Source organism: Gobius niger (genome assembly GCF_951799975.1).
Source record: "Gobius niger genome assembly, chromosome: 7".
NCBI lineage: Eukaryota > Metazoa > Chordata > Actinopteri > Gobiiformes > Gobiidae > Gobius > Gobius niger.
In genome coordinates, this window is record NC_136858.1 from 8892917 (window position 1) to 8965005 (window position 72089).

General features: G+C 40.9%; 2 protein-coding genes across 2 annotated transcripts; one reads left to right on the forward strand and one right to left on the reverse strand.

Moving 5' to 3' along the window:
* Positions 1–4055: 4055 nt before the first annotated feature.
* On the forward strand, positions 4056–5000 carry LOC306965126 (putative nuclease HARBI1; the record flags this gene model as incomplete). The annotated part of the gene is made up of 1 exon (XM_079559368.1): positions 4056–5000. The coding sequence occupies one exon, from the start codon at positions 4056–4058 to the stop codon at positions 4998–5000; it is 945 nt and encodes a 314-aa protein (XP_079415494.1).
* Positions 5001–18867: 13867 nt separating this feature from the next.
* On the reverse strand, positions 18868–37713 carry ankrd1a (ankyrin repeat domain 1a (cardiac muscle)). The gene is made up of 9 exons (XM_079559973.1): positions 37555–37713; positions 34159–34326; positions 26221–26349; positions 25282–25389; positions 24487–24585; positions 23392–23490; positions 22042–22140; positions 20104–20202; positions 18868–19044 (listed from the first exon to the last, which is right to left on the reverse strand). The coding sequence occupies exons 1-9, from the start codon at positions 37579–37581 to the stop codon at positions 18961–18963; spliced, it is 912 nt and encodes a 303-aa protein (XP_079416099.1). The 5' UTR covers positions 37582–37713; the 3' UTR covers positions 18868–18960.
* Positions 37714–72089: the final 34376 nt, after the last annotated feature.

A 72089-nucleotide genomic window follows, 5' to 3' on the forward strand; every position in this document is an offset into this window, starting at 1 on the left:
TCATTCCAGTTGATGTGAAATCAAACAAAGACAATAAAATTGTTCAAACATATGCATTTTCAAAAAACATCAACATCAAGTTTCTGCACAGAATCACTTCTGCAAAACTCAACTTGAAAGGACAGAAAACAATTAGCAAACAATGTCACCTCATCAAACACAATCTACTTAACCTGACAATTGATCTTTCAGTTTCCAGTTGTGATGGTAATGAGTTCTATTCCGGGGTGTCAAAAGACAATACCAGTGACAAAAGTGAGTTTGCGTAAGTCATGTGGATCTTCCAGAAATTGAGTCAAATGTTGAATTGTTAATCAGATTGAATGCTCCAAAGTTGCACTAGCCACAAAAACAGTAAAAATGATGGACATTTTGCTGTTAAAACGTCATTAGGATGGATTGTAAAATGGTACTTGTACGTGACAGGGAGCAAAACTAAAGGATGCTTCCCTATAGGAAAAAAAAAGTGAAGCTAAAAGAAGTGAAAAGGAAATGCAGCAGAAAAGACTGTGACCAATGTGAAAAGATACAAAAACACTGTTCAATAATCTGCTCTATGTCACTCTGTGGTCTGTCCACACTCGTATTTGCTGCTAACACTTACTTCACATGCACATCTGTGAATAGACTCACGCTGTTGTTCTAAGTCCAATTGTTGTCTTTATCATAGTTTCTTCTTATGCATGCCCTTGTAGTTTTAAGTTTTTATAGTTCATGTGTTATATATTTTATGTTTCATGTTGCACGATCGACCGAAAATAATTCCTAGTTGTGAACCTGCTCATAACCATGACATTAAAAACGATTGTTTCTGGTTCAAGAAAAAAGGATTGTCAAAACTGGAAAGGAATGAGAAACTATGAAAATGAACACAGACAAACCAAATTACGTCACCCAACAGATAAAATCAGAGTCTCACACACTCAATCAAATAAATATCTTTGTGTTGTACAAGAGAAACAAAAGTGGCAAATAATGTATACTGGAAAAACGACAATGCTATTAGCAAAGTGAGTTGTTTATGGTATTGTAAAGGTTTTGAAAAACAAAGATGATAAAATAGCAAAGTATGAAAGTTAGTTTAGGGAAAATCTTAACTAAATGTCCTCAAGTTAAATATGGTTGCCGATGCACACATTCTACCTGACAGATGATCTTTCAGTTTCCAGATGTAAAGGCAATGAGCGTGTTGTAAACTCAAAAGACAAAACCACAGTGTCCAAATCCAGTGTTAAACCTGGACCGAAACACATGTCAGCAGCAAGCTGAATAATCCAACGTACTGAGAACAAATCTTAACCATTTTCACCATAATTGCATAATGTTGCCTGAGGAAGAGTCCCAAAAGAACTATATTGTAAGTAGAGTAAATTCACGAGTCACAAATCAGAGGGAATATCCTATTATAAACGATTATTCACACCAGTTTGTTTTTCATTTGATACAGCTAATAATATTCTATTACCTATTTCTTTTACATAAGATGAAAGTCATAATGATAACAGGCTGATTCTTCAAAAGGTTTTCTTTTAAAACAAAATAAACTTAAAATCATATAATCTCTTGTTTCTTTGTTGTGAGCAACACAGTAAAGGATTTGAGAAATTCTCTGTATTTTCTTCCTTAATTTCGCGAATAATGACAATCGTAATTTAAAATTTTAGGATTGTGTAATTCATTGTTAAAAAAATGACTCAAAATGGAAAGGTTGTGTTTCTACTATGGACCCTTGATTGCCTCTTGTTTATTTTCCATAAGTTGGCAAACCTTCTTGGATTTATAAATGTGTTTGTCTTCAAGGGGACGTCTGTGTCACTTAGACAGTATCATGAAAACAAAAAATTGGAACTTGAATATTTACAGTATAGTTAGGTTCATTACAGCACTATATTAATCAAGCTGCACAACAGTCAGAATATTAAAGGAATAGGCCACCGTTTTTATATACTAAGATATGTTCTTACCTCACTTTAGTCGTGTTAATATATCCCCGTCTGGTCTTTGTCCGTGCGCTCTGTCACGCAAACGGAGCACATACGCAGCCTCTCCCATATGTGACATAGCTCCGAAAAAGCTCACGATAGAAGCTACCAAGCTCTTCCACGTGTTCCCTATTTAAATAAAGTTACGTGAAGTGTTTTCATGCGAAGTATATTTACACAGAAATGTAACGTGTCGATTTTATAAGCAAATAAAAAGGGGGACTATATTGTGAGGCGTAATGATACGAGGAGTAAAACGTCCGCGCAGTAACTCCTAAAGGTTATTGACGGAAGTGAGCGGGGGAAGTCTTTAGGAGTTACTACGCGGACGCTGTGCTCCTCGTATCATTACGCCTCACAATATAGTCCCCTTTTTATTTGCTTATAAAATCGACACGTTACATTTCTGTGTAAATATACTTCGCATGAAAACACTTCACGTAACTTTATTTAAATAGGGAACATGTGGAAGAGCTTGGTAGCTTCTATCGTGAGCTTTTTCGGAGCTATGTCACATATGGGAGAGGCTGCGTATGTGCTCCGTTTGCGTGACAGAGCGCGCGGACAATGACCAGACGGGGATATATTAACTCGACTAAAGTGAGGTAAGAACATATCTTAGTATATAAAAACGGTGGCCTATTCCTTTAAGTAATACTTACTATTCACAAATATAAAGAAACCACTTTTCTGTGTTTTTTTTTATCATGTACACTTCATAAGACGATGTTTACTGTGCATTGGACATGTATTTGTGTATCCAACTCACAAAAAGCAGAAACTTCAACGTGATTCAGCATTTAGCTCAGATTACACTTTTATACACTAGTACAGGACGTAAAGGCAAATCTTACATTAGAAAAAGTTGTACTTTTTAATATGCTTATATATGTTGTTAAAGTTTTTGTTAAATGTACACAGGATACCAATGTTATTATTTTTTGTTTCATTCGAAAGTAACAATAAAAACAGCTCCCCAGAAGTCTGAATGAAAAAAGAGCAGAAAACAAGAACATGAATCTGTTACTTTACAGTCCCTTTACATCTGTCTGTTATTTTGTTCACGTCCAACTTTCTAAATATTTGCAGTTTTACAGATGTCGTGTGAATTTTATGTACAGTGTTTACAATATACAAATAAACATTTCTATGTTTGTTCAAAGTAAATATCTCACATTATCTATGTTCAAGTCTAATTTACATCCTTCTTTAACATTGCAGCTTCTGCATTCATTCCTGACTCTTTTACTTCTTTCTGAAGTTCATGCCATAAACTAATTCCTTTCACTGTGTGTTTGTTCCATTGTTTTGGAATTGATCCTGTGTGTGTGTGTGTGTGTGAAAGTTTTGAAGACTATCTAGTCAAATAGTTTTTATTTGTAAAAAGAAAAGGTGTGCATGTGCATAAAGGTCAATTATTTTATCTTTATAAACTTATCAACATTTTTAATTACTTTTGAATCAAGTTATAGGATTAGTAAGACAAGGGGCCCGATCTTGTGACTGGCGCAAGGATGTCGCAGATCAAGGCGAGGCTCCGAACCTGCACGCACACCATGCATGCGCCAAGGTTTGCTCCCAATAGCTAGAGGGCGTCACTCTAAAAAACGGAGGTGGACTGAGGCGTGGCCTGTAAGCCCAACGAACCATATAAGGACTAGCTCAATAATAATAATAATAATAATGATAATAATAATCCCCAGGAGCCACCCAGCTTTAATAATAATTCCCTTGAGTTGTGCTCTACAAATAAATTTTCCTTGTCTTGATCAATATTAAAAGGCTAATGACTACAAATTTAGAGCCAACAGCGAGCCAATGCGACACTTGCGTGTGGCTACAAATAGGCAAGGCCCACCAAACCAAAGCGCGGAAGTCAATTCACAGAAAGTGTAAGTTGAACGCCCTTATTCTCCTTAAGTATGCACATAATTATGACGTATTCTTGTTAATATTTCTCACAGAAATATGGAGTATGTATTGGCGCTGCGAAGGCAGAGGCGTGAACGCGTTCACCGGCCGCGAATCACGTTTTTAAACTATACAGAGAACGAAGCAAAAAAAAAATTGAGAATGAGCAGGGCAGCGGTGGCCGACTTGTGCCATCTGCTCTCAGAAGAGCTGGAGACCAGCTCCGTAAATCCCTATGCCCTCCCCGTTGCTGTCAAAATCACCGCAGCGCTGCATTTTTATGCAACTGGGTCGTTCCAGCATGCTTTGGGATCAATGGGTGGCATTGCACAATCTGCCATAAGTTCAGCAATACATGCAGTAACGTCAGCCTTAGTCCGACATGCCCACGAATACATCAAGTTCCCCGTATCTCCTGACCACCAAGAGCGGGTGAAGGGTGAATTCGGGGCTAAGTTTGGGTTCCCTGGGGTCCTCGGTGCGATTGATTGCACGCATGTACAGCTACGTGCGCCGTCAGAGAACGCTCTGATCTACATCAATCGTAAAGGAACTCATTCAATCAACATCCAGGTAATTTGTGATGCAATGTGTAACATAACACATGTATTTGCGAATTACCCCGGATCCACCCATGACTCCTTCATCCTGGCCAACTCAACCATTCCAGAGCTCTTCCAGGGGGATCCCCCTCTGGAAGGGTGGCTACTGGGGGACAACGGTTATGCTCTGAGGACCTGGCTGATGACACCATTCATCACGCCGGGAACTCGGAGTGAGTTGGCCTATAATCGAAAACACTCGCGTACGCGTAGTGTGATCGAGAGAACATTTGGGTTGCTAAAAATGCGCTTCAGGTGTTTGGATAAGTCTGGTGGGACATTGCTATATAGTCCTCAAAAAGTCGCAGCATTCTTTGTGGCGTGTTGTGTTCTGCATAACATGGCCATTCGCCATGGGTGTCTGCCCGACATAAACGAGGAGAGAGTGCAGGACTATGTGCGACATGATGCAGAACTGCATGTGCTGATGCCCATTGACCCAAATGCACCACAGGCAGCACGGGCGAGGAGGGAGGAGTTGGTCCAGGAATTCGGCCGCCGCTAGCCAGGTATGTTCTGTAATATTTAATTGTTCTTGTATTAATCAATTTATCATTTAACAATTATTTTGTTTTGTTTTCAGAGCTTGAGATCCAGGAGAATGTTCTCCATGGACATTTTATTTCTCGCTTGGCTCTCACTTGGCACTTCAGCTTATTGATCTGTATTTATTTTATTTCGTTTATAAGTTATGGACTTTATTTTTCAATAAATTATTTCAAACGAAATAAGCCTGTTTTACTTTGTCCAGATGATGATCTCCTTTTCAGATGCTTCTATACCAAAATGTCGAATGTTTATGGTCAAATTTGTTACACATGGCCTATACAAGTATGACAAAAATCATTTTGTACATTTGCTATATTATGCATTAACCAGAAGAGACAACTGTTGGAAATATGGTGCACTGTGCGCTCAAGTGTTTGTGATGCTGAGGCGGCACATGCGGTGTGGGCGTGTGCACGTGCAGAAGTGTATGCGTAAAGGCTTACACCCGTTCATTCATTCATGTTTGGTCCTCTGTTTTTATTTTGCGGATTATTGCTAATAAAAACCTACCAAGCCTCATCATTGGATCGCGTATCCCTGTGGCTAAACGGTTGGAAACCGCAACCGCCTCCCATTAATTGTTACATTTTTCCACTGCACTGTGTCCTTGGATGATTTAAAACAACAAAAACGCTTTTACATAAGCTCATGGCATTAAACACATTTAACCACACACAAATAAAATGTAGGGGCATAGCACGGTATTGAGTTTGGAAACATTTCACTAGAACCAGAAATGATTTCGTATTTAGGCATAGGCATAGTTTTGCAGTATTTTTTTTTTTTGCCTCACTCATCACCACACGTAGGCAAATCAGTGAAGAATTTCTTTATTAGCCTACAATTTTCGCCCTCCTCGGGTCCGCAGGCGTGGGGTGCCACGGCGGCGCGGCTGGTCACGGGAGGCGCTGGAGGTAGCAGAGGCCAGCGAGCTCCGAGTCCGACTCGCAGGTGGTGACCACGATGGACTGGGGATGGGGGCAGCAGCGGGCAGTGTGGATGGAGTTTCAGGTGGCGGCGGGGAGCTCTGCGAGGCGAGGCGCTCCACTGCTGCGGCTAAACGATTTAAAGGCTCCAGGAGCCGGGCATTGGAGCGCCTGATTGCCCGCAGTTCCCGCTGCAGCATGTCGAAGCCCCTTTTCTGCTGCAGCAGGAACTGGTCCTCCCCACCTGCCGCCACCTGTCGCGGTGTTGGGCGACGCCGCTGCTGCCCATCACTGCTCGTTCGGGTCACTGGCCTCTGCGCGCTTGGTCCAGCCACAGGATCTTCCAGCGGAGCTGAAACAGTTTTGACGTTTTAGAGAATTCGGCTAATTATCAATAGGCCTACTCGCATGAAACTTTGTTCCATACCTTCATGTCCAACCTCCAACCCTCCGAAACCCACCACGCTGTCTGGGCAGAGAGTGGAGGCGGCTATGTCCTCCGCTGGGGTCAGAGGATCCTGGGCTGGACTTGGTCCTCCTCCCGTGGCCCTGAGCTCTTTTCGGGAGGCAGCGACCTTTTGTTTTCCCCGTCTTCGGACATCATTATATCTTTTTCTGCATTGCAGCGGCGTTAGACTTCTGCCCGAAGACGAGGAAACAGCGGTCGCTACCTCCTCCCACGCCTGCTTTACCTACGAATACAAATTATTATTATTATTATTATTATTATTATTATTATTATTATTATTATTATTATTATTATTATTATTATTATCATCAGGCCAAATGGTCTCAATTTAAACCCAAGAGGTGGAATTTTCAGTGGCCTTAGAAACTTACATTGGAAGCTATGCGCACTTACCTCAGAGGGCTTTGGGCATTGTTTTGGCAGTCCATATATAGTGCATTTTCTTTTGGTCACCTCTCTGACCAGCACCATTGTCTCCTGCTCAGAGAAGCGCGTGTTTCGGCTTTTTCCTGGTAACATCTTGCGTCATTTGAGTCAGAGGACTCCCCTTTTGTAGACACATGCCTTTCTCAGATTGGTTTATTACTTAGCCAATCGAGGCATTGCCACAACCCACGTACGGCCCACACCCAACCCACATTTTGCGCCATGTCTGTGCAGAAGATTTCACACAGCGCGACTCGTCTGCGCGTTCGCCTCGGGTACAGCCTGCGTTTGGATCCACAAGATCGGGCCCAATGTGAAACTATACATGTTTTACTAAGACAAAAAATGTCGGTTCTGTGGTAAACGACTGCCTTAAGTTTTACATTTCTGCTGAATTATCAGGGTAAACTGTGTGCAACAGACAGTACAAGGAGGTAAACTAAAACGTTTTTGTTTCTTTGTTTTTTAAGGGAAGATGTTGAAATTATATTTTCCATACAACTAGGATGTATTTGAGTACCATGACCTCCAACAGAACCACAAAAATTGCTTTGTAAATAATCAGCAGTTTCTTTAAGATAGGCAGTAGCTTGAGGTAAAATGAAAGGCCAAAAGGTCTAACCTAAAAGAAACGGTTGAGATTCACTACCTTGCACGAGCCACAAGCAAATATGACCTACAGTACATTGGGCAAAGACAATAATGTGCACGGGGCCCCTTATAGATCCAAATATCCCGAAGCTACCGGTTATCCCGAAGCTAACTTCCAACTATATAAATTCACTTCACAAAGAATGTAAAGTATTTTTCCCCATAAATCTCTCAATTGCCATAACAATTTACAAATAATCAAAACCAAACACTGTTTGTTACTTTGAAACTTGACTTATTATGAGTAGTCAACCTCTGACAACTTGTTTGGTTGTGTCTCCCTACATTTCACTGGTCTATCCGGTTCCATAAAGTGATTGGACCAAAGTGAATCTAAAAACAAAATGAAGAGCGAGACTTTCCACTTCATATAAGATAAAACTGAATTGATCTCAAATTGGAGAGACTCTCTTGTTAGCTGCTCTTACACTGTGAGGTGCATATAAGAAAACGATGCAATCAAAGAACAAGGTAATGTGCACAAACAAGTATAAGTAAAGTATTTTTTATAAATCACACACTGGAAAAAATAGCCTAATCCATCACTCTGTTACATAAAGTCAATTTCTCGCATATCAATCTTCTTGATTAGCACAGAACTAAATTTTACAATATCAATTTATGAAATTTTTGTCTTAGTAAAACATGTATAGTTTCACATTGTCTTACTAATCCTATAACTTGATTCAAAAGTAATTAAAAATGTTGATAAGTTTATAAAGATAAAATAATTGACCGTTATGCACATGCACACCTTTTCTTTTTACAAATAAAAACTATTTGACTAGATAGTCTTCAAAACTTTCACACACACACACACAGGATCAATTCCAAAACAATGGAACAAACACACAGTGAAAGGAATTAGTTTATGGCATGAACTTCAGAAAGAAGTAAAAGAGTCAGGAATGAATGCAGAAGCTGCAATGTTAAAGAAGGATGTAAATTAGACTTGAACATAGATAATGTGAGATATTTACTTTGAACAAACATAGAAATGTTTATTTGTATATTGTAAACACTGTACATAAAATTCACACGACATCTGTAAAACTGCAAATATTTAGAAAGTTGGACGTGAACAAAATAACAGACAGATGTAAAGGGACTGTAAAGTAACAGATTCATGTTCTTGTTTTCTGCTCTTTTTTTGGGGAGCTGTTTTTATTGTTACTTTCGAATGAAACAAAAAATAATAACATTGGTATCCTGTGTACATTTAACAAAAACTTTTAAATTAAGCAAAAAATATAAATCACAACATATATAAGCATATTAAAAAGTACAACTTTTTCTAATGTAAGATTTGCCTTTACGTCCTGTACTAGTGTATAAAAGTGTAATCTGAGCTAAATGCTGAATCACGTTGAAGTTTCTGCTTTTTGTGAGTTGGATACACAAATACATGTCCAATGCACAGTAAACATCGTCTTATGATGTGTACCTGATAAAAAAAACACAGAAAAGTGGTTTCTTTATATTTGTGAATAGTAAGTATTACTTAATATTCTGACTGTTGTGCAGCTTGATTAATATAGTGCTGTAATGAACCTAACTATACTGTAAATATTTAAGTTCCAATTTTTTGTTTTCATGATACTGTCTAAGTGACACAGACGTCCCCTTGAAGACAAACACATTTATAAATCCAAGAAGGTTTGCCAACTTATGGAAAATAAACAAGAGGCAATCAAGGGTCCATAGTAGAAACACAACCTTTGCATTTGAGTCATTTTTTAACAATGAATTACACAATCCTAAAATTTTAAATTACGATTATTGTGAAGAAAAATATTGCACTTTTGTGATTATTCGCGAAATTAAGGAAGAAAATACAGAGAATTTCTCAAATCCTTTACTGTGTTGCTCACAACAAAGAAACAAGAGATTATATGATTTTAAGTTTATTTTGTTTTAAAAGAAAACCTTTTGAAGAATCAGCCTGTTATCATTATGACTTTCATCTTATGTAAAAGAAATAGGTAATAGAATATTATTAGCTGTATCAAATGAAAAACAAACTGGTGTGAATAATCTTTTATAATAGGATATTCCCTCTGATTTGTGACTCGTGAATTTACTCTACTTACAATATAGTTCTTTTGGGACTCATCCTCAGGCAACATTATGCAATTATGGTGAAAATGGTTAACATTTGTTCTCAGTACGTTGGATTATTCAGCTTGCTGCTGACATGTGTTTCGGTCCAGGTTTAACACTGGATTTGGACACTGTGGTTTTGTCTTTTGAGTTTACAACACGCTCATTGCCTTTACATCTGGAAACTGAAAGATCATCTGTCAGGTAGAATGTGTGCATCGGCAACCATATTATACTTTAGGACATTTAGTTAAGATTTTCCCTAAACTAACTTTCATACTTTGCTATTTTATCATCTTTGTTTTTCAAAACCTTTACAATACCATAAACAACTCACTTTGCTAATAGCATTGTCGTTTTTCCAGTATACATTATTTGCCACTTTTGTTTCTCTTGTACAACACAAAGATATTTATTTGATTGAGTGTGTGAGACTCTGATTTTATCTGTTGGGTGACGTAATTTGGTTTGTCTGTGTTCATTTTCATAGTTTCTCATTCCTTTCCAGTTTTGACAATCCTTTTTTCTTGAACCAGAAACAATCGTTTTTAATGTCATGGTTATGAGCAGGTTCACAACTAGGAATTATTTTCGGTCGATCGTGCAACATGAAACATAAAATATATAACACATGAACTATAAAAACTTAAAACTACAAGGGCATGCATAAGAAGAAACTATGATAAAGACAACAATTGGACATAGAACAACAGCGTGAGTCTATTCACAGATGTGCATGTGAAGTAAGTGTTAGCAGCAAATACGAGTGTGGACAGACCACAGAGTGACATAGAGCAGATTATTGAACAGTGTTTTTGTATCTTTTCACATTGGTCACAGTCTTTTCTGCTGCATTTCCTTTTCACTTCTTTTAGCTTCACTTTTTTTTTCCTATAGGGAAGCATCCTTTAGTTTTGCTCCCTGTCACGTACAAGTACCATTTTACAATCCATCCTAATGACGTTTTAACAGCAAAATGTCCATCATTTTTACTGTGTGGCTAGAGCAACTTTGGAGCATTCAATCTGATTAACAATTCAACATTTGACTCAATTTCTGGAAGATCCACATGACTTACGCAAACTCACTTTTGTCACTGGTATTGTCTTTTGACACCCCGGAATAGAACTCATTACCATCACAACTGGAAACTGAAAGATCAATTGTCAGGTTAAGTAGATTGTGTTTGATGAGGTGACATTGTTTGCTAATTGTTTTCTGTCCTTTCAAGTTGAGTTTTGCAGAAGTGATTCTGTGCAGAAACTTGATGTTGATGTTTTTTGAAAATGCATATGTTTGAACAATTTTATTGTCTTTGTTTGATTTCACATCAACTGGAATGATTGAAAATTTACCAACTCCACTGGTCCCCGTTTGGGCTTGCTGTGATTCAACGTTGAGAAAGTACTATGGACATCAGGATTGAGCTCAGACCGATCAGTGTTTGATAGATTTATCCACTGAAACATTTACATGAAACAGTAAAATGTCCATACTCAAAACATTTAAAGCAAAGTCTCTTTTCCTAAACAAAATTAATCTTCCCATTATGTTGCAGGGTTGTGAACTTGGGACAACAACTTGAATAATGACATTGTGAACAAAAACGTAGAGTTGGGATTATTAACTTTTACAGATCTGATATTAGTTTGGTTCATGTCTTGTTTTTTGGTTTAACAGTTTCTTAGTCGACACTTTGAGTTTGAAGGTCACCAAATAAGGGATCAGTGATGATTTTCAACTGACACTCAACAATAATTATAATGTCAGTGAAATTTGTCTTGCGATTCTGTGCTTCTTGGACGCCACATGCAACATATCTGAACTGTTCTTTCAGTTTGTTTGGCAGCTTTATTATGGTTTTGGTTGACAAATTGATCTCATTTAGGTGTGGTAGTTGAGTTGTTTTTTTTGTTTGTTTGATGAGCAGGTCTGATATTTCATTTTGCTTTTACAGAAAATGTCCCAGTAAACTTTGATCTCTGTCAAATTTTGGTGGTGAAGGTATGCTGCATTGATCGCAGGTTGGATGTTTGGAGTGCTTTCTTTGGTTTGTGTACTTTCCATCATGTTAAGAGTGGTTGCAGTTTGCATGACTTTTGGTTTGGGTTGGAGTGGTAGTCTTTGTTGCATCCACCGCCTCAGTCTTGTCATTGAAAGCCAATTTTCTGCAGTTTATGTTTTTTTCCTTTAACACAGTCTCTTTTACCTCTATGCTGCTCTTTTGGCATATGCATGGATCCTCAAAATTGATGACCTCATTGAGTTACTTGATTTTTAACTTTTACGAGACACGTTTTGCTACACTGTCCACATGTTTGATATCATACAATTCCTTTTTAATATTGTGACACACTCTGAACACAGTCTTTGACATGCAAAAGCTTTGCTTTGATCCATAGTTCATTCTTTTCTTTTTTCAGAATCAGATAGAACCTTGTGCAAACTCCTTATCACCGGGCAGGTGGCGAGGGGGTGAGGATCAGGCACATACTGTATGTTAATGTCAGGTGTCAGCCTTGTCTAGACGCCTAAGTGGTCAGGACTCTTCAGCCGGGACGCAGATTGAAATGTTTTACTTCAAACACGCTCTATGGGCTCATCTTTACATCATTTGATGTTTTATTTAGGCGTGTTTCCTCTGTGCTACTACTGCACCAACTCAACGACAACCAAGCCATACACAATATACTGAATCCCTGTATTTACGCCCGCACACATTTCTCTAAAATAAAATAATGAAAACAACAAAATATATTATTATCACTATTATTATTAGTAGTAGTATTATTCCACTATAGAAACATTACAGAAGTAAAGCTTACAAACTAGCAATCAAAATGACTTTGGAATAGCCAAAATCAATAGTATAATTAAGTTAAGACTAATAAAAATAAAACATTGCAGCTTAGCTCTTAAAGCATAGCTGTTTAATGTTACTTTAAAAAGTAAACATTTAAAAACAGTTTGTCACACACAACACCGTCAGCCAAATTGTCGTTACTTCCATTCTAAACCCTTTCGGTCATGTTGTACACAAAGAATTGGAAAATTTTTTACGTTTAAAGGAATGAACTGACCGAATAAACTACTACTACTACTACTAATTTAGCTCAAAGACCCACAAGTCATACACAATATACTGCTGTATCTGTAACTTTAATTCAGTGTTTGTTTTCCTATGGAAAACGGTAAACAAAAACGTTTTATTTTTATGTTGTTTTGTTTACAGAATCCCGTATTTACGCCCGCACACATTTCTTTAAAATAAAATAATGAAAACAACAAAATATATTATTATCACTATTCTTATTAGTATTGTATTATTCCACTATAGAAACATTGCATAAGTAAATACAAACTAACAATCAAAATGACTTGGGAATAGCCAAAACTAGATAGTATAACTAAGTTAAGACTAATAAAAATAAAACATTGCAGCTTAGCTCTTAAAGCATAGCTGTTTAATGTTACTTTAAAAAGTAAACTTTTAAAAAACAGTTTGTCAAACACAACACCGTCAGCCAAATTGTCGTTACATCCATTGGGACACATGCTTTTTGCAGTAGGGGAGGGGAGGTGAGAGGGGAGAGGGGTCTGCAGAGGTGTGAACCGGTTTGCCCATGCACCTGCAGTGGCGCCATCACCTCTAGGACACCACGTGGGTTGGGGAGGTGTGAAATAATTTCATTACGATAATTTTGTTTACACTTAATTAGCATAACAAAGAAAAGAAAAGAAGCCCCATATTACTACTGATGGTATCGTGTCTCAGGGCTCTTTGAATCACTGACATCAATCTCACGGCTGTGATGATTAGTTTTCAGGTTAAGCCCAGTTAAGGGAAAAAATACTGAAAAAGGATGTTCCACTTTATTAAGCAGATCATCATTTTCAAGCAATATGGGAAAGAAAAAGGATTTCTCTGCTGATGAAAAACATGAAATAGTTGAATGCCTTGGTCCAGGTATGAAATCCTTCTATATTTCATGAAAGATTAAGTGTAATCATCGTACTGATAAGAGATTTGTGCTGATTCAGAGCACACACGGGTTTGTGCAGATAAAGGCACCATAAGGACGGTTTCTGCCAGACAAACACATCAGTTTAAAAGAACAGCTGCTACAGGTGTTTGAAGCTGCTGGTGCCTCTGGAGTCTCCCTAACATCAAGGTGTAGGAGCCTCCAGAGGCTGCAGTTGTGTATAAACCTTCTATCCGGCCTCCCCTAAACTTTTAATTGAAGCTGAAACAGAAACGGCTGCAGTGGTTCAGAAATACATGAAGACTCATTTTCAAACAGTCTTCTTCACTGCTTAGGCCGTGTAACCCTGGATTGTCAGATGGATGGAGTAGTGGATGGTTGGTGAATGGCCACCATGTCCCAACAAGGCTGTGACGTCAGTAAGGAGGGGGCGGAGTCATGTTTTGGGCCAGAATCATGGGGAGAGAGCTGGTTGGCCCCTGTAGGATCCCTGAAAGTGTGAAAATTACCATCATACTGTAAAGAATACCTCTGCATCACTGGCTGCTATGGGCATGAAAGGAGAGAAACTCATGATGTGGACCCCCTCCTCCCCTGACCTCAACCCTATTGAGAACCTTTGGAGCCTCAAGCAAAACATCTATGAGGGTGGGAGGCAGTTTTCATTCAAACAGCAGCTCTGGGATAACTGGGATAACTTCACCTGTCAATATGTTTTTGATTGAAATAGCTTTTGATTTCAGTAAATATGGCCTCCTAATGCTACAAATTCAACAAACAACCATTTTCAGTTTATTACAACCTTTAAAATGTGTTGAAACACTGAGTTGCATAAATATTTGGAACAGTAGATTTTGAGTTTTTTACTATATGTATTTTTGAAAAAAAAAATCTTATCACTGGGAGGTTTTTTCAAACAGTAAAAGACTTGAAAATTACGCTGACTGTTATTTGAGTTGACAATTTAGAAAATCAGAGAATGTCATTTGCATAATAATTTGGAAAAGTTTTAGGTTCTAAAGTCAATATTATTTCAACTGTACAATGAAATAATCTTGTTCCTGGTCACTTCTGTTCAATATTAAAAGTTGAAGTTTGGTGCATTTTTTAGGTTTTTAATAGGAGAAATATAAAGTAAGATCTTCCATTTGTAACAAGTAACGAGTTCAATAATTTAGTTTTGTTTAAAAAGAAACTTTGACTTTCTGTTTTTCTGATTTGTATGGAAGCCTGTTTCCGCCATAAAAGCCCAATGGGAAGTCGAAATTACGAGATTTAAAGTCATAATTTTGTGTTTAAAACACAAAATTTCAAGTTTAAATCTCGAAATTACGACTTTTAAACTCATACTATGAGTTTAAATCTCGAAATTGCGAGTTTAAATCTCGAAATTACGACTTTTAAACTCGTACTACGAGTTTAAATCTCGAAATTACGAGTTTAAATCTCAAAATTACGACTTTTAGAACTTAGAATTTCGAGATTTAAACTCGGAATTTCGAGTTTTTCAGATCCGTGATCATAGATGGGGACAGCGGAACCACTGGTGCAGATGTAAACAAACATGGAGGATTAGCTTTATCGTGTTGTGAACCGGAGCTACAGCAACTCTGGGACTTTTACAAAGACACACAGAAGTGTTTATTTTACCTCAACACCCAGGATTAAAAGCAGTGACAAGAAAACGTATTAAAAATGGCTGTATCCATGATAGGAATGTGTTTAGGCCTTGATGATGCATGAGCATTCCCAAAGGTAATGCTGCGATCATAGCATCATAAACTTCGATGAACTTCGGATGATCATGATCATGTGAAAATGGGAAATATGCCTGAATAAAGTCATTAACACCACTGTCTACATAAAGCATCCCTTTAACAATGATCAAACACTGAGCCGGGCTGGTTGATTTTGCAGTTTATTACTCACACTTAGCCGATTGCTTAGCACCCGCAGCTAACTAGCTTCTTAGCAGCTCTAGCATCCAGCTCCAATAATGGATCTTGTGGAATTAAGTATCATATACTAAAAACGTCAATAAAGCCAGTAACCACATAATGCAGCCTTGAAGATTATCACACACTGGGTTGGGATTGACGCATTGGTGGTTAATTGCAGACTCTTTTTTTAATCAACAATGAGGTGGATTGCACATGCTAACCGGGCTAACCTAGACTAGCCATTGTCCACCGGCATCGCCCTTTTATCAAGCGGGGAGACCATAGGGGGTATCCATAGGACATGGCAGAGGCAAAGAGGGACGAATTTGCCCCAAACTAGCAGTTTGCATACGGCTATGCTGGCCAGATCAAGCTCCACAGTTCTTTCAGACAGGAAAGAGAACGGCAACAACATCCGGATTTTCAAAGTAAAATAGGGCTGACAAGTTTAAATCTCGAAATTCCGAGTTTTAAAACTCGCAATTTCGAGATTTAAACTCGTAGTATGAGTTTAAAACTCGCAATTTTGAGATTTAAACTCGTAGTGCGAGTTAAAAGTCGTAATTTCGAGATTTAAACTCGTAATTTCGTAAAATCTGGTAATTTCGACTTCTTGTTGGGCTTTTATTTTTTAACATGGCGGAAATGGGCTTCCATAGGTTTGGACGTAAAACAGAAAAAAAACCAATGCTGGAAGCATACACAGATTGAAAAGGGACAAAGCCGTAAAGTTAAAATTGTGTTTGATTATTTTATTCAAGCAATCCATTTCTTACATTCAACATTTACATTTTCAACAATAAAAAGAAGAAAAATCTAAGTCTAAAATCTGCACATCCCGCTTAAGTATTAACTGAACAAAACATGCTCCAAGCCAACAAGAACATCCACTGCTTCTCTTTTGCACTGTTTTCACATGTGATAACAGGCTTGTCACAGTCGCACAATAAGAAAAAGTTGAAGGTTGTGTTTAGTCTATTATCTCTTTTCTCTATTTGGCAAAATTCCAACTAGGAAAAAATGGGGAAGGAAACGACCAAACACTGACTTATTGTACATATTTTCAACCTTGAATTGTGCAGCCCTTTTAAAAAAAAAAGAGAAGCAATCTAGCTAACGCAAAACAACCTGCTCTGTCCTTTATCCATATAAAATCTCGTAAGACCAGTGCGGAGTGTGAAAACCAATAGGTTGCATTCACATGACGTAAAAAACAAATAAAAAACAAATCCCTCTGAAAAACCTTCAAATATTGTTAGGTTAAAGACAAGTAAATTTGGTGTCTGTTGTTGTTACTAAAGTACAGATTTTGTTGCAAGAGTGTAATGAGAAACTGAAGAACACAGGCTCCTAAGTTTTGTAATGTATGCGCTATTGAAACGATCCCCCCAAAGACTTTTGAGGTTTGTATCTTCTGTCAAAGAAATGATGATATTCTGATTACAAAACGTGTAGGATCCTGATTTGATCTGTTTTTACTTGTACACTAAAATGCTGAGGGAGAGAACAGGGTAAAGAGCCAAGGTTTGACCATACGTCTATATTCTCCTCACTGCTGTGATCCGCTCACTTGACTAAGAAGTATCGGAAAGAGCACAATAACTACTTCCCGATGGTTTTTGAGTCAAACGTCTGAGCCAAATTCATCTACAAACATCATGTGTTTCGGCCAAACGCATATATGCGGAGGACGTTAAAGCAGCACTAAGTAACTCTTGCCTCTAGAGGCCATAAGCGCAACTGCAGGTGTCGTAGCAAGTTGCCATTTTTTACGTATCAAAAGAGTAAATACTAGGCTGACAGAAAAGGCGAAGGGAGAGAGGGATATTGTACATCCAATTACACAATGGAGATCATTTTTCTCACTCAAACTTGGCTGTAAATACTGTTTTAAGTGGCGCTAGCCCGCAGTTAGCCTGTTAGCTTCTTCTTCGTGATTTCATTAGTGTGTATTTGTGCTCCAACCCGGTGGCAGTCAAGTTGCAATTGTGGTTTTCTGGCCAGAGACACCAGGGGGAGATGAAACCCCCCCAATCATCCCACACTTTTATTACCCCCAGGGATTACGAAAATGATTTATTAAGGTAAACAAGTTACTTAGTAGGCTACTGCTTTAATAAGCTCCATAAACAGAGAGTCGCGATCCAAAAATGTGAATATTTGACCAATCAACACGAACAACAAAAAGTGTTGTGATGCTGACTGTCCTCTCTCCAAGCATTAAGCACATCTGTGTAAAGTGTTCGTTAAAGATCGCACAATGTGAGGATCTCCACTTGTCCCCACAGAAACCTACACCACTGTGTCACTTTAATGACAATCCCGAGAGCAGCGGAGTGCGAAAACGCTCTGAACACTGCCCAGTTACTTTCCGCAAATGAAAATGCGTAAACTGAAAAAGGACTATTAGTTTATTGATCTGTTTATTTATATGGATCCATTAGCTGAGAGCTATATGCAGCTAGCTAGACGTCCTGGGTCCATTACAAAAAAAGAAAAAATTGGTATTGGTGGGGACTGTCCCTGCCAAGGCCAAAGGTGGAGGAAAGTCAGTCGAAATGTATGTTTATATTTGAAGATATCTTTCAAAATCGTTCATATGACATCATTGATAATGGCCCCTGCCCTCCATTGGAGATTTCTGGAACAGGACTGCAACCCTTCACACCAAATAGAATTCTGAGCTGTTGTACATTGTAACAAAAGATAAAAGAAATTCAAAAACAGTCCATGGAATTACTTAAATCAACCTGCGTGGGTGTCTGACAATGTGTCAATGCAATAACGCTGACTAAACTCAGCTTCAAATAAATAAAGAAAAAAATATATATATTATCCAGCAACATGTACCAGAAGGTTAAGTTGAATCTGTGATTGCAAACATCACCAACAATAAACGTTAACTGAGGTCTGTTCTGGTCCTTCAGAGGAAAGATTTCAGCTAAATATTGCAACTAGCATCTAGTCATTACAGCGAAATGTTGTGCTAACTTTCTTAAGCTACGTTAAGTTTGCTAACTCTGATGTAAAGAATACGCTACAATCACTTCCATGGAGCTAGCATGTAGCTTTCAAAGCATTAAATCCCTCTGAAACAAAGCATGAAGTCATGTTGTGATAACGTCCTTAAGCTATGTTAACTTTGCTAACTCTGATGTAAAGAGTAAGTCACTTTCATGGAGCTAGCATGTAGCACGTAGCTTTCCCACAGAAACCTAGAAAACATATCTACGCATCCACCATTTTCCAAGCACAAGTTGGCATCATCACTATCGAAGAATGGGTCAGTGAAAAGGGTATCTCCGTCACCTGCAGCTAGCCACACCTGTAGCCCCGACCAAAAGCCTCCTAAAGACAGGGTTCACTCTGCGATAGTTGTGCTCGCATCTCAGACCTGTGGTGTTTTTGTGGTTTTTTTTTACTAGTTGGGCTTGTCTTCGTTGCATAAGAGGCTCTTGGCTCCGTTCTGCCACGAATAAAGCGTCTCCATCGGGGTTTTTCCATCCTGCAGAGAGAGGGAAAACCAGCCAGTGAGTGAGCAGCTAAATTACCTTCATGTATCCCCAACCTTTTTTCATCAATAAAAAGTTCAAAATAATTCCTACGGAGCATCATTGAACTAATAAACACAGATTGTAGCGTTTTATCTATAAATTGCCTGCCTGTTTCCCACGCAGTATGAAGCTAGTTCTGTTTCAGATGCCAGAATGACAAGTTCCCGAAACAATTATTTAAGTACAGGCTGATCATTTTCTAGACAAATTAGTTTGTGTCATGCCGCTATTTTAACAGTAAACAATCTTTCATGCATCAAGCTAACGTTAGCCATTAGCTTCAGACCCTCGTGTACTGTCACCTGGTTATAAATGCTTTTCACACATTTCCCACCCCTAACTTTTTAAATATTGATTCATTTGCGATAACCCCCATACACAGGGACAGGAAGTAAGGGGTCACCCTTGGCATTTGCGAAAAACAAAAGTAGCAGTAGCAGTACATTCGATGGCAGTAAGTTACTGTTGCAGCCACAGCCGCCCTGGGGCAGATTGACCATTTACTTCCTGGCTTTAATATGCTGTTTATATCCTGATCTCTTATAATGTCAGTGCCCTCTGCTGGACACATGTGGAATTCTTTCCTTTTTTTAAAAATTTAAGCTGCCCCCTAGTGGCTGGAGTGAGCAAACTGGTTATTTCTTTAAATATCCATAACTCAGCACAGGAATGGGCTTAGGAATGCTTAGGAATTCATGCTCCTCAAAAGTGCCACAATAAATCTTCTGGCCTTGACCTTGACACATGTGGTGTAGGGAATTAGATTGACTTCATAACTTGAATTACACATTTTGATAACCGCACTCTCAGTATAAAATTATCATCGTATAAAATTTCACATTGGACACAAACAAGTGGCTTATTTTTACAATAAGGTGTTTAATTATTGCACTGCTCCTGTACACCTCCATATAAATTCACATGGGAAATAGTATCTTTGAAGCCCATTTTCCCTCACACATCTGCCCCTTGGAGAAACTGAACCGTATTGCACGACGCGCTTCACTTACACTATTCTTGGCGTTGAGACTGGCTCCGTACATCATCAGCAGCCTGATCATTTTAAATCGGTTTATCCTCACGGCGTCGTGCATGGGCGTGTCCCCGTCCTGTAAACAGACACTCGGGGTCAGCGGAACAGAATCATCACTGTGTCACGTATTAAACAGTCCCTCCAGGATGTCGCGGTGTTTTGATCGCAACTATTAACGCAAAAATCAAGCAAACTTTTCAACTTTTCAAAATCTACAATGTAAACAGTCTTGAAATGAAAGGAAAACCAATACATAAGAAAAGTGTTTCCAAACTTCAGACTTGTACTGTATTTAAAGGTCCTATATCATGCAAAATCGACTTTTTAGAGCTTTTAGCCATGTTGTTATGCTATTTACTTATCAAAAACACCCCCAGAGTGGTTTTTGGCTTCATTCACGCAGCTCTCCGCAATCCTACTGAATCCTGCTCTCTGAGCAGCTGCTCCGCCCTCTCCTGGTGAACGATTGACCTGTTCAGTTGTGTCGTAACAGCGGAACGGAAGTGCTCGACGTCTGTAAAGCAATGTCTTACAGCCTGATTTTAATTTGTAAAAGAGCTTTTTCATTATTTCTGTCGTAAGAGAGATGAAAGAGGGAAAAAAAAAAAAAAGGATGTGCCCGAGGTGCTTCCAGGTCAGCTGAGGCCAAAACAAACACATCCCCTGAGCGTCTGAACAGATCAGTCATGTTTGCGCTGCAGCTGAAGATGGAGCTCGTTATATCATTCTTACCTAACGATAATGTCATGGAGAAAAAGCAGCGCGTTTGGCTACGAGGACGGGAGTTTGTTCAACTTTTTTCAAGAAAAGGCCAATCGAAGTTGTTTTTTTCTCTGGGATTCAGCGACTATCACCAAAATATTGTTTTTCTGTGACTGTCTCTGATGGATGTTTGGTGAACCTTCGCCAGAACCAAAGTGGATTAACTTTTATAACCAACGCAAGTCCCATAATGTAAACCGCGATGGAGCAGAGGGTGAGTCAATCCAAACGCGTGTTAGCTTGTATGTTAGCATATTAGCATGTGTGTGTTAGCCATTTATGAAGCTGTGTTGCAGATGTCAACTCCGTATAACTGCATCGTGAAGTAACTTCACTTATTGTTGTTTATTTATATTACGGTAAAGTATGTGCGGAGAGAGGGGGCGGAGTTAACTGAATCGAAGCGTTGTGTCTTCCGGGTTAGAAAAATATCTCCAGAAAACACTCACAAAAATGAGTGCTCCATAGTGGTAGAGGTACAATATATCATATACATGCCTATACTTAACTTTGGAATGGCTAAAATAGCATGATATAGATCCTTTAAGACAACGCCTTAAGTCTTTTTCTCATTCCCCAGAGCCTCTTCGATTTAAACTGTTGGGAAAGTGAAGTTTGATTTTGATGTAAAAATGTAAATATATTACTTTAACCTCTTACCTCCCCCGCCTGCAATTTCTACAGTTCGGCTTTACCCAAATCTAAAAGCTTCGCGACTGGAGGGCAACAGTGTAGCGCCTCATTTGAAAGCTAAGACCTACAAAAGTGATCGTAACTTTGTTTTCACATTGTCGCTGCGTTTTTGTCACATTTGTGAACAGTTCTTGGTATGATTTTGTCTCTTTTTTTGTCATGTTGTTTTTTGTTGCAGTGTTTTTGTTGCATTTTTGTCTGTTTTTTAATCATGCTTTTATCGTTTTCTGCTTTTTGTTTTGTTTTTTTGACACATTTTTGTCACTTCTTGTGGCTTTTCTGTTGCTTTTTTTCATTGCTTTTCTGTCGTGTTTTTGTCATTTTGTTTTCATGCTTCTTTTTTTTAGCTTTTAGATTTGGGTAATTCCAAACTGGAGAACTTTTTTTAAACGTCCCACAACAACTCCAAAAAGTGGAGCCTAATCCTGGAGGGTCTGATGAGAGAGCGCGAGGTTCTGACCCGGTCTCTGGCGTTGACGTCTGCTCCACAGTGGATGAGATGCTCCGCACACTCGATGTGTCCCGTCCTCACCGCCACGTGCAGAGGAGTGCTGTGCAGCTGGACAGGAAGGCAAACAAACACATTTAGATATATTACGGGCTAATACGGGTTTTGTCATTGCTACTTAGTGTTGCCTTTGGGGTGTTGGTCAAAGGGGTCACAGTCACAAACAGAAGTCCAGTGTGTCCAGTGTTTCTCAACTAGTGCTGCTTTGGGACCCACGACAATGTTTCGACATTTTTTCGACATGTGACATTTTTAGAGCTGTAATCACTAATGTAAAATAAACTTGCCCAGCTCTGATCGTCTAAACCAGTGGCTCCCATCACTGGTCATAAGGGATGCGGTTTGAGCAAATTGAATAGTTCAAAAGAATCAAATATGACTGAGAAAAGACTACAGGTGCATAAAACATGAAATGAAATAAAATGCATTTTGCAATTGCTGTAGAAAACTAGTTTTTAACTCATTTTAATTCAGTGTTGTATCAATTAAAACGTTTCAACAGTCACCCACAGTCATCATCAGTTTGGTCTTTGAGCCTGAGCACTGGTCCTATATACAGTTGTAGGTGATGACGCAATAGGCCACTCCTGTGTCAGTCTGTGTTGCCAGATATGGTATTCCTCCCTTGAGGTAGTCATCCTTTACTCTGAGGGGGAAAGGTTGTTAACTCTCAATCAACTGTAAGTAGAAGACAAACTGTGCCTTATCCCACCCCCTGTCCAGAGAGGGCTTCTCCACTTTAACATGCTGATACATGCGCTTGTGTAGAGGCTGCTTGGTCTCCACAGTACACTCCTCACTGCACTGGACTGCATACACAACATTACTGCAGAGGTGTTTTGTCTTTAGGCTGAACCATCCTCTGTCAGAGGGTGGACATTGGAAATGATGTTTATGTTTTGAAACATTTGTGGGAGCCACTGTTTTGGACTCGGGGGTGCGGCACAACAACAGCATGTGCAGGGGGGGCTTCAAGGAAAAAAGGTTGGGAACCACTGGACCAAACAACTCAACAGGAACTTTGCTACCAGTTGAGAACCACTGCTTTAGTCAGTCGCCCCAGGGCAGCTAGCACCAACAACTGAATCAATAATGCAGAATAATGTGCAGTAGGACAAATGTGTTTTCTACTAAGGTGATTCTAAGTGGTTTGGGAAGAAATTTGAAGAAAAGTAGTGATATAGTGCCTTTATACAAGTTATCTATACAAGTTATGTTTGTGCATAAGGAAATAATGTAACAATCCTGAAATTGAGAAAGTGCATGTGTGTATGTTCAGGGCCACTGGTGTCTCCATAGTACCTTGTCTCTGGAGGTGAACATGGCCCCCTGGTGGATGAGCAGCTGCAGTGCCGTCAGGTCTCCTCCTCTGCAGGCCCAGTGCACAGCAGTGGCCTCCAGCTGAAGCAAAAACACACAGATCATTATTATCGCAAATACTCTGGGCTTTTGATATATACAGATATCTGTATTCAAATACTGTTTATTTATGGAACATGGTCCAGAGCTTAAAGGCGCATTTTGTAATATTTTGGACTATACTGTTGCCATCAACACAAAACGTGCTCCTAATGAGCAGCTCAACACACAAAAATGTATAACTGCAGTGGATAATGCAAGAATGGATTTGGATGAGAACCTATCCTATTTACATCTGATATTCTGCTGCCTTTAGTCACATCTGGAGACAAGCTGGAGACGTCCCCACTCCTGGTAAAGCTACAGTCATGTCTTAGGAGAGGAGAGCCGCTCATGTTTGTTTGTGCGTTTATGAGGTATTTTCATCAATGATGATAATATCTGTCATAAAATAAATGCTTGTATTTCAATTTTATTTATTGGGCAAAATTCTACACTGTGTGGCTTTAAAGAGACTAAATGGAATTTTTATACTCGCTACTGCCACCTCAGATCTAACGTGCAGTGTGACAGTGACAGGACATTGCTGGATAATTTTAACATTTTTAATCTCTGCTTAGTCCCTTTAAGTTTGGAAAAGTGCCCTCAGTGGGAAGGGATTTCATGTAGTCAAATAACGTCAGGGAGCTCTTCTTAGATTCAATTTGCGCAGAGTTGAAACCACATTGGGATCTTTAGTCGGTGAAAGCGGTTTGCCTCACAGTGGAACAGCACAAACAAGCAGTGTGATAATAAAGACATTATCAAACAATATAGCAATATAAAAATGATCTACTAAAGTATACTTTCAATAATATTAAGCAATGACAGAATAATTCAAATAAAACCTATTTTGATTCGGATTCTGTGAACAAAACCTGAATAAATGACTCCAACTGTGTCTGTATGAGTCTTTTTAGACTTCATGGCCAGAGGACTGCAGATAATATGTGTAATAAGAGCTCAGGAAACATATCTTATCATCTCATCATCTAATACCTTGTCCTTCTTCTCCAGGGCGGCCCCAGCGTCCAGCAGCCTCTTCATGACCTCTGTGTGACCTCTGAACGAGGCTTTGTGCAGGGCGTTCCTTTGGAACTGAGGGAGATACATGTAACAGCTTTTTAATCCAAATCCAAACCAACACAGTGATCAGCCACTTTACGGCAATATTTCCTTTTAAAAGCAATTTCCAATCCAACTGTGCTCTTGAGTATTACTGAAATGAAACGGTGTAAGTATAGCAGCACTTTGGCGGCCTCTAATGGGCCGGTCCAAACACTACACCCCTGATAACTCCTGTACAACTAAGCACATACACCCTAAATTGTTTTGAGGATTTTAGCTTCATGTGGATTATTTAAAGCCTAATTCATGAGAAAATTCCAAATCATTATGCAACTTTTCATGTATATAAAATAAGTTGACCTTTCAGTGACCCAGTGGAAGTATGGGACGGCACAACAGCTTTACTTTCCTCCTGGTGGCCTCTAGGACACTTCAGGATTCAGGTTATTCTAGAGTTTCTATAAATATGAACCCAAAATGTAGTATTTTTTTATTTCCTTGACCCTTTCCTAATAATCATTGTGTCTATTTACATCAGAATTTTCATGGCATTATGTTTTGTCCATATAGTCCATCTACACAAACACATAAATCAGACAGTTATGTCAATTCTACTTGAGTAGATATACTTCAAAGTAACATTACTCTCCCTTGATATTGGTAACTCTGCCAATCTGTACACACATGTTTAGAACAATAATCAAGGTTTTTTTTCTTTGCACTCACATGGTCTGTGACATTGGGGTCTCCTCCGTCAGAGAGGAACTTCTCCACCAGGGACAGTTTGTTTTCCATGGCTGCGGTCAGAAACATGTCCTCGCTCACACATATGGGCTGTGGAAAAGGAACACATGTTGGATTTACCTTTTTGTACGGTACTGGAAAACACTTCTGTGCATTACTACTGTCATGTTGCATTCATGATGTTATAGTTTAAATCACTCTGATAAACATGGAGCTCTCTCACTCTTTCAGCTGCGTTAAAGCGTTTTCAGAATCACAAGCTGCAAAACGCTGCTATTTTTTCTTAAATCCACCTCATATTTACGTCACAAACCTGCTCTGTATGTTACATTTAGACACAGTTTCATACAATGCTGCGCGTACACAGAGGCCATCAGCTTTTTCTGACCATCCACAGCCCTCGCTGTTTGTTACGAGCGTCAGAATAATTTGCAGTTTGTGTGAGGCGCAGTTGGAGTTTGTTTTCATGACAAACATGATTCTCCTGAAGCCACTTCTGATCAGCAGCAGCCAAAGGAAGAGGCTCCATCATTCATTTATTGCGGCGCAAAGCAGAGAAAAAAACCTCAGCGCCTTGAGTTGTGTTCGGTAATCGCAGGAGCTCAAACCTCCATTTGGATTTAAGATAAATCCTGGAGCCCTACACAAACTGTTATTCAGTCCAGCTTCTCAAACATACTCATCATGCAGTTTTACTCCTCATAGTTGTTATAAATACGGCAGCCTCTGCTAAGCAACATTATTTTGTCCATTGTTGTTCAGGACCCATGCACTGTGCAGGGCCTTTCAGCTGTTCTCACTTCCTCTGATACACATGGCGTGTTTGCATGTGAGCAACACTCAGTAACTCATTTGTTTTCACTCAATTTCTTAACTTATTTCTGAAACAGAATAAAGGACCAGTGTGAAGAGCAGTCTGACCAGAGCCTCGGGTGTGGGCGGTTCTCTCCTCTTGGCCGGGCTCTTCCTCTCCCTCCTCTTCTTCTTCAGCTGTAGGATGTTGAACAGGTCGTCCACGGTCTCCAGTCTGAGGCGGCCCGTTTTGTCCGTCTGCGGGACGAGAGACGGTCAGTGAACGGTCAAGTACGAGCCCTCGACTCACTTTCTGAAGAAACTGGACTGAGCTTAAGTGAAGGTCTACTTTATTCATCCACGGAGGGAAAATGGTTCTCTACATTTGACCCTTAGGCAGAATTATATCATTCACCTTTAGTCATATTGTGATGAAGCATCTTGTGCCACTGTTAATACATTTTAAAGTTTCAAAAGCTTCGTGTCCACATGAAATACAGTGCCTCTCGAAAGTATTCATACACCTTGAACTTTTGCACATTTTGTCATGTTTACAACCCTAAACATAAAGATTTTATTTTGATGTTTTTACTGAACATTCACACACAAGTAACAGACAACTGTGAAGTGAAAGCAAAATGATACATGATTCTGTTATTTTTCAAAAAATAGAAAACCGAAAAGTGGGGCGTGCATGAGTATTCATACAGCATGAATGAATACTTTGTGGAACCCCCTTTTGCTGCAATAACAGCAGAAGTCTTTTGGGGTTTGACTCTACAAGATTTGCACATGTAGAGACTGAAATTTTAGCCCATTCCTCTTTACAAAACAGTCAGATTAGAAGGAGAGCGTTTGTGAACAGCAGTTTTCACATTCTTCCACAGATTTTCAATAGGATTTAGGTCAGGACTTTGACTGAGCCATTCTAACACATTAATATGTTTTTATTGAACCATTCCATTGTAGATTTATCTTTGTGTTTAGGGTCTTTGTGTTGCTGGAAGGTGAATCTCCACCCCAGCCTCAGTTCTCTTGTGACTCCAGCAGGTTTTCCTCCAAAATGTCCCTGTATTTGGCTCCATCCATCTTCCCAACTATTCTTACAATCTCCCCAGTCCCCGCTGAGGAAAAGCAGCCCCACAGCATGATGCTCCCCCCCAGTTCATCCTGTCTATGACCAGGATGAACTGGACTCCGAGTCAAATTTATTTCCAAACACAAATGATACATGTAAATATTATACAGACGCAGAATTTAATAGTAACATAGAAACGGCTGGGTCATTTTCTCTTATTCATCTGAATTGTAGAAGCCTGTATTCAAATTTTAGTAAAATACATGATTATTTGAACACATTAAAAAATAAATTTACAGTTATAGCTCTGTCTGAGACTTGGTTAACGGATGCGAAAGGTGCAGAATTTAATTTTGAGGGCTATGAATTGTTTTATGTTAATCGGATCAAGAAGAGAGGAGGGGGGGTTGCTCTTTATGTCAATAGTGAGTTGAAATGCAAAACAATTGAGTGTATGACTGCTGCAATAGAAGATTTAATGGAATGTTTAACTGTTGAGATCGAAATGAACAAACAGAGGAATATTGTTGTCACATGCATATATAGAACTCCAGGGTCTAGCATTACAGCATTTAATAACAAGTTGGAGCAATTATTAGTTGGGATGAATGAAAACAAACAATCTATAATTTGTGGAGACTTCAACATAAATCTCTTGAATGTGTCTAATCATTCCAGTAGTTCAGATTTCCTAGATTTAATATATAGCAGAGGCCTTTATCCAACTATTACCAGGCCTAGCCGAATAACCTCCAACTGTGCCACATTAATTGATAACATTTTTGTTAATATACTTGATAAAACTGTCAAAAGTGGTCTTTTGATAAATGATACAACTGATCATTTACCCATATTTGTAACTGACTTTTGTAAAGTGAAAACAAACAAAGAAAAGTGCCCCAAAGTCATTCGGTCCAGAACTGAGGAAAGACTAAATAAATTTAGGGATGATCTTATGAAAGAACACTGGGAAAACGTTTATAGTACAAATAATGTAAACGAAGCTTATGAGTCATTCTTAAAAAAGTATCTATGGTTATATAATAAAAATTGCCCAACAAAAATACGGCATGATATAGCAGGAAAAAAAATAAATAAACCTTGGATAACAAAGGGTATATTGAAGTCTTGCAAAATGAAGAATAAGCTTTATCGCGACTTTGTAAAATATCAGACAATAAATGCAGAAAAAAAATATAAAGCCTATAAAAATAAGTTGACTGCTGTAATGAGACGTGCAAAGAAAGATTATTATACAAACTTGTTAATGGAAAACAAAAGTAATATCAAAGGAATGAGGAAAGTCTTAAGGGAGGTTATGGGCGGTAAAATAAATTGTAGTCAGCCACTATACTTAATGAATCAACAGAATACTGAGGTAAGTGGTGAAAAAATGGCTGAGGAATTTAATTCATTTTTCGTCAATGTTGGCCCAAACCTGGCCAAATCTATACCACTACATAACGAAAATAAAAGCTGTACAGGTGAAAGCAGAGTCATGCAATCTCTATTTCTTGGCGAAGTCAGTGAGAGTGAAATTATTTCTACTGTCTCCAGATTAAAAAGTAAACATTCATGTGATAGTGATGGCTTAGATATGTACATTGTCAAAGAAACTATACATTGCATTGTAGGACCATTAAAATATGTTATCAATTTGTCTTTTAATACAGGTTTCTTTCCAGATAAAATGAAGGTGGCTAAGGTTGTCCCCCTTTTTAAATCTGGTGATAGGCATAGTCTTACAAATTACAGGCCTATATCTTTGCTTTCTCAATTTTCCAAAATTCTGGAGAAGCTTTTTGTTAATAAATTTGACTATTTCCTTGAGAAACATTCCTTGATACATGACAATCAGTTTGGGTTTCGAAGCACCCGCTCAACAGCTATGGCTTTGATGAAAATCACGGAGGACATTACAACAGAATTGGGGAATAAAAATCACACAGTTGGAGTTTTTATTGACCTTAAAAAGGCCTTTGACACGATCGATCACGGTATATTGATATCTAAATTACAGACGTATGGTATTAGAGGTGTAGTGTTAAACTGGATTAGTAGTTACCTAGAAAATAGACAACAATATGTAGAGCATATAGGCCATGAATCCAAGTTAGAAACAATACAGTGTGGAGTCCCTCAAGGCTCTGTGCTGGGGCCTAAACTCTTTACTTTATATATTAATGACCTCTGTGAGGAATCAAAGATTTTACGTTTTGTTCTTTTTGCGGATGATACAAATTTTTTTGTATCAGGGAAGAACTTAAGAACATTAATGAAAACTATTGAACAAGAAATGGTTCAACTTCAGAAATGGTTTAATAAAAACAAATTGTCCTTAAACTTAAGCAAAACTAAATTTATGTTGTTTACAAATCAACAATGCCCTGAAAGTGTTACTTTGACTTTAAATGGAATAAGTATTGAGAAAGTGTCAGAATTTAGGTTTTTAGGAGTCCTCATTGATGATAAATTTAAGTGGAAGTCACACATAGCTTACGTAAGAAATAAAATTTGTAAAAACATTGCAGTTTTGAGTAAAGTAAAGTTTATGTTGAATTATAAGGCAATGAGAATCCTATATTGCTCCTTTATTTTGCCATACTTAATGTATGGTTTGGAGGTATGGGGAAATTGTTATGTTACAAATTTAATGCCCTTATTTCTTTTACAAAAAAGGGCTATAAGAATAATTAATGGAGTTGCTCCAAGGGAACATACTACAGAACTGTTTCTGAGGTCAGGACTACTCAAATTGAAGGACTTGGTTTCTTTACAAACTTTATTAGTTGTTCACAAGGCAAAACACTGCCTGTTACCGCATGGACTGCAAGCGCTTTTTACAGTAAACAGTGAGACAAGCAGAAGAAATAATGACTTTAAACAACCTTTCGCAGGAAAAACCCTTAAACAAATGTGTGTTTCAGTATCTGGTGTGATACAATGGAACTCTCTAGAAAATGATCTAAAATGTTGTTCAAATATTCTTCAATTTAAATATAAGTATAAACAGAGGACACTTAACTTGTACAAAGACGAATGTGAAAAACGTTAAAATTTACAAGAATAATGATGATGATGACGGTGGTGATGTGGTGGTGCGGCGGTGGTGATGGGGGCGGTGGCGGGACTGTCTGGTTGTGTGGCGTGTACCTATGCATGCGTATGGGTGTGTGTGTATGGGTGCATACGGGTATGCTTACAGTATATGAAACAAAAGTATAATAAAAAAAAAAAAAAAAAAGTAATAAAGAGGAAAAAAAACAATAATAATAAAATCATTAAAGATTCTTTAGTGCAGGGTAAGCAGGTGCTGGGCAGCTGTGGGAGGTCATACATCTCTCAACAGCTGCCCACACAAACCTCGCTTTTTTAACACACCACACAGCATAGGGCTCATCACGAATATACACATCCTCCTCAGCATAGGGTAAGCAGGAGTGGGGGAATGTCTGGGGCGTAGCACCTCTGGACTTCTGCTAACTCCTGTCTCTTTTTTAAACACACCACCTATTTTAGGGCATATCACAGTCAATCACAAATGTAGGACAAGCAGGTGCTGGGCAGCTGTGAGAGGGTAAACATCTTTCGACAGATGCCCACTCAAACCTTGTTTTTTAATGCAATACACAGCATAGGGCTCATCACATATACATCCATACATCCTCCTCTTCTTCCTTTTGTGTGTGTGCTGTGTGTGTGCCTGTGTGTGCCCGTGCATGCCTGCCTGTGTGCGTGTGTGGGTGTGCGTTGTGTGGTCTGGTGGCCTCGTCGTTGTTTCCATTGCCACTGTTGTCACCATTGCATCACTGTTGTTTTAGCAAACAATCATTAATAATAATAGTAATAATAATGATAAAAATAAAAAAATAAAAAGTTAAAATCGAAAGTTGATTACATCTGTTTTTTGCGTGTGTATATGTATGTATATGTGTGTATTGTGTGTATATGTGTGTATATGTGTGTAAATGTATGTATATGTGTGTATATGTGTATGTGTATGTAAGTGTATATGTAATTGTTGTTTTTTGTTGTTGTTGTTTTTTACATCGGTTAGGCCATCTAGTTTGTAAGTTTTTCTTCAAGAATGGGGTTGGAGTTTATAAGATTTTTTTTCTTCATCCAACTCCTGTTCTTCTTTTCATGGAATGTATTGTTTGTTTGTTTTTTGTTGGATTGTTGCTTTATTTTAGGTTGCATTACCTTGAAAAAAGAATAAATAAAATGAAATGAAATATATTTGACACTGGGGATGGTGCACTCAGGACCATGAGCAGTGTTAGGTTTGCTCCATACATAACGTTTTGCATTTGGGCCAAAAAGTTACATTTTTGTCTCATCTGACCAAAGCTCATTCTTCCACATGGAGCTGTGTCCTCCATATGACTTCTAGCAAACTTCAAACGGGATTTCTTATGGCCTCCTTTCAATAATGGCTTTCTTCTTGCCACTCGTCCATGAAGGCCAGATTTGTGTAGAGTAAGACTTATAGTTGTCCCATGTACAGATTCCCCCAGCTCAGCGGCAGGACTTCACAGCTCCTCCAGCGTTATCTTGGGGCACTTGGTTGTATTTCTTACCAGTGTTCTCCTTGTTTGATCTAATATTTTAGATGGGCGACCGTGTCTTGGTAAGTTGGCAGTGGTGCTGCACTCTTTCCATTTCTGAATGATGGATTGAACAGTTGCTCCGGGAGATGTTTAAATCTTGGGAAATCTTTGTATAACTTAATGCTGCTTTACACTTCTCCAGAACTTTATCCCTGACCTCTCTGGTGCTCCTTGACCTTCATGATGTTGTTTAGTGACCAATACACTCCGACCACAGCTCTGAGGGCTTAAAAGAACAGCTGTAATTATACTGAGAGTAGATTACACACAGGTGGCCTCTATCTAGCTACTGTTAATAAAATATAAGCTTTCATTTCTATTGAAAACGGTTAAAGGTCCTATATCATGCAAAATCGACTTTTTGGAGCTTTTAGCCATGTTGTTATGCTATTTCCTTATCAAAAACACCCCCAGAGTGGTTTGTGGCTTCATTCACGCAGCTCTCAGTAATCCTCCTGAATCCTGCTCTCTGAGCAGCTGCTCCGCCCTCTCCTGGTGAACGACTGAGTGTTCAGTTGTGTCGTAACAGCGGAACGGAAGTGCTCGACGTCTGTAATGTAATGTCTTAATTCTATGCTTACAGCCTGATTTTAATTTGTAAAACAGCTTTTTCATTAATTCTGTCGTAAGAGAGAAACAAAGAGAAAAATAAAAATAAAAAAAAGAATTAAAAAAATAAAAAGGATGTGTCCGAGGTGTTTCCAGGTCAGCTGTGGCCAAAACAAACACCCCTGAGCGTCTGAACAGATCAGTTATGTTTGCGCTGCAGCTGTGAAGATGGAGCTCGTTACCTACTCTGGACACACATGTTCTTTATTCTTAACTAACGATAATGTCACGGAGAAAAAGAAGCGCGTTTGGCTACGGAGTTTATTCAACCTTTTTCAGGAAGAGGCCACTCGTCTACCTTTTTTTTTCTCCGGGATTCAGCGACTATCAGCCAAAATATTGTTTTTCTGTGACTGTCTCTGATAGATGTTTGGTGAACCTTTGCCAGAACCAAAGTGGATTAACTTTTATAACCAACGCAAGTCCCATAATGTAAACAGCGATGGACCAGAGCGGTGAGTTAGCTTGTGTGTTAGCATATTAGCATGTGTGTTAGCCATTTATGAAGCTGTGTTGCAGATGTCAACTCCGTATAACTGCATCGTGAAGTAACTTCACTTATTGTTGTTTATTTATATTACGGTAAAGTATGTGCGGAGAGAGGGGGCGGAGTTAACTGAATCGAAGCGTTGTGTCTTCCGGGTTCGAAAAATACCTCCAGAAAACACTTATATTTATCACAAAAATGAGTGCTCCATAGTGGTAGAGGTACAATATATCATATACATGCCTATACTTAACTTTGGAATGGCTAAAATAGCATGATATAGCTCCTTTAAGGCACTATTCATAAAATGATCCTGCATTTAAACATATTTGTCTGGATTAGTAAAGTCAAACATAAAAGTTTCAGTTGGTGGGGCCCAGGTGTGAGCGACTTCACCGCAGCTGTTTCCATAAACAGTTGAGCTCGTTGAGCTAGCTAGCTAGCTTCAGGTTAAACAGCGTAAAAGTGAAATAACTTCTGCCCCCGAGTGCCGCATATCGGTGTTTACTTCCACGGAAAAGTGTCGGGTTAGTCCTGTTGTGTTGTGAGCCTGACTGAGATCCTCATAATAGCTGCGGAGAATGACTCGCTCTGAGACGAGCCTTCAGTGACTAATGGCTAATAACCCACAGAAAATAGTCCCGTAGTCTGGCATATTTAGTGAGTTTAGTAAATGAAAAACACATTTATTATAAATGTTACGTTTGTGGGACCCTGGTATAAGCGGATTAAACAACTGGGAGCCGTGCATTAGACGGTTATAATGCACTTGCATTATAACCTGCGTGTTGTGGTGTTCTTGACTCCGCGTCGTGCATTAGAACCGTCTAATGCACGGCTCCGAGTTGTTTAATCCTTACTTATTATCATATTGTCCTCTTACATTGTGTGGTCAGGAATGTATGGCCATTATATTACACTACTGCTCAAAAGTTTGGGGTCACTTAAATTGTTCTTTTTTTTTAAAAGTATAACATTAAATTAATTGCAAATACAGTCTCGACATTGTTAATATTGTGAATGCCTATTCTAGCTGTAAAGGTGATTTTTAAATGAATACCTACATCGGTGCAGACGTTCTAATGGTACATTGTGTTAAATCCTGTTAGAGGGTCACTGATGATTAGAAAACGCACCACGTTAATAACACATTTGTTTTGTTTTTGTGACGGGGCCATGATGGCTTCAGTTTTTGTTTTGTTCCCCTGTCTGCTGTGCTGTGTTGCCTCCTGATAAAACAGAACTGTATGTGGCAGACATGGATGAAGCCGTTGTGTCCTTACGTTGAGCGCGGCCACGCTGACCTCCTCCTGCTCTCCACCGCTGTCGCTCTCCTCGGACAGAGCCCCGCCGGACCTCAGGTCATCCTGCTTCTCTAGATTGACGGCCGCCTCGTACACGCCCCCCTGGAAGTGCTCCGCCTCCTTGCCCTCTGACCTCTTCCCTGTCACCTGAGCAGACGGGGACAGGACATAAAGAGACATAAGTCATTCTAGTCATTCAAAAGAGAGGAACCATACGGCTCCATATGGCTCACTAAAATGACCAATCAATACAAATATAGTCGTTCACATATATTTAATGATTATTTACTATATTTTGAATTTCTGATTAATATTAAATATATATGTTATTAAACTAACCTGTTGCCATGTGGATGTTCATTGTTCACCATATATTTATTCATTAAAAACTAAAGCAAAACATTTTTAAGGATTATCTGATCTCATATGTTATACATGTTAGTCTTAACCAGGGGCGGTTAGTACTCATTTACTCAAGTACACTTACCCAAGTAACTTTTAGAAGTACATTTGCAAGTTGTTTTTTTCATACCGTACTTAAGTGATATTATAATGAAGTATCTGTACTCTTACTAAATATTTGGGCCACTACTTTATTTCTATTTTAAAGTAACATTACTCTTACTTGAGTAAATGTTTTGTCTACTCTACCCAGCTCTGGTCTGTATGAAAACCAATACACCACCATAGAGATTAGAGTATAGTAATACAGTATGGTGCCAGCAGATGGCAGTGCTGCACATTTAGAAGATATTATATATTATTACGGGGCCAGCAGCTCTCTGAAGTCTCTGAAATCAAATGAAGATTGTTTATTTTTGTTGCAACAGGGAAGTATTAAAGGGGGGGTATTATGCAAAATCGACCTTTTCAAGCTTTACATCATGTTATTATGTCATTCCCTCATTAAAACATGCCTGAAGTGTTGCCTTGGCACATTCACGTATTTTTGAGTAATCTGTAAAAACTCTGATGGCGGCCATTTTAGGGATAGCTTTGCCTGAGTCCTCCTAGGAGCGCCCCCACCTCCTGGAGACGCCTCCGACAGACAGCGTGTGGAGGGGGCGTGTCGGAAAGGCTCAGAGGTTCTTAAAGAGACAGAGGCCTATTTCAAGACTTTTGCTACAGCCATTTTGAGAGAGCAATTTTATACAAGGCAGTTATTCTAATTTACTGCATTTACAGACCAACAGAAGGTTTGGTCATCATTGTAGTGTGCTATAGACTGGTGCTATGTGATTGAAAAAAGCATAATACCCCCCTTCACAGCTGATTGAACCGTCTCCATGGTTACGCTTACATTTTATTCCGAAAACCTAAAAAACTTATAACAAAATCAATCTTGAAGCATCGTAGGGGACACCAGGACAGAAAGTAAAGGCGCCATGCTAACCACCCATGCAGCCACTGGGTCACTTTTTTAACATAAAAAGTTGGATAATACACCTTTAATAAACAATATACACATTGTAGTCATTATTGCATTAAAACAATATCATTTTGTTCTCGGCTAACTAATGACGGCAAAGCTCAGGCCGTCGGATATTTGACCATTTTGCAAGTAGATAACTCACATACTACTAAACTGAATTACAGGCATTAGCAGATATTCAAATCTACAGTAGCAGGAGAATGTCTTAAAAGAGGGCACATGTGTGAAAATGCAGAAACATAAACAACCAAAAGTTAGTCATGTCTCCGTAGTCATTCGCGGAAACCCCAGCAGCTTTGGACGGCCCGAGCAGAAGTCTCCGATAAGGAGCCGTGCGGAGAATGTCAACAGGCTAACTGCTCCCACATTAACACCGCGTGGCCTTGTGACAGCTGCGACGTGTCCCATCACGGAATCACCGCGCTCTCATTCAGTCCCACTGACAGTAATCACCGACAAACTGCTGTTTAACAAGTCTCCAAAGCCACTCAAACCTAATCCAGCTTTCAAGCGCGGTGATCCGGCCGCCGACGCCGCTTGTAGGTAAGAAAACTGGGGTTTAAATCTGCTCCAGTAAAAGAACCGCCGATGAGGGTTAGGGTTGGAATATTTACGAATGACTATGAAGGGTTTGTTCAGGACTGTCTTGGGTTTGATTGATCGATGATTAGAACATTATAACGCCTATTAAAGGCCACCGTAGACGAGTTGATGTGTGCCTGTCTGGTCTTTGTGCATGCCCTCAGTCACGCAAAACGACCAAAGATGTTACTAGCATTTTGCCTCTCACAATGTGTTCCTATAGCTTCAAATGGGGTGAAGTTGGAAGCGACCACGGTCTTCCACGGGCACAAAGACCAGACAGGTACGTATCAACTCGTCTAAGCTCAGGTAAGAACATATCTCAGTATGGAAAAACAGTGGCCTGTTCCTTTAATGAAAAGATGATGACTGTAATCTGGACAAATGAACAAACACAGCCGCTTTCAAATCCGTTTTGATTTGTTTCTAGAAGAGAAGAGGCAGAGTGTTTATTGCATCACCGCGGTAAGACTAGAATAGGTGCGAAACTGCCTTGCCATCTTATAATCAGGAAACATAATAGGAAGATGAGAATTTGCAATTGAAACGTTCGTCTCGTACATAAAGTGGCTCGGCTCCCTGTCAGCTGTAGGGCTGGCATCAATCAGGCCGATATTCCACCTCCGCCAGATGGACCCAGAAAGACATAGTCACTTCAATGTGTCCTCGGTCTTTCCCGGGGCCTCCCTTCGGTGAGACATGCCCAGAACAGATGCCCCCAATGTGGAGGAGAAGCAACTCCATGCCCCAAAAAAGTGAATATTTGAGAATAAAATGGGTATTTCATTTTATTTCAAGCAACTTCAAGACCTTTCGACTGAGCCGCATGAAACAAAAAAAGCAGAACACGAAGTCCAATGTCTTCTCTCTCAGCCCGTATGAACTATCGTCTCACCAAGTTGTCCAAAAGTGGAGACAATAGGTTGCGTTCATGTGACATCACAACATTGTCAAAAGGCAGTCTTAGTTTGTTGCTAATTTCTCTGTAACCCCTTGGCCAATTCACATGAAACTAAAACGGTCACAAAGTTCAGAGTCCTCTCACCCAGCTCATATGAACTTTGGTCTAATTATTTCCTTATAAAGGCGTCCAAAAGTAGAGACAATATTCAAAAACATGAGCGTGATGTGGGTCAGATGAAAGGACATTCAGCCATAGGACGATCGTGGCAAGTTCCCAATCGCCTCCAAACATTTGGACATTTTTTGGACATCGGACATTTGTTTCCAAATCGATCTCTCCCATTGCGTTTTATCGGCCCTTGCTCTGACTGAAACATTGACGTGACATTAATCTAGAATGTCATGAACCTAACTGCTCTATAGAAAACCAGTGACATCTGCCTCTAACCAGCGCTTACCAGTTCTTCCACGCTGTGCAGCCCCATCGTCGTCCGATCTCCTGGTCCCGGGTGATGCTGATCTCTTGGTACCTCGTCTCACGTCTCTGTCCTGCAATCCCTTCGCCCTGTGTCCCCCTCAACGCGACTCTGCTCCTATTGCCGTGCGTCTCTCCTCCCTCGCCCCCTTTATATCTCTGTCGTCACGTCTCTGCCTCCGAAATATGCCCCGTGTGTCATGTTACAGCCCCCCTCCCCGCACACGCACCCGTCCCGTTGGCAGAGGCGTCGGGAGTTTTGCATGTCACTCTCGCACAGATGTCGGGAAGGTATGTAAGCGTGACTCCCCCCCCCCCATGTCACCGGAGTGTCGAAGTGAGCGGTCCCAGCGGTATGGCGCGACATGTGGGACAAATATGCTGTTTATCGTCTCAGATGCACCGTCGTACTCACGCATGTGCGGTACGGCGGTTTGACACGGCGGGTTCACGGCTGCAATGAAATGTAGGCTTTCTGAGTGTAGAGTGTCCCCTGAGGATGAACACATGTGGTATTGTTACCATGTAGGTACAGTCCTGCTCAAAAGTTCAAGACCGGTTGGGAAAATGGCAGAAATCGCACAAAAAGAAATTCAGTAAAGCTTTCATTGAAAACAACAAAAAAAGTGAAATGATAGGTTTTGCAGCTGATCAAAAGTTTAGAACCACAAGCCTTTAAAAGACCAAATCTGTGCAAACATGAGGTTTTGAACGTGTTGTTGAGCTGCATCAGCAGAGCCTCTCGCAGCACCATCACTGCTGAGGTGAGACGTCGGCTCCAGAGCATCGTCCAGTGTCTTGACAGACAGCCAATCAGATTCTCCGGCTCAGTGTGAGGTGCATTTTTTTTGTTCCAAAAGCTTCTTAGAAATTCAAAATGATTGTCTTACTGTGTTACCCCTCAGCAGCGATGGCGGCCTGCTTAGGCCCTGGTTAGGCCCAGTTTAGGCCCAGCTTATGCCCTATTTAGGCCCTGCTTAGGCCCTGCTTAGGCCCAGCTTAGGCCCAGCTTAGGCCCTGCTTAGGCCCTGTTTAGGCTCTGCTTTGGCCCAGTTTAGACCCTGTTTAGGCTCTGCTTAGACCCAGCTTAGGCCCAGTTTAGGCCCTGTTTAGGCCCTGTTTAGGCTCTGCTTTGGCCCAGCTTAGGCCCTGTTTAGGCCCTGCTTAGACCCAGCTTAGGCCCAGCTTAGGCCCTGTTTAGGCTCTGCTTAGGCCCATGTTAGGCCCATCTTAGGCCCTGCTTAGGCCCAGCTTAGGCCCAGCTTAGGCCCTGTTTAGGCCCTGCTTAGGCCCAGCTTAGGCCCTGTTTAGGCCCAGCTGAGGCTCTGTTTAGGCCCTGCTTATGCAGCGCAACACTAAACAACCCGAACACGGTCTCAAGGAGAATGTTTGTTTTCTTTGCCTTTGCTTCAGGACGTCCTGACAGAGTGAACACCTGACAGACATGACACTGAATTCACATTTTTGCACAGATTTGGCCTTTTACAGGCATGTGGTCCAAAACTTTTGATCAGCTGTTTACTTGTTTTCAATATTTTTTGTCTCTCATTCCAGTTCCATTTTTCCATTTCTTCTTGTTGCATTTTGAAGCCCTTCTTTGAACCATGTTATGATCCAACTATGCAAAATGTGAATTTGGGCCATTTTTCACCTGGTCTTAAAGTTTTGATCAGGAATTCTAGAAAGACACTAGGCATACGTTTCTTTCATTATCTGACATGTTTCATCTACTGGGACATGATTGAAATTTGTAATCAAATTAATTACAGTAATTAATTAATCTGAATTATTCCCATTTCAATTGAAAACCAAAACCCAAATTTTCAACAACAACAAAAATTGCAACTGACTTATTGAACAAATAGAAAGATAGGCACATGAGCTCATAACAAATACATGTAGAGCTATTCATCATCACGTGTTTCAGGAACTCTGATCATCCATGTAACTCGTAAACTGTAACTAAACCATCATTATAGAGCCATGTTTTCGTTGTATATAGTGAAATAAATATATCAAAAGGGGCATAAAACATTGTTTATTTATTGGTCTTTGAGCTTCACATTTGCTGTCTTTTCTATCGTCCCATCAGGACGTCTTTTAAAGCAAAACAAGTCCCCAGTCGCCATGTGAAGCGTCTCTTATCAGCTGTTGTTCCCGGGCGTGGACACCCTGACAGTTTTATTGCTTCTTTCAGTCTGGCCACGCCCACCGCCGCGTGGCGCTTACTGGAGAAGTGAGTCCCATGTGCGCACCAGAGGATGGATCTTATTCCTCACTTTCTGATCTGTTACCTCCCCTGATCCAGTGCTTGTATTTGTCCCTCGCCCTGTCCCAGGTCAGGAAAAGTCAGGAGACCAAAAGCCTTTAACTGAACATGATTCACTTTAAGGTCTGTTTATGGGGAACGTTACAACATGGTTGTAAGCTGAAGCCTTTTTAACATGTCCTTTTGAATCAAATGTAACAGATAATAAATCATTAGTGGCTGTGTGCAGGAGGGGCTTGAATAGCTAAATAAAACCCCACAGAAGTATTATTAGGATGGGGTTCTGAATAAGTGATGACCTGTTGTCGACTGGCACTGACTTCGCTGCCAGCTCTATTTTGGATATAGTATTACTGACCTCAGACGAGCTTTTTGTTTTAGTTGGCGATTATTTTAATGTGGTGTTAATTCAGGTTTATGACTGACCTTTGGTAACTACTTTTCCCCAGACCAGACCCTTTCTGTAGAACCACAACTTTACAGATACACTAAGGTACACTGCGCAACATTTTGGACGATACTGTCGCCATCAATACAAACATGCTCCTAATGACCAACTCAACACAGAAAATGCTATTACTGCAAAGAATGGATCTGGATGATAACAAAACCTCCTTAAATCTCAAATCCTACTGACTTCAGTCACATCTCCATGGAGACGAGCGGGAGACGTACCCACTCCTGGTAAAGTTACAGTCATGTCTTATGGAGAAGTGAGCCGCTCACAGCAGAAGCACATGTTTGTCTGTACATTTATGGTGTATTTTTCACATCTGTCATAGAATAAATGCTTGTGTTTCAATTTTATTTATTGGGTGCAATTTTACGCAGTGTGGCTTTAAGTATTAATAAGCATTAGTAATCATTTTAGGGTTAGGGAAGGGTTAAGGTTAGGTTTAGGATTGTCTCTGAATAAGTGTATTATTAATGGCCTTTTAATATGTTAACAGATAAAAGTATAATAAGCAGTGTGTTAATACTTTACAAGTATATGAGGTATCACTTTATTTTACATTACCTTGATACATTGTACCAAACTAAATCAATGTAATCTGCTCTTTAACAATCTGTAATATTTTTTCTTACCTATGTTGTACGTACATAATGGAATAACTTGTATTAGTACTTTGTAAGTACATAATGTAATAGGACACGAGACCCTTAGGTTTTGGGCTTGAGTTAGGGTTAGAGTAGGAATTATGTCTTATTACATATGTATCTACAAACTACTAATACATATTATTCCATATCTAACCCATAGGTACAGGTTATGACGCATTGTTACGCAGCCCATTACTTTGTACTCAATTTAGTTTAGGTACAATTAGGGCTGGGTACCTTTCGTTTTTCTTCGATACCACTACTTTAACGATACCTGCTTTTCGGTACTGGTGCCTTAACGGTACTTTTTTCGATACCTATGTTATTTTAATTGAGTTAAAATATTGTGTATAAAAAGTATCGTTCAGGAGGCACATCAGAAAACAGGAGCAGCAGCGTCACCTGTAACTTCATGTTTTGAGCAGAATTCCCACTAAAGCCGTGATAAAAAAGTGAGAAAGGACATTATTACCTTCTGAGCTGCAGGAACAGACCAGATCCACATCAGGCACTGTTTACTGAAGATAAACTTTTCTAAACTCACTGAGCTGTTCGACAGTGAAAGCTCCTCACACGTCAAAGATCTGTATAGTGAGAGCGCTCACTCTGTCACTGAAAATGCACCATAACTGTTCAAAACATGGCTAATGCAGAGTGAGCGTTCACCTTTTCCAGAGACAATCTTTGATCCCAAATGCTCCGGTGCAGCTGGAGTTTAAACAACAGCAGTAACTTCAGGCTCTGCGGGGCTAAAGCTAAAGGTAAAGCCGAAGAGTTTCTTGTTGTCATACAGTGTTGTCACTGCTTTTCTCTTTGTCTAAGGGTCTAGTTTCTTATTCAGTCCTGGTTTAGTCCTGGTTTTTAACCATTTTGCTGGTTAAAAACCAGTAAAAGTCCTGGTTTAGTCCCGGTTTAGTCCTGGCTCAGACCGCGGCTCTGCCATCTCTGATAATGACTAAAGTGTGAGTAAGTTATAGCTTTGTTTCGCTTCTGCATTTGTGCTGAAGCTGCTCATGAGTTCAGGCTTTTTTAGACTCACTGCGGATCATTTATTGACGTTTGGAGAGAAAAAGTACCGAAAATTAGCACCGCCCCCTACCGGAGCTTTTCGGTCGGTACCAAGTAGGCACCGTTTAACGGCACCCAGCCCTAGGTACAATGTATCAAGGGTAGTGTAAAAAAAATTGTTGCCGCAAATTATTAATGCTTATTAGTGCTTTATTAATACTTAATGAGCACACCTTAATATAAAGTGTTAGTGAAAGGGATTGTATAAAGATATAGAAACAGTCTGGCAGTGATGATGATGACGGGGGTGCAGTAGTTCTCCTTCCATTCATCAGCTCCTTCCTTTCTGTCGACTACACCTAGATTTAAAAATGGATAAAATGTGATTTAGGCCCAATCTCACTTCTTCCCCTTAGCCCTCAGCCGAAGGGGTGTTCCAGTTCTGTTTTCAGCAAGTTGTGGGGCTGAGGGGAAGGGCTTCATACCCCTCCGAACGGAGCTTTTTCAGGAGCACCCTATAAATGGTGGGGTGCGCAGAGTTTGTACAACAGCAGTCCCTCCCCAAGTTTTTTCTTCCTGCAGACCAACGTCTTCCATGGAGCAGAGGTGGTGGTGGGTGAGGAGGGGTGAACGTCCAGTACATGCTTGTGTTGTGACCCTGTTAAGGTGCGTACACACCAAAAGCGTCCACGCCTCCAACTTCCATGTTAACCCTATGTAGAGGTGCTTCAACGCACTCCGAAATGCAAGCAAAGCGGTCCGCGCGTATTAAGCGAAGCAGACGCGAGCGGATGAGGAAAGATGCGCATCAAAGCCAGGGAGAACAGCGCGGTGAGCGAACAGGGATGCCGTGCCCACTGCTTCATGCACTCAAGTAATCCAATCTACACGTGCGTTCATTTATGCCTTGTTAACCAATCAGGGATGCTGACTGGGCTCAGGCGTCACCTGTTACCTGCAACATGGAGGACAAGTTGATCGTGTGTCCCAATGCATAACAGCAGGTCATCGAACAGGGCCCGGGACTTTAAGGGCGCACTCACACTTGTCCATCCGAACCGCGCCCAAGCGCTGGAAGCCCCTTCTGCGCAGTTCGTTTGTGTATTGTGAGTACAATCAAACCATGCCCGAGTCGGACTCGGTTCCGGACTTTGGCCCGCTTGGGGGAGGGGGGCCAGGCTCGGTTGCTCGTGTTTGCGCACATGCACGGATACAAGCGGCTGTTATATGGGCCGGTGCATTTGTCACGTAAAACAGTGAGAAAAGGCTGTATTTATCAAACAGAGCAGCGGCTGCCTCGCTCTCGTCTCCCCGGCCCCCGACCGCTTCGCTCCCGGGTGGCTCCCCGGACCCCCGGCCACATACTGCTCGTCTCCCCGACTGCTCACTCCCGACGCCCTGGACGCTTCACGCACGTCTCGGGCTGACTTTACGGGGATGCGCTTCTCCCGCCCTGTGTCCGAGCTTCTCTGCTGCTGTACCCGGTTTGGCCGCAGGCTTTAGTCTGACAGATTAAACCTGCGGGTGCATTTATCGCTTGTGACTTCGGGGCGCGTTCGTGTTAAGTGCTTTGTTGTAACGTAAAGCGTAGACTTCCAGGAGTTCGCCAACATAAAGCTGTTTAACCAGTGGCGGAAGCAGCCATGAATGACATAAACTGAGCGTCATCTTCTGTTCTCGTAGCCTTTTTTTGACTCCAAAGAAAGGCTCAGGTGCTGCTCCACCCCCCGCCTCAGCTGAGCGGGACAGAGGGACGCCACTTCTCTATTTCTCTGCTTTATTAAAATCGACTCTTATTCACCATAGCCCTTTTTGTTAAACTGTAGTAAAATACAAAGAAAAGTGGAGTGAAGAGATTTGACAGGGCTCATAGTAGACATTATTTCACGCAGCTGTTTAGTTTTTTTTTTCTTCCGCATTATGTTGCATCGGCGTGTAGAGCCCCACATGGCGCTCTTCAATACCAGAGTCAGACATGTGTTCTCTTTCTCTCTTCTGGACACGGCCAGTGTTTGACTCACAGTGGACTAAAGTTTGTAGTTTGTCCTGTAACAGCTTGAAGTACATGAGGCGGTGCGCGATGTTAACGTAAAGATGAGCAGAGAAAAGGGAAAGAAGCAAGAAGCGGCTCACCACGCCTCAGTCGGTCCCTTTTTTTTCGGAGGCTGCTCTGATTTGCATTCATTCAAATGCATCAAAGACATTTTCTTCAGGGAAATTGGTGAAGAGCAGAGTAAACAGACAGACTGTACAAATGACAATCAAATGTCTAAATATTTGAGAGAAATAAGATGGCCTACATATATATATTTTAATTGATAGAACAATGTTTTAACAGCACACATTTCCCTTAACTCTTCACACTATTTTCACAAAGCAGAGCACTGTGTGGAAAAAAACATGAACCATGTTGTCAAACCAAGCACATACAGAGCAGATATATAACGCACTAAAGACCAGGGTGCTCACAGTTTTCGGCTGACGAGCTACATTCAAAGTGCTCGGAGATCTACCTGTCGATTTCTCTCAAGGTCACAAGGGGCAGTCATTTTTGTCCGGGTTGTTATTATTGATTTAAAGCAGCGCTAAGTAACTTGTTCACCATAATAAATCCTTTCCGTAGTCCCTCTGGGGGTGATACAAGTGTTAATAGGATGATTGGGGGGTACTTCATCGCCTCCTGGTGTCTCTGGCCATCCATCCACAATTGCAACTTGACTGCCACGACCCGGCAGCAGGAAATACACAATACACACGAATGGAATCACAAAGAAGAGGCTAACGGGGAAAGCTAACTAAGGGCTAGCGGTATTTACAGCCAAGTTTGAGTGAAACAAATGAAAAAAAATTGGATGTACAATATTCCCTCTGTCCCTTTGTCTTTTCTGTCAGTGTAGTATTTACTCTCACGGACAATTAATGAGCAAAAAAACACAACATGCTACGACACCTGCAGTGGCCCTTATGGAGTTATGGAGTTCTGCTTTAACCTCTTAACCCCAGCCTTAACCGAGCGCATTTTCTCCAGGTCGGCTTTACCCAACTCTAAAAGCTTCTCAACTGGAGAACAGCAGTGTAATGCCTCATGTGAAAGCTAAGACCCACAAAAGTGATTGGACATTTTTTCGTCATGTTTTTGTTGCGTTTTGACACTTTTTGTTGTTGTTGAAGCCTTTAGATTTGGATAAAATGTGCTCGGTTCAGGCGGAGGAGTAAGAGGTTCAAACTAAAGACCTTTGAATTGACCTCTTCCACATAATCTAACCTCTTAATTCCCACATGAACCGAGCACATTTTCTCCAGGTTGGCTTTATCCAAATCTAAACGCAAAAAAGTGTCAAGAGCGACAAAAACTGAGATGAACAAAAATGGCAACAAAAAAGATGAGAACACAACATTAACATTTCCAAACTGTGACAAAAAAGGACAAAAAAGTGCCGGAGAGGCAACAATAACACAATTTAAAAAAAAAGTGTGCCGTAACTCTTGCCTATAGGCTGTAAGCTCCAGTTGAGAAGCTTTAAGATTTGGGTAAAGCTGAACTGGAGAAAAAGCACTGGGTTAAGGCGGGGGATAAGAGGTTAACTATACAGTATAATGCTGCAACGAAGACAGAACATTATCTAATATATATGTTACAATCATTTGAGACAATGATGTTGATATTCAGTTATCACTCATCATTAATGGAGCTGTTTTTTGGATTGTAATTGTGAAAGACGGGACAGATCGCCCAAATAATTTTCCAAGTAAAATGGGGAATAATTTGGGGGGAAAATAGGGAAAACACTGGGAATAAATGAAGGTTGCCTGTTCCGGATGCCTCCTGGTCGCCTCCCGCGGGAGGTGCTCCAGGCATGTCCTATTGGGACAAGGTCTCGTGGAAGACCCAGGACACGCTGGTGGGACTATCTCTGAGCTGGCCTGGTGTCGCCTCGGGGTCTCAACAGAACAGCTGGAGGAGGTGTGGTGGGTGGATCAGGAAGTCAGGCCATCTCTGCTGAGACTGCTGCCCCGCGACCCGGCCTGGATAAAGCGGAAGAAATTGGATGGATAAAGGGAAAAAATTGGAGTGAAAAGAGAAAAAACTGGGGTAAAAAAAAGAAAAAGAATTGGGAGAAATGGGGCAAAGATTGGGCAAATATTTTTGAAAACATGGGGGGAGAAATGGGGAGAATAATTTATTTGAGCTGAAACAACCAAGTCATTTCCTTTAGTGCCATCCCTGGACCAACAGCATCCAAATTTGGATCCAATGATAAAATATTTCATCTTTCAGCACTTGCTTTCCATACTTTCTTTTTGTCAATAGTGCCTAAACCTTTACCTTTACCCATTAATAAAGCCTTTTATACTTTTGCAAAATATGAGTGCCTGGAACTGATCTTTCTCTCCACATCCCATTGCCTCCTTCCATGAGCACCATTTTTGGCTGGATACCAGAAGCTCCCTGTCCTAATTTCTGTTAAGTGCCTAAACCTTTGTCAGACACCAGACTGGTATTGTTTAACAGTACCCAGCCATAATCGCTATTGCAAATAAACGTGCGCTTACTTTTTGCACGTGTGCTGTAAAGAACAGAAAATGTGTTCCAGAAGGGAAAGAATGTCCCCAGTGCTCTGATAAAGAGCGCTTTGGGAACCATGTGCATGAATTGTGTCTCAGATTCTGACATGGAGCAGAGCGACAAGAAAGATCCCGGTCTGTGCAGGTGAGAGGTGGGAAAGATGGAAGGTTAAACACACAGTGCAGCCTTACTCTAGTAAAAGTGAAAAGCTTCAAGAATGCTGATCTAAAGTTAGAAGTGACTTTCCTCTCGTTGCCACATGCGCGGGTCAGTTCAGCACACAGTTCATCTGCTGTTTCCTCTGCAGGGTCAGAGGGGCAGTGACGTCACACTGGGCCACACAAGGCCTCTTTCTTCTTAGTTGTAAGATTGTAACCACGTAGAAATGATCGTCTCCCATCAAGAACATATTGCACATTCAGTGCGAGAGCTCAGAACCTTATCCAAACCTGCTGGAAACATGAGCTTATTTCTTTGATCACACAATATTCACCAAGGCCACAATATATTTCACTTTTGAGTATATAAATCGACAGATGTGCTTTTTTCATAAGAAGCTCCCACTGATGTGACAGTCTACAATCGAATAACCACGCCCAATACAGAGAAGATCACTCCTACATTTCAATATGGGAGACATATACAAAACTTTAGGACCAGTTTTCTCCAAATGAGGTTTTCATTCCACTCCTCCACTTAAATCGCACCACACTTTAAAAAAAAAAAAAAATCTAGTCTGATTTATTGAGCTTTGAACCCAAAAAACAAGGTGAAATTTGGTTATGTTTCACTTATGAGTAGCCTACTCAAAATAAAAATAAAAAACTTTGTAACTAAAGCTTGGTTCACACGGCAGGATAATGAGGACGATTTTAGCCCTGATTCTCCCCTTCTGACAATCTTAAGGACGCCCTGATGATCGTAATGGCTATCTTATGAGATATTCCTGCCGTGTGTGGAGTGTTCAGACCAGTCTCGTCTGCTCAGAAGGAGAGAGCGGACGTACTCTTAAGAAAACTGAAACAAACAAGCTTTAAATGTGTTTAAATCATATCTTACATCAAGACAACAATATGTAAAAATCAATGGTATGAAATCAACAGTCCAAAAAATGTAGTTTGGGCGTTCCACAAGGGTCAATGTTGACCCCCTTACTGCTCTGTCTATACATAAAAAATTTACCTTAAATCTGCAAAAACACCAGCTGCCAATTGTATGCAGATAACACAGTCATTTATGTCGCTGAAAATTCCCTCAGACTTGTTGAACCGGCAGCTAGTCAACTGTCTGACTCTACATTATACTAAAACTCACCAAATGAATATTGACAAAAATAAAATCCAGCAGGTTGATGAATTGAAGTATTTGGGGGTTATTGTAGACTCTAAACTGAAGTTTGCCCACTAGCTATGATTTGATCTCATATGTCGTATTGTTCAATCGTTCAAAAATATAAAATGATGACATTTGACAACTTCATTAGTTTGTTTTGTGAAAAATATATTGTTGTGTTTTAATGGTCTTGCTCCTGTACATCAGGTAAGGGTTGAGCTCCAGAGCTGGAGTCAGCGGTGACCGCGGAGTGAAGTGGTGCAGAACTGCTCTGGGTCAGTCTGCGCTCTCAGTGAATGGTGTTATTTGGTTGGGACAGTGCATGTTAATGAACACAGATTGTAGCCTTGGGCCAATTTGCATCCCACAATCACACACTCAAACACACTCTCATTCATCCTGGACTATTGTACATGCCAGAACACCACGCTTGCAGCTTTCCCTGCAATGACCCAGAGCACCAATACACACTAATGACCGAGTGATGGAGTTACACTAGAAAGTAAAGCACAACAACGATGGACTATTATGTACGACCTGGCAGCTCGCTGTGGAGACGGACAATAGATGGACATATTTCTGGGAGGAAAAGGGATGAACTGTGAAGGGAACTACCTGCTGTGGAGAACTGGACTAACGCTGAGACCAAGAAAAAAGCTCATTCATTATAAATTTCTAAACTATTACTGGAATAATTAACTAGCGCCACTTTAGCAGTATTTACAGCCAAGTTTGAGCCACAAAAATGATCTCCATTGTGTAATTGGGTTTCGGCACAATGTGCAATATCCGCTTAGAAAATCCACATTGTTTAATTTTGTGTAATTACACTTCACGTAACCATATTTAAATAGGGAAAACGTGGAAGAGCTTGGTAGCTTCTATCTTGACCTGTTTTGGAGCTATAGAGGAGAGGGGGAGAGGCTAAATGCTAACGCCATCTGCGCTGTGTTTACGTGACTGAAGGCACGGGTGAAGATCAGACAGGTCCTAAAGAACTCGTCAAAGCTAAGGTAAGAACATATCTCAGTATGTAAAAACGGTGGCCTATTCCTTTAACATTTTACCGAAATGAACCCATACATTTAAACGTGGTTCATTATTTTGATTTTGTCACAAAAAAAAGGCAATTTTGCTTTCAAGTTTTCAAATTGATATCTGTAAATATATGTCTTTGCCCTGTTCACCTGCAGCGCGTGGCCTTAAATCAACTCTGACATCAGCTCGTGGTTTAGCTTCCTGTGGTGCGTCGCGCAGATGGCTTTCTTTCCAGGCACAGAGTGATTCATCATGTCCGGCACAAATAGCTTCTTGGGCTTGTGATGTCATCTCTAGGAGACCGAGGTTCAGGGGTCAAAGGTGACGGAATGCCAGACGGAGTGTCGGAGCGCAGCCCTGATGTCAGCTGGTTCCGTCCCCGCCGTTCGTTACATGCGCTCCTTCGGTGTTGACAGTGACGAAAAGGGGAGGACAGTGATGTGTGAGTGAGTGAGGACGCGTGAGATCAGCATGCATTATGTAGCTTTTAATCCCGAAAAAAGTGGATATCAGTGCGTATTCGACCACCCATATAGCCACTTGGTTCACTGAAAGATCAAATACCCACTAATGTCAACCTTTTATCCCCCCATAAAAAGTTCCATAATGCACCTTTTAACACACTTTACCCCTTAAACTCTAAAGAGCCATATTTGGCTCCGCCCCCCTTGTGTCTGCATCTCCGGGGCCATATCTTTCGCATACAAATACTGTCAGTCATATTTTTCACCTCTCCGTGTTCAGTGGACTCTCAGCAACACATTCATCCGCTCCAATTTCAAATCAACAGATCCTACCTCAAACAGCAAGCCACAATATGTCAATTTGTCATAATTCGTTGTACATATTTTGGTCAGTGACAAATAAATGCTATTGTGTAATGTTTTTTGGAAAAAATGGTGTTCATTTTTAGACAGGGAATACAATTTTGTGACCCGATCTGTCCCTATGACTAAAATACTTAATTAAAAGTAAGAAATTATTATTATTATTTTTTTAATTTGGCACAGTTAGATTCCGCCTGGACTTTTTGTTTATAAAGCATGTATAACTTTAGTGTTTTGACCTACTGGTATTTTGTTGACTACAGGGAGCACGTATTATATTGATTATTTCCATTTCTGTTCTTATTTGCTACAGCACAGACAGAGAAAGAGCATTTTTAGGTGCAAATATATGTTTTTCATTCAGGCGGAATTTTGATTTTTCGGTTTCAATCTAATTTTTACTTACAAACTGTAATTTTTTTTTACTGAAACAAAAAGTCCCATGGATAAAGTTTATTTTGGTACCAAGATTAGCCATCTACCCCTTGTAAAGGCTGAGTTATACCCAAGTAAACACATGTATAGCATTTTGAGGAAAAAGGCCCTAAACAAGAAAGGGTTAAGTACATTTATAAAAGATCAGGGAGTGAATAGGTTAAAAATAGTTGTGTAGCACATGATCCACATCCCGGTTATGCTGATGATGACAAATGGTTCGTCTGAGATCACCGTCCACCAATCAGAGGGCAGCATACCAACAGCAAGTGAGTCATAAAGATCCAAATATGTTCACAGCTGCATTGAAATATACCGCTGTCTGCGAATCGGCTGTATCCCAACTGTTTCTCAGCTCGTGAAACCTAAAGCCGCATGCTCTACATCAGGGGGTCAGAGTTGTCACGTGAAGTTCAGTCAGAAGTGATTGAGAAAGTTCACGAAACACTGATGCATCATACACACAATTGAACAGAAAAAATAAACAACGCTAAAGATCTTTTCATCATTGACACTTCATTTCTAAAAATAAAGAAATACTGGTAAAAATTAATTTGGTAAAACACTTCCCCAAATAACAACAACAATAAACAATCAAGGGTTACACCTATATTTAAATTCAGAAAGGCAGACCTAGCATGCAATTATACCGTATTTTCTGGACTATAAGTCGCTCCGTAGTATAAGACGCACTAGCCAGAACTTTCCCTAATGAAGATAAAAAACAACAGACTAAATATAGCACATTGATGGCACAATTACCTGGGTGCGGAGGCGTAACTGCACCGTTGACAAACCTCTTCCAACAGCATGTTTTTCAAGCTCTCATCTGTGAACTAGTTCCTCTAGCTGTGGCCATCGAGCTTTTAGCCCGTGATTCGCTTTGTTTTGTTTTCTTCTCTAAGGCTGTGTCCAAATGTCCACCCTAGTCCCTAACCCCTCATTCACTACATAGGCCCGCACTATATAGTCGACTATATAGTCACTGATTCTGTTGGCAATTCGGACAGAAGCCACTACTTTCTCCGAGCTGCGTGACGTGCAGATGTTGTTGTTGTGTTGAAACTATGTGGTGAAAAAAGCATGTATGAGCTCAAACAAAAACAACCAAAATGATTAATCTGCAAACTTTTGTTGTAAATCTACATCCCATGATCCCACTGCAAGGCTTCTGATTTAATTTTTGTGACCACAATGATTCTTTCCATGTTATACGATGAAAGAAAAGGAAAACCTCTATAAATGTGGTTGCGTTCTGGAGTGGTGTTCGTCAAAAGGTCAGGCTTGTCAGGGCCAAAACAGCATACAGTGGTGAGTTGGTAGGTTAGCTTACTAGCTTAGCATGGCAGAGTTGATTCAGGATTCCATCCATCCATCCATCCATCCATCCATCCATCCATCTTCTTCCACTTTTCCATGCCAGGTCGGGGGGCAGCTGTTGGAGTTGCCCAAATCACATTGCACCAGGCCCTATGGCTCCTCTTGCAGGTGGTGGGTCCACAGGAGGACGGCCTCACGATTCAAACCGGGCCTGTTGTACTCCAATAAGGGGCTTCTGGTGATTCAGGATTCAGTGATTCATTTCACAATGAAACTTCACCCCCGTTTGGAGCTTTAGGAATATACTGGGAGAGGCCAAATGCTAGCAACATCTTTGGTCTTTTTGTGTGACTGAGTGCATGCACAAAGACCAGTCAGGTACGTATCAACTCGTCTAAGCTCAGGTAAGAAAAACGTAAAAACGGTGGCCTGTTCCTTTAATTAATTATTTCTGGGATTGCGTGCATTTAGTTATACCCTATGTGTGTATCCACTACAGATTTCCATTGTTGACAAGGGAATATCAGAGCCATCACCTGGCAACCCTGGCTGTAAGCTACTACGTACATATGAACATGTTTATTGACATAGCTAGCTCTGTAGAACATAAAACATTAGAAGAGCATAGTTTAAAGCGACTGTATACTACCCGCCCATTAAACCAAGCACATATTTCCGGTTTATTTCTGCCCGCCGTTGAAGTGGGTGACCGCCTTGCTGACAGCTCCACAGCTACATCAGGAGCGGTCCTGTCATGCCTAAGCCATGAGCTCCTGGCACCGAAGTCCCCTGTGCCTGATTTAGCTTCCTCCCCCTCGCGCTGCGGATGTATACATGGCTCCGTGTTAGTCGGCGGTGCCATGAGAAGGTGCTATAGCTTCATGTGTGAGACGCGCTCCTGTGCGAGAGCGCTCATAAGGCCCAGGGGACACCGCCTGGTATTTTCTCACTGTAAATATAGGCTGTTTTGGTCGAGTCGTTCCTGTGAAAACAAAGAGGTTTCTCAGGATTGTTTTTCAAAGGGCCATGTTGTGCTTTGAAGAGGAGAATAATGCTTTTAAGTCTTTTTGGTTTTCATTTCCAATACACCTTGGGTAGAAAATGCTAAAATATTGGTCTATAACAACATATTCATATTTTATTAATTTGGAAAGGGCTAGCAGAGAAGGCCCTGCTGGTAATTTTAAGAATATTTTTTGAATGGTGCATTATGTAAAGTTGACATTAGTGCGCATTCGACCACCCATACAGCCGCTGGGTCACTGAAAGATCAAACACGCACTAATGTCAAGAAGTTCCATAATGCAGCTTTAATATTCAGAGACTGAATAGGTTAAAATTAGTTGTGTAGCACATGCTCCATATCCCGGTTATGATGATGATGACAGTGCAGGTGGTTAACCTCTTACCACCCGCCTAAACCAAATGCATTCTGTCCTCTTTGGCTATTATATAGGCCTGTGTAACACCTCATTTGAAAGCTAAGACCCACAAAACTGATTTTTATTCCTCGCATTTTTGCTGTTTTGTGTCACTTTTTGGTTGAGTTTTTGTCACATTTTTGTCACTTTTTGGTTGAGTTTTTGTCACATTTTTGTTGCTTTTTGGTTGAGTTTTTGTCACATTTTTGTCACTTTTTGGTTGACCTTTTTGTCACTTTTTGTTGAATTTGTGTCATTTTTTTGTTGAATTTTTGTCACATTTTTGTTGCGTTTACATCCTTGTTTTCTTCTCATTTTTTGTGGCCGTTTTGGTGTTTTTTCCCAAGAAGCTTTTTGATTTGGGTAAAGCCAAACTGGAGAAAATGGGATCCGTTCAGGTGGGAGTTAAGAGGTTTATAAAGTGACACTGATACAGAGATTAACCTCTTAACCTCCGCCTCAACAGAGTGCACTTTCTCCAGTTCAGCTTTACCCAAATCTAAAAGGTTACAGCCTATAGGCCAGAATAATGCCTCATTTGAAAGCTAAGATTTACAAAACTCATCTAAATTGAGCCAAACTGGAGAAAATGTGCTTGGTTCAGGTGGGGGTGACAAAGACATTTATATGGTTACTTGGTTAGTCTGGCTCAGGTGCTCTGTGGAGCGGGTCAGACTGTTTTTAATGCAGGCTAGCTGATACCATAGAAATGTGCTAGCCTTGCATTAGCCTAGTGCCAAGAAACTCTTCAAATATAAGAACTGCATGAATTGCAACATTACACTATAACTAGGAAATGAGGCCCTATGTCAAAAATCCTGAAATATCCCTTTAAAGTGAAGCTGATACAGAGATTATCACATGTAGCTTTGCGTAGTAGTTATTGTACATGTTACTTTACAGTCTTGATTTACAGCCCGACAGCAGTGGGGATGAAGGACCTGCTCCTTCTTGCACTGAGGGTGTGACAGTCTTCCACTGAAAGAGCTGCTCAGCTCCTCTACAGTCCGTGCAGTGGGTGGGAGGTGTTGTCCATGATGGAGGTGAGCTTGGCTAATAACCTCCGGTCCCTCACCTCAAATGCAGCCTTCTGGTGGGAGTTATGGAATCATTCATTCCATAACTCCCACCATTCATAACTCCCACCAGAGAGTCTTTTATCCTCAGAGACGTGTCTCCTGCTCAAGATGGTTTTCTGAGCAGAAGTGTTGAAACAACTTTGAACAGGCTTTCATTTTCTCACAACGATCAGCAACAGTTTCATTAAAGTCTTAACATCATGAACAGGTCATTGAGGACAAACGCATTTTACTTTTACATTGTTTTATGAAGGGGGCGCTGCAGACACATCTTTATATAGGAACTTCAAAAACACTTACATATTTTAAAGTCGAAATTGTTTGTTCGTTTTTTCAGAATAAAACAAACAAGTTCATATTTGACCTATTTGTTTATTAATATTATTGTTTCAGTTTGCACATCACATTTTTTAATGACTTTCCACATAACGCCTTATTTATAGGCTATAATTGTAAAAAATAATGTGAAATTGTATAAAATGTAAACATTTATTTTTGTTTATTGCAAAAGTGTATAATTTATGTCTTTAAAAACATATTTCCACTTCGACTGCAGTGTCACCCTTTTAATTCCATATGAGGTGATTTAATGTTCTAAAAGCTCACAGCCCTGTGTTCAGGAGCTTCTTCCTGTGATGTCATCGAGTTCACTCGTTCCAAACGCTGAAAAAGCCGAGTCCACACTCGTGAACTCCTCAAGTCCGTTCTCCGAGTCTGCACCCGCAAGTCCGTACCCCGAGTTCACAAGTACGGAGTCTGCAGTCTGAGAATTGAGAAACGGCCATTCACTTCTGTTTCAGTCACAAGATGGCCGCCAAGTTTGCCACATCAATGAGCATCATGTCCAATCTAGAGTTTTGTTAAAGATCTTTGGAGAAGATGGGGGAAACGTTTACAATGAAGATCACACTCCTGTAAGGTCAGCCTATCTCAAGCGCCCGCCGTCATTTTGATCCCCTCAGCCAGCGACATCATTGAATTGTCCCATCACAGAAATAGTCCCCCGTGCAGGATTCCTTCTCTGGAAATATACCCCTATTATTAGCGGCGTAAATCTGACTCTCGGCCAGTGTCCCGGTCCTGGGGGTGGGAGGCCGATCCATTACAGCCGCTCAGCACTGTTTACGAGTGTGTCATCGCACGGAGATAATCCCTCAGTCACAGCGACACCTCCCGCGGTCGTAACTCACCGCACGGTTAGCGCCTGACACCGGCCCCCGTCTATCTGCCGGAGAGAGGTGTCTGGGCATCACAGAGACAAGCCTCTGATCAAATCCAAAAATTAAAAGGCTTTCAGAAGGTGATTAGAGATTGATAGACTGGGAGTTCACAGCGTTGAACTGTTTACAGAAACCGTAAAGATGAGATATTAAAGGATTTTTACTGTTTTTGACGAATCAAAGGAGCATATTTAGCATTAGCTATTATTTAGCTACTGCTTCAAAAACAATGTTCATTTAATTAACTCTTTAGGTATTTTGGGCCCTTGGGTTTTATTGTACGTGACAGCACAGAGTGACAGCGAGAGCAGAATGGAAAGAGACGTTCAGCAAACAGGCAGAGCAGGGACCCACAAAGCTGAGGATGGAACAGTGTTTCACATACATGTACTTCTGTGCCCCAGTAGGTATTCAGATCAGGAAAGTCCTTTGTAAACACATACACATGTGTGACGATCGATGCTCCCATTGGACAGCAATGACCACAACAATGAAATAAAAATAAATTTGATGATAATAAAAGAAACGTAAGAGACTAAACCACTGACCATTAACCTCAGCTTCACTGGAGCAGCTGGAGGAAGAGGAGTTTTGTGCTCAGTGTCTCCTCGAGGCTCCAGGTCTGTCCACGGCTCATAGTTTGTAGCATCCATCCAGTATTAGCGTTAGCAGCAGCGAAGGCCTTGCTACGGTGGCTTGTTAAGCCCAAAAAGGTGCATGTATCCTGGAGTTGTTTTGGATCAACAGTGGTTTATATTCACACCTGAAGCGAACCGTACCAGAGTCTGTTTGGAAGCAGACTGAGGCCACCTGAAAAACTGGGTCTCGGTCCAGCTCTTTGATCCGCACCAGGATTTGTTTGTTGTTGGGGGGGGGGGGGGGGGGGGGGGGGGCATCGGGGTGCCAGTATGAACTAGCGGAATAGAGCAGAAGAAGACCTGTTAATCTCTGACATGGCAACCTTGGGCAGCCATGTGAACAGCAGGTCAGTTTGGATGGTGTCCTTAGTGCACGTGCCGGGCCCCGCCCGCCATCCAAAACACACACATTACAGCCTGGCATCAACACTTCCTGCACGAGCACTAATGGGGCTTTACAGGGCGCTATTATTAACTGCACATCTGAGCGAGGCTCACTAATGAGCTCTTTAAGACAGCCTCATGTGTTTCAATTAACAACAGGTGGATACGCCGTCTGCCCCAGCACTACATGCTCTCACATAAAAACTTTATCAGTCCTGACCAAAGTGTATGTGGTATATGTGACAGGGTAGCACTTTTTAAGATGCTATTTCTTACTGTTTTATTTGTTTCACATGTGAGGTTTGTGTGCATTTGGATGGTATGATTTTAGCATCAGCTAAAAATCATACCATGAAATCCTGGAAAAAACCCTGGCTATTGGGAAACAGCAGACGAAGACAGGAGGAGACGGGACGAGGCATGTGCCGCAGGAGCAAAAAGATTAGTGGCAGAAATGCCATTTGTTCCATCATATTACTATGGCCATGCTCTATCTAGAGATTTATTAAAGGGCTTTGGATACTGGGTGGACAACATTATAAGATGTTAATGATCAAGAAACCACAGAATTGCATAAAACGTACAGAGCAGACTTCACCATACTTTAGTATTGGTCCTGGCTTCCCCATTCATTTGTATGAGGACAGAACATTTTAACGGGTTGCTATTGGCAAACAAACTGTACGCATTTGCAGGCATGGTAGTGCAGTGGGTAGCGCCTCCGCTTCACAGCAAGAAGGTCCCGGGTTCGATTCCCACCAGGAAGGGGCCTTTCTGTGTGGAGTTAGCAAGTTCTCCCCGCATCTGCGTAGGTTTCCTCCGAGTACTCCGGTTTCCCCTAATACTAAAAACATGTGCAATAGGTGAATCCTCCAGCCAGGTGATTCTGACCACCAGCCTGGCTCCACATCATGGAGATGGGTCCCCGGACGCGGCACTGCCGTCGTCCACTGCTCCTTACGGGTTGCCCCTGCAGCATCGAAGGATGGGTTAAATGCAGAGGACAAATTTCACAATAAAAAATACAAAAAATAAATAAATAAAATAACCTATATTCTACTACTTAAAGGGACTATAAGGAGTTTAAAAATGTTAAAATTAAGTATTTTCCTCCACCTACATGTTCCAGCCATGTCCTAATGTGTAGAATGAGCTCAGACTTGTTCACCACAACTGCCTCTAAAATCCTGTACGGTCACTCAAAAATGTATCACTTCGGCCCGAATTGCCGTCATGCACGAGCTTAATATAGAAGGTGCAGTTACATATATGGCCAGAGGTGGCAGTAGTGAGTATAAAATGGCGAACTTGCTTCCAGCCCCTTTAAGCAAATGCATCGACATGCAGAAGGTTGAAGTGGTTCAAAAGCCCTTATTAACAAATGCTAACCATAATGTTAATGTTAATGTCCACACTATTATTTCAAAGTGTTGCCCATTCACTCCGACTGTTGCCATTTTTTTGCCGTCTACTGGCGAGGTGCTTATTACCTCGCTGTCAGGTTGACTTTTGGCTCCAAAAAGTCCCATGTTATTAGATTGTCTGTCCGAAGCCTCTGTTGGGTTCTTCTGACCAACCACAAGGTCTCCTTTCCAGTGCACCTCCTGGACTTTGGATTTTTTGCTCATCTTACCCAGTTCTTCCCCCCAGTCCGGTGGTGGGAAATGGTTTTGACCTCCGGCATCATGATAAAGCTGGAGCTGCTTGTCCTGCACGTCCTCAGGCCACAGGAACAGCATGGACAAGACCCACTCCTGTTTGCCTATCAGGAGGCAATTGGAGTGGATGATGCTATCCTGTATTTGCTGCACCGGACCAACTTCCTGGATCAATCTGGTGGATATGTGAGGATAATGTTCTTTGACTTTTCAAGTGCATTTGACACAATCCAACCAGACATCCTCAAACAAAAGCTGGAGGGATTAGGGGTGGACTCGGCCTTCATCATGTGGATCCAAAGCTATCTAATGGGCCGGGCACAGCACGTGAGGCAAAGCCACACCACCTCGGATTCTGTTGTGAGTAATGTTGGTGCTCCACAAGGAACTGTGCTCGCTCCTTTTCTCTTCACCATCTATAAGTCTGACTTCAAATACCACTCTGACACTTGTCATGTTCAGAAGTATTCAAAAGATATAGATATTGTGGCCTGTGTCAAGAACAACCAGAAGGGGAGTCCAGGAACTTGATCATTGCCTTTTGTGATTGGAGCACTAAGAACTCACTCATTCTGAACACAAAAAAGACCAAAGGAATTAACATCTACTTTGGCAAGAAAAAAATCAACATACAAGGACAAGACATTCAGCGGCTGCACACATATAAAGACCTAGGTGTCCACCTGGATGACAACTTGGATTGGAACATCAACACAGAGTGCCTCTACAAAAATGGTCAGACCAGGCTATGTTAAATCAATCTTTTTTTGCTGCTGTTTTTTTTTATTATGGTACCGTCTGCTGGAGCAAAAACATCTGTCAAAAACCTTAGCAAGCTGGACAAGCTGGTTACAACAGCGGGGTCAGTGGTCGGGGGTCACCGGACTCAGTTGAGAGGTGCATCCGGGCCATCCTCAATAACACCAGGCATGGGACTCTATCTGCCCGGTGGAGCAGTAGATCTGATCGTTTCTTCGCCATGTACAGCAGGACTTGGCGCTTTTGGAGAGCCTTTATCCCTGCTGCAATTAATTTCTATCCAGTGACGTGCACAGACATTTTGAGGGCCAGTTGCTCAACCAAGACAAAATAAATTAAAAAATTTAAATACAATTTTAAAAAGATGTATTTTTCTGTAGCTAGTACCACTAACAGACCATTGACTGATTAATACAGCAACATACAATGTACAATTATGTGTACAGTCTGCTGGAATAGTGCTACCCTTTAAACACAGCTGTTAACAACACGCTCCTGAGGTCCCATCGAGACTATTGGCCTGTATCGGTAGTATAATCAATCTTTCAATGCCCTTAACTCATGACCTGTAGTTGTAGTTCTTTTTTAAAACACACTGATCCAACTTTACTGGCATAATGCTGAGCCAGAGGTTTTGTTTGGGAACATTTGAAATTGGCAAGTAGGCTACCTAAGAAAGCATAGTGATCTGGATAAATCTAAACGTAAATAAGAAAAACAGAACTCCCATCACAGCTGTCTGAGGAAAGTACATTTACATCAGTCCCTTCGTCTTGCAACAACCTCCTTTGTACCAGGTTCAAAGCCTGAATTGACTCAGATATTGCTACCATGTGTTCAGACGGTTCTCGTCTGCTCAGAAGGACTTTGGGAACACTCAGACCTCAAATCGGAGATATTCAGCATGCTGGATTGTTCTCACCGTGTGTGCTGAGCCCTGAGGACCAACGAGCCACAGCCTGTTACTGTGATGTGGAGCCTATCAGAAAGTGAGGTGACGAGGCGGAGAGGAAGCGCCAGGAATCAAAACAGCTGTCATGGTGCACCAGAAAGTTTGATATTGTATTTTTTTGTCATTTAAAATCAAACTACAAACGATGTCCACTGCCTCTTCTCTGTCTGCCATGTTTGTATACTCTGAAGTCACGTTAGATCTCCAGAGGTTTTGGAGATCTCCCGTCTGACCTGAGAATGTTCGTGAGTGAAATGGGTGTGTGTGATGTGGTGATTTTGCTGTGCGGCTGCACCACACACTGTGCGACAAAACTGTTAGACCCGTGATTTCTTATCCCCGTGTGTGGGATCTCTAAGGTTTGGAAAATCTGCGGACAATTTTAAAATCATCCCCTGGGAACCAGACTTTAGGAGCTTACAGTCTTTTATTACAACTGAGTGTTATAGAGCTAGTTTTTACTCTTGATAAATATTTTTTCTTGAATCAATTTAAATGATTATGATTTTGTTTGAGTGCCAAAAACAGCAAAGAGAGAGGGATATTGTAGATCCAATTATACAATGGAAATATTCTAGCTTTGCTAGCTTTGCTAGCTTTGCCCATTAGCCTGTTAGCTTCGTCTTTGTGATTCTGTTAGTTGTTCCGGTCCGGTGGCAGTCAAGTTGGCCAGAGACACCAGGGGGAGGTCCTCCCATTAACACTTGTCTTACCCCCAGAAGGACTACGGAAAGGATTTATTAAGGTATACAAGTTTCTTAGTATATAGTATTAGTATATGAAATACAAAAAACAAACCAAAACGTTTTAACGATAAACCCCACATAAAAATTAAAAAAAGAAAGAAAAATGCGAACCAGGGGTGTGGAGTGGTAGCTTATTAAACACACTCTCAAAACTACACTTTTAATAGAGCTCCACAGTACCACCCAGGCACATAGCTGATTAGCCGGCACCGTGATGTTACACTCTTAATAATACATGGGATTGTGATGATGGACCCCGACACGTGACCAGGACTGGGTGGGACTGTTGAGCTCTATAGTAATAGTAGGAATTAATTAATTGACTTAAAGGAACAGGCCACTGTTTTTCCATACTTTATATATGTTCTTACCGGAGCTTAAACAAGTTGATGTGTACCTGTCTGGTCTTTGTGCGTGGAAGAGCGTGGTCACTTCTAACTTCATAGAGATATGCTGGGAGAGGCCAAATGCTAACAACATCTTTGGCTAAGTGCACGCACAAAGAACAGACAGGTACACATTAACTCGTCTAAGCTCCGATAAGAACACATCTCAGTATGTAAAAACGGTGGCCTGTTCCTTTAAAGGAACTAGATGGAAGTTGACATTTTTATGCTCACCACTGCCTCCTCAGGTCTTATGCGTGACTGCAGTTTCTATGTTAAGCTCGTGCATGACGGCACTTCGGACCCGAATTAACACCTTTTTGAGTGACAGTGCAGGATTTTAGAGGCAGTTGTGGTGAACAGATCTGAGCTCATTCTACACATTAGGACATTGCTGGAACATGAAGGGGGAGAAAAATACATAATTTTTACATGTTTAAACTCTGTAGTCACGCCAGATCTCTCTCTTTGGGCCTTCCTATCTTTTTCACTTGTCGCTGCGATCTCAAGCGCCAGAGAACACTGCATCACGCAACAGTTTAGTCAGGGCATCTGCAACTGTGTTTTGTGGGTTGTAGGAACAGGCCGTGCGTGAAGGCTATGCTCCTCGCATTGGCGCACATTTCTCTAACTCTTTCTTCTCAACTTTCTCATTAAATATGGAATGTCTCTTTGCCTACTGCAGTAATATACCAGCGGTGCGAATACTGTGCAATGCCATTCGAACACTTGCGCGTTCAGGGAGGGGCGGCACTGTGTCTGGGAGGCTGCTTCCAACCAATCCCAAAACCAAAATGTTTTTTATCAATGAAATTACAAATGCACATTTGTGATGTGTCCAATTTCCCCATTCTTGTCTTTGCAGTGTGCCTCGGTCTCTTTAAAGGGGGGGTATTATGCAAAATCGACTTTTTCAAGCTTTACATCATGTTATGATGTCATTCCCTCATTAAAAACATGCCTGAAGTGTTGCCTGGGCACATTCACGTATTTTCGAGTAATCTGTAAAAACTCTGATGGCAGCCATTTTAGGGATAAAACGCCTGATTCCTTCTGGGAACGCCTCGACCGCCCGGAGACGCCCCGATCCTTTCGTTACCAGCCGAGTAACCAACCACTGCTCCTCAGCAGAACCCCCTCCCCGCAGTGTCTAGCCCTAAGATGTAAACAGAGTCATCATGGAGGATTAGCTTCATGTGTTGTGAACCGGAGCCACAGCAGCTCTGAGACTTTTACAAAGACACACATCAGTGTTACCGAAACACCCAGGATTAAAACCGGTGACAAGAACACTTATTTCATTGACTGGTTCTGCGCTGGGAATGTCTTAGGGCCTTGATGATGCACAGAGCCTCTGGAGAAAGCTAATGCTAAGCTAAACCTCGAGTCATCACGTGAAAACGAGACATATGCACGAATAAAGTCACACACCACACACATAAAGAACCATTTAACAATGATCACACACGGAGCCTGGCTTGTTGATTTGGAAGTTTATTGCTCACATTTCATCTACAGTGAGTCGTAGCCGAGTGGCTTTCTCCCGGAGCTAAGGCACTATTAGCCGCGACAAGCTAACAACCAGCTCGGAACATTCATTGAAAACAGGCAGCATAAATATGCCATTATCAAAATATGGGCGTTTTCAGGCTGATTTTTTTTTTTTTTAAAGTCACTTTTTGTTAAAACTTTTTTATATAAAGTATTCCTAAGAATGCTGGCTTTCTTACTTAACATAAAGGACAGCATAAATTCTGCCATTTTTATGTTTATTTCAGTTTGTTTACTGTTATTTTCAATTTTTGTGTCATTGGGGTTATCTGACTTTGGTGATCTACTGCATGAAAATTGAAAGCAATTAAATAATTCCAAACACAAAAATCATAACATCCAAATAGGTTTTATATCCCCACCTAAATAAATATTTAGTATTATTGAGTTAATTATGAAATGTAAATACATATTGTTTATATAAACTGAATTTTTTGATTTCAGCTTATTTCAACTTTGTCAAATACGATCATATTGTGTGTCAAAATAGATACATTGTAATGAATGTATTGTGACAGAATTCTAGATTAGTCTTCCATGCTATATTATTAAGATAAGCATAAATGTGGTTTTAACAATGCTTACATTCATGCCTACCCCTCCAAAAATGTGACGGTAACACCAGTGACATAGTGTTACACCAGTGACCATAATGACCACTACATTTTTTTTGTTCAATCATTTAATTGTTTAACATCAAAAAACAAACTCTTTGATGACAATTCATTTAATCAAACAATTACAAAAACAAGGAACAATGCAGCATTCAAAAGTTATTCAAAAAAGCTCATTGTATCGTGCAAATTATTAACAAAACATTAATCTGTCTAAAAATTGTTTTCCCCGGAACTTGATAAAAACATGTTAAAAGGGCTAGATGCAAGTTAGCCATTTTATACTCAATACTGCCACCTCAGGTCATACGTGTAACTGCAGCTTCTATATTAAGCTCATGCATGACGGCACTTCAGACCCAAATTAACAACTTTCTGACAGTGCATGTAGGGGGAGGAAAATACTTAGTTTTAACATTTTTAAACTCCGTGTAGTCCCTTAAAAAAATCATGTTAAACATTAATTGATGTAACAATAACAAAAATGTAACATGCCCTATTAGGCGAACCAGAAACACTGACAACACTGAGCTTTTGTCTACGGATGATTTTCCAAATACCTCCAGATATCGGGCTCTATTTGGTGAGACCGTCGGTTCAGAGGGAGAGGTTCAGGAATGAAGCAAACTATTTGGCTGTCATTGTACCAATTGATATCTTCTCTTGGGCAAGGCCAGTAAAACTTGTTGATTCCATTTTTGTGCATGCATTTCACCATAACCTTGTGCTCCTCTATATCCAAGATGATTCCAGGATAGAGCTCCTCATCATAACTGACCATACACCATTCGCCACAATGATGGTTCTCAATAACATCTGGTCGAGAGGGCACAGAACCATTCATTTCTTGAGGTTGTTTCTCCTGTACAATTTCCTCCAGAAAGCTGACCTCCTTGAGCTCAAAACATGGGCAGTCCCACTTTCCATTTTGTAGCTGGCAAAAGCAACTGACATCCCGGTATTTGAGTACTCCAGGTCTAACCGATACTACTTGATGAATGTTCATGGTGCCTTTAACGGTGGGAAGATGTTTCTTTTCCATTCTCTCACTAAGTGCTTTTACCTCATCCTCTGTGACATAAAAGAGCTTAATGGCCGTTCCAGATTGTTGTACGCTTCTATAGAAGGCCTCTGCATCTTGAATGTCCCTCCCTTGCCTGACGAGTGTGTCTGCGAGTCTTTTCAGAGAGCCCCCTACGCCATCAGGGGCTCCTTTCCCGTGGCTTGCTTCGAAAAAGCTCCAGGTTACATTGTCAAACCCCTTCAAGGAAGGCTCAGTTGAAAGGAGGTAGAAGTTACCCTTCTGTCTGTACTGAGTGGCAGGGCTGTCACTGAAGAAGTGCACATTCTCAACAGATGGAAACTCCACTTTGACCATTTCCAAGACTGGATTAGTGTAGGCCCATATTGCAGGTGGGTCGTGTTTCCTGCTAGGGGACACAGCACAGAAAGATGTCGGGTTGTGTCCTTGAACATACAGGACACCTGTATGAAGAGTCACTTGTTTGTGGGAACCTCCAAAATGGACAGATTGTATCTCATTGGCATACTTGCAGTTGTAATTTTCACTGAAGTCTACATGAATGAGACAGTCTCTGGAAGTAAGCTGTTCACGGAGAAGCCTGTACGATTTGTACTGCCACTGAATATTAAATAAGTGTTTTCTAAACTTGAACAGTCTGTCCTGAAATTGGGACACAAGTTCCTCTTCTGGTAGGACAGTTGTCTTCTTGACAGTGACTGTGCTGGTCTTCTCATCCTCACCTGTTTTTGAGTGCTTTATTTTTTCAAGACTCCACTGTACAACAGCTGTCTCCTCATCTGATGGTCTTCTAAGTAAAGGGTAGACAGTGAGTTTGCATTCCTCACAGTCTCCATAGTAGCACTCCTTCACCTTGTTACAAACTGTAGCTTTAACAATTTCCTCTAGATTTGTATCATCTAAAAGCCCCAGTTTTTTCAGCATTTCAGCCATGTACTGCAGATTTTCGTGCGTTTTACAGAGGCAAGTGTCTCGGTCCCTTTCACTGGGCGGAACTACCCAGAAAGGTCTCTTTCTGCAGAAACTCGTGTATGACAAAAGCTTACCCTTTTCTGCCACAAACTTTTTATGCAGATTATACATCGAGTCACAAAGCAGCCTTCTTTGTTTTTTAATTTTCTGCACAGTGATGGTGTTTCTTTTCCCAGCGGCTACACGACTGACATCATCTCTCAGATAAAACTCTTGCACTGTTTTGACTAGATTTGATTTTGGGTTTCCGTTTTGTTTGACTTTGTTTCGTCTCATCCTGAATCCAACCACTTGTTGACACATTATTCTAAATTTGTACCTCTTAATGAGTTTCCCAGTAAAAAGTTGAGCATATGCTCTACGGATGGATTGCGCTTTGGTGGCTTTATATCTTTTTGACATGTCAGCAAGTAGTGCGAAGTGAAAGTTTAAAGTTTTTCTGACAGATGAACGGTCCTGGTCCTTCAGAATTGCTTTGGTTTTCTCCTTAGGACTGTCAGCATTTGATGCACCCTTCACTCTTTGAATTCGCTTTTTATATTTTTCGCATTTTTTTTTCTTTGCTTGAAGCTCTTCTTGTAATTTTTTGATTTTTCTTTGACATTTTCGAATTTTCAGCTTACATTGTCTCTTAATCAGCTCAGTCTCCCTGGAAAGAAATAAAGATGTTTTGTTATGCTCGGGCAACATATTTCTTATATTCTCAAATTACAACATTTCTGCAAACCTTGGTGCCTGAACAACTTCATCTGGACTTGCAGGTGGGCTCAAAATGGCCCCTACCACTTGCTGTTTTTGTCTGTGCCTGGCCTGGTTGACTCTCCATAGCTTCCGCTGCTCTTTCTTTTCCCTTTGTGTCAAGTTATTTATTCTTTTTCTTTTGCCTGTTTGTATGTCTCTTGAGTAACTTTCTCTTCTCTTTTTGAGATAAATTTCCCTGTTGGCTGGATCTGCATCTCTTCTCTGTCTGTATAACCTTTGTCTCTCTGCTGCACTTATCTTTGCCATTTTCTATCTGTAAAAATCATTAAAAAAATAAAAATTCACATCACAACATATTAAACTGAATAACAATAAAAATGTTAACAAATAATTTCTGCTGGTTTTATGATCAAATATTTGATGTGAAAATGTGAAGTGTAATATTGCGTCACTGGTGTTACACCATTAGTGTAACACCAGTGACCGTAACACCAATGACAATTTTCTACAAAAGCCTAATTTTACAAAATGGTGTCCATGCTATATTAAAGCTAAAATGATGTAGCTTAACATTAGCATCCTATATTTCGATGAATATGATGAAAAATCATAAACTAAACAACATTTCCTACAAAACAATGTGATACCAATGACGCACATTATTTCCCTGTGAGGTCTTGTCTAAAAAATAAATAGATCAAGATTCCATGGCAGACAGTGAGTTACTGGTGGACAGTCATCATGTTAAAGACATCACGTCAGGAGCAAAGAATTCACCCGAGGAAACCTCCTGCTCTTCATGGTAAGTTTTTGTCTTGAAGCTAACGGATAACACTAATTAAAAATGAAAATAGCAACAAGATTTTAAATTAGCTGATGCTATTTCCTTATCAAAAACACCCCCAGTGTTTTTTGGCTTCAATCACGCAGTTCTCAGCAATCCTCCTGAATCCTGCTCTCTGAGCAGCTGCTCCGCCCTCTGCTGGTGAACGACTGACTTGTGACACAAAATTTAAAAAAGGAAGTGCCCAAGTGCTGCCCTTGCAAAGAAAACAGACACCCCCCCTGAGCGTCTGAACAGATGTCATGTTTGCACTGAAAGCTGTGAAGACGGAGCTCTTTCTAACCTACTCTGGACACACCTGTTCTTATTTTTAACGATAATGTCATGGAGAAAAGTGCTTTTGGCTGAGAGGTACAGGATTTTATTCAAAATGCCAAAGAGGCCACTTGCCAGACATTGGAATTTCTCTCCGGGATTCCGCGACTATCAGCAAAAATTGTGTTTTTCTGTGACTGTCTCTGATGGATGTTTGGTGAACCTTCGCCAGAATCAAAGTGGATTCACTTTTATAACCAACGCGAGTTCCATTACGTAAACACCTGATGGAGCGGGCAGGACAGAGCAGTGGTGAGTCAAAACGCGTGTTAGCTTGTGTGTTAGCGTGTGTGTTAGCTTGTAGGAATGTATGGGTTCAAATTATTGTAAACATGGTGAGTGTGAGAGCAGAGATTGTAGGTGCAGCCAATTAGAATTTTTAATTTGCTAGATTCTAAAAACAGTTAAAAACGAGCAACAGTCTTAAAAACAGGGCTTATCCAAACGCCACTTAATTAAATCTAAAATAAAGTTGAAGGCGGGCCTGCTCCACAATGACTCCTCTGTTCTTGTGACGGGGCTATACCGGGCGGCCAGGGCTCGAACGTCCAGCAGGTTTCTCTCACTCGCTCCCTTCGCACCATGGTCCCTTGTCTCAGTCCGACAAGCGAGGCTCCCCATCTCGCTACGGGCCGCACTCCCACCAGCGCTCCTCCTTCCAAGACGGTCCCCGCCGCTTCGTCCTCCTGCACCACAAACGCACAGGCCAGCACATCCCAAACATACACGACCCTCGGGCCATAAGCCTCGTCATGAACACCGCTGCTGTAGCTACAAAGTATGCTACTTACACCGCAGGGAGGACTCCTCGTCCTCCCGCTGCTGGTGTTGAACCTCGCGGTGTTCTCCTTCCAGGCCGTGTTGTTGGTGCCTCTCCACTGCGTGCTTGGTGCGGACCGGCTCCCTTCTTCGTCCTGCGCTCCACCCAGACGAGAGTGTTTGTCCCGTGCCATACAGTTCACCCACGCGTCCGTTCGCCACTCATCTCTGAACCGCGGCCCTGGCCAGCGGTGTTCGCCCCGTGCCTCCTGTGTCCGCGTCACCCGAGTCCCGTAGTCACCTTCTTCGCTTTCCCCATTGTTTTCCAGACTTTTTTTCTCCATTTCCGCGCCACTGTCCAGGTGCACTGATTACACTGCGTTGGGATTGGAAGGGTTGAGACATGTGATCCTGCAGTCATGGCAACAAGACCAAGGGTGGGACGAAACTTCACAAAACCAAACGCATGCAACAGAAAAAACAAAACCAACGATTTAATCTTGTGCCAGATCACCTTCTCACATTTTAGCTTGTGTGTTAGCTTGTGTGTTAGCTTGTGTGTTAGCGTGTGTGTTAGCTTGTGTGCTAATTGGGTTGTGGCACAAACATAGACTGTATATATAAATGGACAGCTTCTCCTCACTCCCCCCGTTTACCATAATGACAATTAATGAGTAATGCAACATGCTACGACACCTGCTGTCGCGCTTTATGGCCTCTAGGGGCATGAGTTACTTAGTTCGGCTTTAATAATGCAGAACGGTTATACAAGTCAGGGAGCGATGCCTTTGCCGCTCGGAGAGACTTCACGCACAGCCCGTTCCCACAAGCGAAAAAACCCCGTAAATTCATCAGCAAACATGGGTTCAGACGTCCTGACAAAACGTTTGCATCATGTTGTGTTCTCTGGAGCCTGAGCACAGCCGGGAGTGGAAAAGGAAAGAGAGGACACCATTACGGCTAAACTCTATTCATGAAAGATTATTTAAATTACAAACAATGACAAAAGCTAGTAAATTAAAATGTTAGTTGTAGACAGGCGTTACATTTACTCAAGCACATGTATTTAAGCAACTTTTAGAAACAACTGTATTTTTGCAAGTAGTTTTTTCATGCAGTACTTTTTATTTCTACACTTGAGTAATATTAAAATTAAGCATCTGTACTAGGGATCTGATACTGGTATTGGAGCCGATACTGGGAAAAAAATAAATATCAGGAATCGGCTACAAATATCCGATACTGAACCAATACCAGTTTTGGCTCTTGCCGCTTTTAAACACAGCTTTGACCGACTAAACCCAAGTGAATATGGACAGGCTGTATGTCATTTTGAAGGAACCTGGATAATTCAATCGCTGGGTTAGTTTTAACCTCCGCAAATGTATTTTTGAATGCCATGCTAAAGCTAGAGGCAACTAATCAAGGCTGGGTCAGAAACTATGATAGAAATACCTAAAAAAGCCTAATAAAATCAAATCGGCCGCACTGTCGTCGCCAAGTGTTCGTGTTTTATATTATGAAATGCTGTTAAAGCAGTACTAAGTAACTCTTACCCCTAGAGGCCATAAGCGCAACTGCAGTGGCCATAGCATGTTGTGATTTTTTAACTTATTAATTGTCTTTTCTGTCAGCGTAGTATTTACTCTCACAGACAAAGGGACAGAGGGATATTGTCCATCCATTTACACATGGAGATCATTTTTTTTCACTCAAACTTGGCTGTAAATACTGTTTAAGTGGTGCTAGCCTGCAGTTAGCTTTGCCCATTAGCCTGTTGGCTTCTTCTTCGTGATTCCATTAGTGTGTATTAGTGGCTGCGGTCAGGTGGCAGTCAAGTTGCAATTGTGGTTTTCTGGCCAGAAACACCAGGGGGAGATGAAAGACCCCCCAATCATCCCAGTAACACTTGAATCACGCCCAGTGGGACAACGGAAAGGATTTAAGGTAAACAAGTTACTTAGTACTGTTTTAAAGAATAACAGATAAAATATATTTTAATGCACATGTTGTAATGATCAGATCACTTGATGTGAGTTGTTTATATCAAAGTAACCTAAAGCCTGTCATGTACCAAGGATATTTAGTGCAGAAAAGTCCAGTGACCCTTGTTAAATGTGTTTATTAACAGATGTACAATTGATCTGGAACACCATGACAAGTAACGATAAGACTTTATTGAACTTCAAATGAAGAAAGGAGGACCAAAAACATTTTCACTCAGAGAAAGTCTCTTGGTATCGGTAAATATCGGATATTGTCAAATACTCAAACCTCCAGTATCGGTATCGGAATCAAAAAAGCTGAATCGGTGCATCTCTAATCCGTACTCTTATATCTAAGTAACAAAAATACCAACTCATGCCACCGTGAGTACATCTTTAAGTGACAAGTCTTCATTTCAACGTAAAATAGATATATTGTGTGTTTTGTTACTTAATTCTTCATAAAGATGTCTTTTTATATATTTTCATGGTATTTTATTACATATTCCATGTATTGTTTCTCATGATTTATGTCACTACTGGACCATAAATCAGACCTTTATAAACAGGTGGTACTGTATGTCAGTAAGTACACTTTGTCATCAGTTTCTTGTCACATTTTGTTGCGTTTTCATCTTCCATTATGTCTCGTTTACGTCAGTATTTTGAAGCTTTTTTTCAAGAAGCTTTTAGATTAAGGCCATGATACCCAAAGGGGGGTCCGGGGCCCCATGGGGTACCTTGAGGCTCTACAGGGGGGCCAAAGCTTGTCTGCAAAACAAGTTCATTTTGAAAGGAAAAATACATTTATCTGGACAAATGCACCAGTTTATACCAGTATTTAGCCTACTGTCATTGCCGGATATGATATTGAACTGATATGGGGGGCCCCCCGAGGGATATTTTGATCAATAATGGGTCTGCGATGTCCCAGACTTTTGGAATGGCTGGATTAAGGTAATGCCTGGATACCTGGCTATGAAGTAGAGAGAATGTGCTTAAACTCTCTTTGGCGATTGGCAGCAGTGGGAGCTTTGGGCCCAGTCTCAAGGTCTTCGGGAGCGTGGGAACAACTGCAACACTACAACGTTCAAAACGACAGAGCACGAGACGCAGTCGGTCCACGCCTTATTCGTGGTGAAGACAGCTCGACCCGTGCAGCTGCTGAGCTCGCATTCACCCGGGCATTACCGTATCTCTGACATCACTCCGGACCATTTAAGGCGGGGATTCTGGTGAGACAGCTGTGTTTTCCTCCCGACACAAACCGACCCCAGCACATTCCTGCCGATGATGCAGTGCGATCACCATGTGCCAATGGCAGGGCCTCAAACGCAACCAGACATCAGAAGATAAGGAGCTAAGTGGTTTTATTTAGCATAGAACACTTTCAGATGATTCACCATCCTAACCTCTTAAAGGAACAGGCCACCGTTTTTACATACTGAGAAATGTTCTTACCTGAGCTTAGACGAGTTGATGTGTACCTGTCTGGTCTTTGTGCGTGCGCTCAAGTCACACAAAAAGACCAAAGATGTTGTTAGCATTTGGCCTCTCCCAGTATATTCCTATAGCTCCAAAGGGGGGTGAAATTGGAAGCTACCACACTTTTCCACGATCACGCACAAAGACCAAACAGGTACGCATCAACTCATCTGAGCTCAGGTAAGAAGAAACAGTGGGTTGCATAAGTATGGGCCCCTCTTTAACTTTTTGACATTTTGCCATACTATGGACCATAAACATAAATATATTTAATTGAAATGTTATGTGAAAGACACAAATTTACACATGATTTAGATTTTTTTTTTATAAATAAAAGAACTGAAAAGTGTGATGTGCATAAGTATCGCCCCCCCCTTTCTTTTAGTGCAACAAATTGCCTTCAGAAGATGCCTGATGATTGCTAAATGATCACATGTTGACTGAATGACTAAATAGAGTCTACCTGTGCGTAATCTAATGTCAGTTCAAATACAGCTGCTCTGTGATGGTCTCAGAGGCTTGTTAGAGACTATTGTGGAGCAGAAGCATCATGAAGTCCAAGAACACACCAGACAAGTTATTGAGTATAAAGCTGGGTTTGGTTATAAAAATATTTCCAAAGCTTTGAACATCTCTCAAAGTACAGTTAAATACACCATCCAGGAATGGAAAGAGTCTGGCATCACTGCAAACCTACCAAGACCCGACCGTCCTCCTAAACTTACTGACCGAACAAGGACAGCACTGACCAGAGCTGTCACCAAGAAGCCTATGATGACCCTGGATGAACTGCAGAGAGCTACAGCTCAGGTGGGGGAAACTGTCCACAGGACAACTATTAGTCATACACTGCACAAATCTGGACTTAATGTGTGTCTTTCACATAAAATTTCAATTAAATATATTTATGTTTATGGTCCAAAGTATGGAAAAATGTCGAAAAGTTAAAGGGGGGCCAATACTTTGTGCTGTGTACTGTGTGCACTCTGTTACGCAAAAAGTCCAAGATGTTGTTAGCATTTGGCCTCTCCCAGTATATTCCTATAGCTCTAAACGGGGTGAAGTTAGCAGCCACCGAGCTCTTCCACGGGCACAAAGACCAGACAGGT

Bases quoted from the DNA above. Each gene is read 5' to 3' on its own strand.
- ankrd1a (XM_079559973.1), bottom strand. From the start codon at position 37,581: ATGGGGCTGCACAGCGTGGAAGAACTG. The intron at 25,390-26,220 runs GTCAGACTGCTC...CCTTTTCCACAG, and splicing joins CGCCCACACCCGAGGCTCTG to CCCATATGTGTGAGCGAGGA. The intron at 24,586-25,281 runs GTGAGTGCAAAG...TATCTCCCTCAG, and splicing joins ACCCCAATGTCACAGACCAT to TTCCAAAGGAACGCCCTGCA.